Raw genomic sequence first — 60,948 nt, 5'->3', positions numbered from 1 at the left:
AATCGATCACCGCAAGTGTGTAAGAATTGATGAATGTGGCAGAACACAGCTGCCGATCGGTTGATTGTTTGCACTTTTTTTTTTTTGGTGTTTCACATGTTGTATACATACATCAAACACACATCTTGTTTGCTTTAGAAAATGAACCTGCATGAATTAATCATTTTGATAACCCAGCTTTGAATAGAATAGCAGATTAAACACAATTTTAAAAGCCATGCAATCAGCCGGCAAAATCAATAAAACAGTCATATCAAAACAAGTGTTCATACACCAGGTTCATCACGACATAGTCCAATAACCACACTACAGAAATATTCATCTTTTATCACGTCAAATTTCATGATGTATTACCAACCTAGAGAAATATCGGTCGCGAGCTTGTTGCGGAAAGAATCCATAGATGTATCATTCAACTCCGGTGTTGACCCATCGGATGCACTTTGAGAAATTGCATACTTTTGATACCTTTCTGGAATTGTTGGCTCATAATTTGGGTCTCGATCACACCTACAGAAATGCCGATCCCCACTTTGGTGCTCGCGCACATAGTTGTGAAGCACCATGGAAGCCGCCTCAATCAACTTTTGCTTATCCATGGAATAATTTGGCATCTTTAACAATATGCGCCACTTCATTTTCAGCACGCCGAAAGACCTCTCAATGACATTACGAATAGCTGAATGCACCCTATTGAACTTTTCCTTTGGAGTAGATGGCTCCGCACCTTTATGAAAATCAGGGACATGATATCTCTCACCCTTGTATGGAGCAAGGTACCCTGGCCGATTAGGGTAACCGGCGTCAACTAGATAGTACTTACCTAAAAGAGAAGATAATTTTTTAGGGTGAACACATTCAAGATGAGACGAATGAAATCAGCGATATGTTGAACAAGCTTACCTTTCGGAGGATGCGGGAAGATGTCGTGGTCCACTCTTATGGCATGGTATAGCACACTTGTATCATGCATAGCACCCGGCTGTCCAATAGATGCGTAAATGAAGCGCATATCAAAATCACAAATAGCCAACACGTTCTGAGATGCGGTGCACTTGTTGATCAGCAGGAAGTGATGCACGAATATGAGTACCATCTAGTGCACCGATACAATCCTTAAGGTGTGGATAAGCCCTTTTGTCACCTCTAATCCTCTTATGGACAACACGGAAATTTGGGTCCTTTGGTCTCAAATAGTGAGTCGCCATCTTTACGACACAATGAAGAACCTCATCAAACTTCCTGCTAATGGTCTCACCTGAGTGCTTGAACCTATTTTGTGTTTTCCGGTTTGATTCACATCCACCAAGAACCCAAAGGAAAATCGCGAGCGACTCATGGCTACTCACATGTATGGATGCGGTTAGACCGTATTTTCTCACCAGAAAGTCATGCAGGTCAAAGAAGACGTGGTTGTTCAAACGCAACATCCTATAGGTCTCTCCAGGTGTTGATAGTGTCTCCTTCAACCAACCCATCCCGCTGAGAATAGAGGTCCTTGGATCCGCCTTATCAAGAAAGGTTCTAGAATAATTCACAGCAATGTTTGCCGCAGCATGGTAAATAGCACTCAGAGCTTGAACATGATTATAAAAAATCATCTCTTCCTCATCGTCATTGCTTCCATCGTTCTCGCTATCCGATGACATCTGTACGTAACAAGAAATATACAGATGAACAACATAGGCAAAAAAAATATGAAATGAAAAAAAAATATGTACAACAATCTGGACAATGAGATGAAAGAAATGAACAACCTGGACATGGAAAACAGATAGTCAAATAGATAGATGCCAGAAGTTTGCTTACATGGTTCAGCACACACACAGTCTAACAATATGGAAAACAGATAGTCAAATAAAACATTCGGTTCATAGGCTGGGAGTAGAACAAAATATAGAGGACAAAGTGCTAGTCACACACAGTCTGGGAGAACATAAATAGGTTCATAGGCTGTCAAAAAAACTTCATAATTATTACATTCAAATAGCTATCTAACGAGCATATTTTGCCTCGTACTTCCTCTTAAGCCATTCAAAACGAATATCTGGAGTTGGCATGTGGAGGAACATTTCTCTTTGCTCTCTTTTCACAAACAGCTCGGTGGCAATAAAATGCTCATTAGTACCATAAGCTCCACCACATTCGATCACCAAGTCCATCACAGTAGCAACAGAACATGCATCATTTTTTGTTGTAAAAGATTCCAATGATGATTGTGTCTTTTCTGCCAAGGCACCAATCTTTTTCATCTCATCTTGCATGACTTGAGATGTCTTCGACTTCTTGGACTTGTCACCCACAACCTTTGCACCTCTCTTTTTCCCTTTCACATTGCTCGGAGACTCATCTAGCTCATCAATGTCAATACCGTCCTCGCCATCAAGATTAATGACATCTTCCACAATATTTGGTTGGGGCAAGTCTCCCGAAGTAGGACACCAATGATCATGTCCATCATTAGTGATATCTTCAAAGATAAGTTCCAGATTGTCCTCATTACGAATACCTTGGTTTTGAAACCTTCCGCAACCAGGAATGTCCAATTGAAACAAGTCCATCTATAATTATCACAAATGAAATAGATTAAATGCAGCAAGTACATGTAAATGATAAAGAAAACACTTACCACTTTGGCCTTCCTCCACCATTCGGCGTCCTGATTGATGGTTCCTCTTTCCCAGCTAGCACCTGTTTGTTTCAACAACAACTTTTTCCATATACCATACTCATTCTTCAATTTATCCCATTTGTTCTTGATTTGCTTCTTCTTTAACTCGATGCCTGTCTTATCTTTAAACCTCTAGGCAATCTCCTCATACACAACATTATTCAGGTGGCTATTTGGACGATTTCCACGGTGAACTTGGTCGGCAAACAACTCAGTAATAATTCTAGTATTATCATCATTCCAATTGACGGCGGCCATTCTTCAAATAAATTATCCAATAGAGTTATTCAGTGCACCATCTTATGGGTAAAAGAAATGAACATATATATGTGTGTGTGTATTACCAATCTGGGCATACAACAATTTGATAACATATTTCTATTTCTGATATATGAACATAAATCTGGGCATACAACAATTTGGTAACATATTTCTATTTCTGATATATGAACATAAATCTGGGCATACAACAATTTGGTAACATATTTCAATTTGTGATATATGAACAATTTGGTACGGAGTAAGATAAATGAGAGGATGAGAGAAACAAATAAGAGGAAACAAAAGAAGAAGACCTGCTACCTTCTAGTTCCAGGCTCAATCGATGGAGAAGAGGAATCAGAGAGAAGAAGAACTTGGTTCAGAGGCGGCAATGTCCTGCAGAATTAGCACATTCGGTTTCTGTTAATTGAAATCTGAGAGGACGCGGCCTCTCTTTGTCACAAAAAAAGGGAGTAGCTCCGGTCAGAGGGAATAGAGGGGGACGGCGAAGTTGGTACCTTCTTGGCAGCGGCGAATCCCCTTGGCGGCGGGCTTGAGGGCACGGGAGAACGAGGCGAACGAGATCGAGGGCGCGGGAGAACGAGGCGAACGAGATCGAGGGCACCGAGAGAACGGGCGGGCTCGCCGGAGAAGGATCCCGGCGGGAGCACCGGAGATGGATGGCGGCCGGCTCTGCTAGGGCTGAAGATGAGCCGCCATGGGCCAGAGGGAATAGAGGGGGACGGCGAAGTTGGTACCTTCTTGGCGGCGGCGAATCCCCTTGGCGGCGGGCTTGAGGGCTCGGAGAACGGGCGGGCTCGCCGGAGAAGGATCCCGGCGGGAGCATCGGAGATGGATGGCGGCCGGCTCTGCTAGGGCTGAAGATGAGCCGCCATGGGCCTCCGCCCGTCTCGATCTGTCGATGGCGATTGGAGGGAGACGAGGAGTCAGGCCTGGCGCTTGGGATAGAAACATAACGGTTCGGTTCAGTAATGGCATTGGTGGGTAAATTATTTCAAGTTTAGGTGAAGTGGAGCAGGTGAAGCACCTCTTTCTTGGCTTCAGTAAAATGAACTAGAGAGGTATATGGCGTCACTTCAGCTATGTGGTGAAGTTTAGAGCGTTTGGGACGACTTCACCTGCTCCACTGCTGAAGCTGTGAAGTGGAGCCCTCCCAAACAGGCTCTTAGGAACAGAGGTAGTAGTAATTTGCATTTATCAGAAAACTTAAATTGTTGGTGAAATGTTAATATATGCTTTTACCTACATGATCATCAGTGCATTGCAGGGAGCCATGGATCATTAACACCTGCTACCAAGTACTCCCTCTGATCCATAATAAGTGTCTTGGATTTAGTACAACTTTGTACTAAGTTAGTACAAAATCTGAGATACTTATTATGGATCGGAGGGAGTACATATCCTGATATTGACCTCAAGTTTTCAGAATTGCCAGTAAAAGGAAATTTTCATCACACCATTGTTTATAAAAGAAAAGATGGCACTATTGTACCTCAGCCAAGAAATGCAACTCTGTAGTATCACATGATTTTGAATGGTAGCACACCTAAAAATGAGTAAAGAAACACATCAGATACAGTAATCTAATACGGAAAGGAGATAATTATTGTCTGACTTTCCGCATCAAAACTACCATAAAGCCACACTTTGCAGAGAACTCCTGCAATACACCACCAGATGTGTCTGTATATACAAATTAGCGTCCTGATTACGTTTGGCTGCTCCTGTGACTTAAAGGGACACATTAGATTTTTTTTATATCCACTCCTTCAAAATCAGACACTGCTTAAGATAATCTAGACGGGAGCACCATTGAACAAAGAAGAATGACACTTAAGTACGGTATATTTGTTGGCTCATGTGCTTGCAACAGGGCGAAGTAGCACAGTGATCTTCACAGCTAACTATGCATGTGACTAACCATATTTTTCTTAATTACAATTACAGAAAATAATGAATAATAGGCCAGACTTTTCACAACATGAGTTACGTAACTTTACTAGCAACTACTCATGTGAATGGGTATATGGTTGGACCGTACATATTAACAGACATTATAAGCAAAGATATAACAAGCTAGTAACACTAATTGAAAAGAGGTAAACTCAATATTTCTGTGCAAGCCATAATGTCTTGTCATTTCTGTCAAAACCCAAATTAAATTGCAATGCCGAACTAGCAAACATTATTAACAAAGAACATATTACTATAGTTATGAACGTATGATGGAAACCGAACACTTTAACATGACATGGTGACAAAGTGTAAATAATTTCAAAATTCGACAAGTGAAAATTAATGAGGTTTCTACATGAAAAAAATCGAACACAAAGCTCACATTCAAGCAGGTGATACAAACACAAATAAACAATTGTGCAGGGATAGTATGAGAAGATAGTAGACTGGAATAGCATAATCCTACCATCTTAAGCCATGTTCAGTAAGCACAAAAAGAAGACATGGACCATGTTTTATCCTATGCAACTGCTAACCTCAAGATGAACATCAGAAATATCAAACATGCAGCAAGAGATACCAGGAAATGATCTATAGGCTGTAGGTGCTCGGTTCGGAAGTATATGATGGATCATCCTTGTGAGACGACTGCAAATCAAGCATTTGTCAGCATGTCGTTTAGAACCACCACATTACCGAACAAATATAAATTAGATAAAAATAGATTATCACCTGAGAAGGATATCTCTGGTTCTGGCTGTTAAATCTATCAGAAGATATAGGATGATTATCCCCACCAGGGAAGTATGATGGATGCAGCAACCAATTGCTTTTGATCATAATGTGCAGCATCAGATTCTAAACGAAACACAGTTGAGGCTCTATAGGAAACCAACTTTGATAAGATTGCTCTGGTGGTACTGAGATTTGTACAGGAGGTCCTGTGGGAAGTGGACGTGGTGGTGTAAAATCTGTTATGTGTTGATCATGCTTAATATGAGAAGCCCTCTCCTTGTGTCAGGATCCAACTCAGACCCAGGAACCTCACCCTCTTCTTTAGCTGGGGGACCTATGCAAAAGATCCGCAGGACTAAATAAATTGAGCAACTGCCCAGCTGAATGAAGGAGACTGATGACATCAATCATTACTTAAAGGCCAAGAGGTGGGAACCAAGCTAGAAAAGACTACATTGGTATTCATCTTGCTTCTTGTGGCACAACACATATCTATAACTAGCACCAATCGCCAAGATAAGCTGTTATACTTGAAACCGGAACCTCAGTTGTGCCTTCTGAGAAGTTAACAAATATGTCCTTACACACAGGTAGTTTTCATTACTTGTACCAGTTGAAGGACCTTTTGACAAGCAAAGCCTCGACCCAACCGTGCCTTCTAAGGACTTGCATTTCGATAGAAAATATATCAACTATTCAGCTTTTGCTGCCTCCCCCGAAAAACTGGTACTTTGCAGGGAGCAAATTTAGGTGTTCCCGGTGCTTCCCTTTACATGAAAAGAGAGACAACAACATAGAAGCAGTTGAAGCTTCAAACAAGATGCTCTTCCCATCAACTCTACACATATAAATTCCAGCCTTGACTATTTCACCTTTTTCCAGTAATGTTCTAACAATAACATTTATAAAATGAGAAGTGGGGGAAAGGCCACTCTTCAACATTACTGAAAAGACACCCTCAGCTTCTTCCACTGACCCTTCTTTTATAAGGTTTTCCATCATTATGGTGTACGTCTGAACAGTAGGTACCAGCCCATAATCTGGTATTGAGGCAAACAAACCCTCAGCTTCTTCTCTCCTCCGAGCCTTGAACATTTTACTTATCATGATATTGAGAATTACAATATCAAATTTCACATTCATTGCACATAACTTCTGAAAAACCGTGATTGCTTCCTCAGTGCAATTATTTCTACAAAGTCCAGTAAGAAGTATGCTGTATGTGGGAATTGTCACTGCTATTCCACTTTCAATCATCTCTTGGAACATTTCCTTTGCAGCAGCAGTTCTCCCAGCATGAAATAACCCATCCAGTATAATGCCATATGTAAAAGTTGTAGGTTTAACTCCCTTGTGCAATAATTCTCTGAATAAAATCAACCCATCATCAATCCTACCATTTTTACAACAGCCATTAACAAGTGTACCATATGTAACAATATCAGGTTCAATGCCAACTGATACCATAGCATCATGTACTCTGAATGCTTCGCTCATCTTACCAATTAAGCAATATCCATCAATCAGTGAAGTAAATATATTAACATCAGCCTTCTCACCAGTACGTATGATCATGTCAAAGATACGTTGTGCTTCAAACACTCTTCCTTCTTTGCATAGGTGGTTTATTAGTGAAGCGAAGGACAGTATGCAAGGACCAAGTCCTTTGTTCCTTATTTCATAAACCAATTCCTCAGCTTTCACCAAATCACCATGAGTACAAAACCCCTGAATCAGGCACTGGTAAACAGCAAAGTTTGGTTCAACTCCCTTATCAATCATATGGTTGAATTTGTCCATAGCATCATCCATACTTCCCATTCTGCAAAAAGCATGTATGACAGCTAAATATGTGAGCACATCAGGGTTTAATCCCCGCTTCTGCATGTCTTCAAAAATAAACATAGCCTCACGCACCATTCCACATTTAGCATATCCATTCACCAGTATGTTAAAAACATGTTGGTTAGGTACAATACCGTCTCTTACCATCAAATTAAACAGATTGCTCATATCAACAAGGCATCCTGCAGTAGCGTACCCATGAAGCAGAGTAGAGTACGAGATGATATTAAGTTTGTGCCCCTTTGCAAGCATTGAATCAAAAAATTCTCTAGCTTCTTCAATTCTTCCATGTTTGCAAAGGAAGGCTACGAACGTGCTGCAAGTAACAGTATTTGGTATAACACCTCGACTTGTCATTTCTTTGAACATCCTAACCGCCTGTTTCCACTGGCCCAAAGTGGAGTATCCATGAATCAAGGTATTATATGTCACATTATCCGGTTGAACACCATTACCGACCATTTGTCGGAGGATCCCTTGTGCCTTGTCCACGGCCCTGGCCTTGCACAACGCATGAATCACAGAGTTATACGTCACCACATTAGGTGGAACTCCCTGCTGTGTCATTTCATGGAATAGATCGCATGCTTCACCTACTTTGCCCTCCTTAAAAAGTCCATGAACGACCGTGCTATACACCACCACGTTGCAGGGGCAGCCGCCTCCTTGTTTCACGGCCATCCGGAGTATGTCGAGCGCCCACTGGCTCCTACCATCGTCGCATACGCTCTTCAGAACTGTGGAGTAGGAGATGGCATCAGGCACACAGCCCAGCTCGGGCATCCTGTGGAACAGCACGTCCACAGCCTCGTCGGTCCGTTTGGCGTCGCAGAGGCCTCTGAGGAGGGAACTGACAACGATGACGTCTGCCTTCATGCCCTGCCTGAGGAGGCAGCCGAAGAAGGCGAAAGCTAGGTCCAGGCGGCGGGCGCGGCAGCAGCAGTCGATGAGGATGCTGTAGGTGTAGACCGTCGGCAGCGCGACCCGGGGGCCGGTGCCGGTGGACATGCGGTTGAAGAGCGCGACGGCGAGGGCGGGCCCGTCTCTGAGGGCGGCGGAGGCCGGCGCGCGGGCTAGGGCGGAGAGGAAGCCGTTCAGGACGCTCTCGGGGACCTGAGCCGTTTGGCGCAGCAATCCGTCGAACAGGTGGTGTGCGTCGTCCGGCGTGAGGGTCCCGGCGCGCACGCGCTCCGTGGCGGAGGCAAGTGCGCTGCGGAGCCGACGAGGAGAGGACGGCGGGGTGGATGAGAAGTGCCGGAGGCGGAGGGTAGCCATTGGCGTGGCGGAGTGGAGGCGAGGCATGGCCTTGGTGCTCCTGGCGTAGCGCGCATTGGATTTGGAGCGGAGGATCAACGAGGCCATGCCGCCGAGGGAAAGAAAGTAGGACGGGAGGTTTGGGACCCCGCCGGATGGTTTGGCCGTTGGATGAGGATTGAATGGGATCCGTTGATTGGCCTCAGAACGGTAAATAACGCCGGTAAAAGCTTGAAATTTCCACTCGACTGGGATTTGGGAGAGACCAGAGACGTGATTTTGAAACAGAAACACGTACTACTTACTTCTTCAAGCTGTATATGGGGAACTCAGTCGTTTACATCTCCTTTTCCTCGCTTATTTCTATTTGGAACAGTATCTGCAATTTTTTAACCTGCAAGAAACATGTAATAGACTAATAGTGTCTTTTTTATATATATGGGGAAACTGTCTGGTTGCGTCAGTTCTCATGCTACCAAGAGATGGTTTGCCATTTGTGCTGGAACGGAACAGCAGACCAGAGTACTTCTGCCAAATGGCAGACCGTATTTCATCATTACACATAAATTTCCATTTCCATATTACAAATAAAGTTGACAAAAAATATTAAAAGTTTTCAAAGTGATTAATGCTTAATTAAAGGAAAATTCTTTTATGTGTAAAAATTTATATTAATGAGTTGAAAAATAAAAGAACTTTAATACGGAGTACTTAATGAAATAATCGAGTTCCTTTTCTTTTGTTCCTTTTTCGTGAAAAAACTCAAAATGATACAAAGCGTGTGTAAATCTTTAGACATTTGAAAAACAAATCGCCAAAGGACATATGCTTTTGATTGCAACTTCCAAGTGCCATTTGACACAGAGTCGCATAGAAAATTAGAAACATGTCAAGGACATGCCGTTAAACCTAATAACATACTCTTCAGGTTCAAAATACTCTCTGTTAGTAAGCATAAGATGTTCTAACTTTGTCTGAAGTCGAACTTGATAAAAGTTAATCAAGTTTACAGAAAATTTCACCAAGATCAATAACTTGATTTATCAAATTTGTTATGACAGATATATCTGCACAGTGTACTCATTTGATATTGTGTAAATATTAGTACTTACTCAGACGCATATTACTTGTGAAAATGTTACATGTATCTAGACGTTTTTTAAACATAGATACAACCATTTTTATGCAAATTTGAGACGAGTAATATGGGTTGGAGAAAGTATATTTCTTTTTATAACTTGGTCAAACTTGAAGTTTCAAACTTGACCGAGGACAAAGTTACAACATCTTATATTTATGAACAAATGTACAGTAGATTCAGACACATATACCAACATAAAAGATCTTTTCGGAAGAAGAAAAAACAGGATAGATCCAAACAAAATCTACTCATCCTGAAAAGGAAATGGCAGAGAGAATAGTTTAATCAATAACCTTGCAAATGAAGGAGAAGATAACATCGATAAAGACAAACATGAAAAAGAATAAATTTGCATACATTGTCTTGTATTCTGAGACAAGCAGATAGGCCGTATGAAAAACATAAACGGGGAGGATATGATGCAGTCAAGAAACAAGGAAACGGAGAACTTAGCGAGGAGACATTGCAAACTTCAAAGACAAACACCATAGTTTATTAACAAGATAAAGCAAGCAGCTAGCCTAAGGAACCAACTCAACTAATAGCATCAGGCTAGAATGAACTAGAAATATCCAAAGGATCCAAATTGGCGCACCAGCACAGCAGAGATCAAGAACAAGGAGCCGAATAACTAATAATCAATCAACAGTCAACACCACCCACTAAATCCCAATCTCTCTTTCCAGAAAGCACTTCGTCCCTAGCTAGCTAATGCTGATAATCAGGCCGGCTTAGCTAGCTGAATGAACTCAGGAGTCATGACAGGGCACTGTGGGTGTCGAGGGTGACGAGGCTGCGGCGGCACCGCGTGCAGGAGAACTTCCTCTTGTTCTTGACGCATAGAGGCAGGCAGAGGATGCGCCGGGCCGACTCCACGTCGGTCGCCACCACCGCGCCGCCGCACCGCGGGCAAGCCCCCGGCGCCTTCTGCGTCGCCGTCACCGTCTCCTCCGCCACCCCGCAGCACGCCGCCGCCGCCGCCTTTTCCATCCTCCGAATCCCTCGATCTCTTTCTGCCTGATTTTCTTGTTTCCAAGTAGGTGAGGGTGTGAGAGACGACGGGGGACACGAAAATGGAAACCAGGGGTTGGTTTGGTTGGGCAGGCGTGTTATAGGGGAAGGGGGTACAAGATCGCATGAGGAGCCCACGTTGTCTTTTATCTGTATAGAATACCTATACGTTATCTTGCTCACACCGCGCGCCCGGCACCCGCTCGAGTCGAGCAGAACTTTCTCCGGCAGCTCTAGACCCCTCTTGCTTCTTTTTCTTAATTTTATACTCATGCGTGTATGCTTTTGTTAATGGAATGGCTATATATGTTGATCGAAATGGCTGGCTGTATTGTGCCCGCAGATCAAATATATCCATATATAGGTATAGCACTCCACCAGACCACACCGGCCCGTCGTCGTCTTTCCCCACACGGGCAGTTCTCTTCTCTCATGTGTTTATTAGTTTGATTTGGCTGGTCGCTACCAGCTGCCTAGCTCAGCTCGCACGTATGCACCCACTACGTACAGTAGTTTGCATATAATATATACGTGGTGTCTAGGTGCACTGTAGTATGGTTTATCCACAAATGGACATGTTCTTTCATGTGTTGCTGATTAGTTCTTTCCAATTAGGGGAAGTTTCATGTAGTAGTACCACCACTTGGGGGATGCTCTTTAGTTGTTTACGTCCACTGTGATGATCCTTGACCTTTTTTTTTTTTAGGAAAAATGATCCTTGACTTTGTCCTAGTGTAATATAGTGACAAGTGTATCCAGAATTCAGGGTGGCTCCTCTTCCTCTTGTTTAGCCGATCAAGTGAGTGAAAATAGTAAAAAGATCCTCCTTGTTTTAGCTGGACGTACGTTGATTTCGTTTGAACTATATATATATGGTTGGAACGTCCTTGTTTTTTCTTCTGAAGCAACCGATCAATCGGTCCGTCGATCTTAGCTGGTAGATAGTTGGATTCTGATTTTTGGTTTAAGAAACTCTCCTTTAGGGAACAATTTGGGTTTAAGAAATTGCTTGACGTGACATCTATCTTAGCTGTCGCTGCCAATTTGCCATATATAGTAGTCATCAAAATACTGAGCAAAACGGGCCACCTCCTTTTGCTTGACGGATCAAACCAGACACGGCTTAATATATCGATTAAGATCATTATGGATGAATTATAAAAGTTTATGTGATGAGGTGGATCGTACGTGTGAATCTAGGTGAAAAGACAGGGAGAAAGGGACGCCTATCCTTATCTGATGGAGCTTGCAAAGCAAACACACAGTGGGTGCATTGTGAGTTTGCACATACTTCCTCCATTCCATAATTCCTCTCGAAATATTACATGTATTTAGACGCTTTTTAAAAATAGATACATCCATTTTGGGACAAATTTGAGACAAGAATTATGAAACGGGATAGTACTTGATTAGCATATGGCACATTTCTGCGCACCGGCGGTGGTACGGGACGCCCCCGGACCTCCAGATTGGGTTGATCAGGCACGCGTCGATCTTTTTCCAGTGGCGTCAAGTCATGTATGTTGCCAGCAGGTGCTATGCACAGTGTCTCTTATGGAGGCATACTGTCTTGCCTATTCTTTGTTGGACCGAAGGTTGGTGCGTTAGTGTGGCTAGAGGCGAGGTAGTATGGCGCATCCCATCTTTTAACTAGTCTCTTCTCCGGTGGAAGCCGATGGTATTGATGGTAGAGGCAGCTTCAACGACAAGCATATGTGCACTCCGGCGGAAACATATTCGGCAAAGTTTACGTGTGTCTACGTCATGCCTTTGTTGAAGGTGGTGATTCTATAATTGGACTCGTCATCATTAGTGCGTTTGCAACAATCCTTTTGAAGGCTAGGAATTGTGTTATTTTCATTTGTTCGGTCTTTAGTATAGGGTTCGGTGTATTCTAGGTGTAGTTTTCTGTTGAGAGACATCCAACGTCTTTTTTTTTCTTGCCTGGATTTCGACAATACTCGCTCTGTTCCAAATATAAAGCGCATTTTGTACCTTTTGATTGAACCTTTGACCAACAAATAGTCTATTAATATAACTTTTGTGAAATTAAATTGATATAGTTGATTTCATATTCAAAAGTACTCACTCCGGCCGATCCATATTAGTTGTCGAAATATTACATGTATCTAGACGCTTTTTAGACACAGATACATCCGGGCAAGGTTGAAACAATTAATATGGATCGGAGGAAGTATTTGTTTATAGTTTCACTCAACCTTTTAAGTGAGACTACAATTTCGAGTATACAGTTTGAACTTGAACCACCTCTTAATGCATGGCAAGCTGAACATATATGCGGTTTCATCTTGCACTACTACAATTCAAATTTAAAAGTTCAAACTACCAAAGCAAAACGAATGTCACGTGCACCCGGAAAGATGATATACAGATCGATCTGGCTAGCAAAGCTAGGGCAACGATGACCTTAAAAAAAAAACTCTTGTGTTTGAATGCTGTACGTACGTACGCGAGGGGTTGTGTGGTGCGCGTCGTGCATGCCAACAAGTCAATGAAGCCATCATGCGTTGCGGCGACAAAGTTGGTACGACGTTTGGTTGTGGACCAGCGTGGGCAGGCGGACGGACGGACCGCCTGACAGGTGGGCACCGCGTGCAGGGTCTCTCCAGTCCAGTTGGCGCCATCCGACCGGACTGACGTGCCGCTGATGCTGCCCGTGCCTGTATGGTCGTGATCCTCGCAGTCGCAGTACGCGTATACACGCTCTGGCGGGGTTCAGAGCCTATAAAAAAGCAAGGGAAAGACGAGGAGGTCCCCCAGACGTGCTAGCTAAGATAGATCTGCTGCTGCCCACGCCCGAACGTGCCTACGCTGCGGTGTACGGCCGGTTTTCTCGGGTTCTGTCCGTCACGTGCACGAAATACAGACGGATATGGCGTCGTGCCATTCTGACACACGACTCTATCCGGCTGGAAAGACCCTAGGCTTATTCGGTTTGAAGAAAGATGCTCCCTCCCTCCTATACTAAATTTTCTAAATACAGATGATATTAAAATATTTTTAGATATGTAGTATTTCGACACTTAATAATGTAATAGAGATAGTAGAAGAGAACAATGCACCTGGGTAACTAAGCAACAAGTGCAACTTGAGACGGTGGTGTTTGTGGTTCGGGCCGCTTCGTTTTATATGTTAGTCCTAAATTTTAAATCAAATTTTAAAAAAATAATTAAGCTAGTAAGTTTCTTCCGATGGTCTCGAAATGGGGTCTCGCTTACATCCCTGTCCCGATAATTGGTAGGTGCAGGCGTGCAATATCATATCTGTACTACGTTGTGAAGTAAAATAGATTCAAAATGTAAGTGATAAGTTGTTATTAGTCGAAACTCCTCTCCAGCGCTCGTCCGCGCGGCACGGACGAAAGCCGCCCGCCCGAACGAGCATGCTCGGTTCATTAAGAGCTCGGTTCGCTAAGAGCTCGGTTCGTTAGGATCGTTATCGTTAACGATCTGTGACCATTGTTCGGCTCGGTTCGTTAAGAGCTCACGAGCACTCGTTAAGCTCATTAAAAACTCGTTAAGATAAATAGATGGCATGTTGACCTAAATTTTTTGACCTTAATTATGTGTTTGGGATAAATTTTGGCAGCAAACAAAATATATGAAAAGCCGAACAACGCTATAAAGATCGGAAATAACACAGCAAAAGAGAAATAACAACACAATTTCAACAGCAAAATAAGCTCGCTAACGAGCTTAACGAGCGCTAGCCGAGCGACCTCGATAAGATCGTTAAACTTAACGATCTAAAAAAAATACTGTTTGATTCTTTAGTTAACGAACCGAACTCTTAACGACCCGAGTGAACGAGAGTTCAATGACATTGTCGAACTTCTTTTTTTCCAGGCCTACGCCCGACCGCGCTGCTCACCTTTTGCTTTCCGGTTTCCCTTTCCTTTCCCCATTTCCCTTTCCTCCATCCTTCCTATTTGCTCCACCTCCTACCTCCTTGCCGGCAGTCCATGGTGACGTTGTTGCCTAGGATCCCGTCCGCGCCTCTCTGCGCTGCTGCTCGTCCTCCCGCTCTTCTACCTCCTCCTGCCCCCACCCCTTTGCGCCACAACCCAAACCCCACCGAGGCCTCCTCCATGGTCTTCTGCGCGCCGCCCTGGACCTCCGTCCACTCCCCAGTGCGGTGAAGGCAGGTGGTTCTTCCTCCTCGTCACCTCCGCCATCGACGCTACCGCACAAGGTGTTCAGTGTGGCCTCCTCCCGCCGCAAGCCGCCTCCCCGCCTCCTGCTCTACCTTTGGATCCATCCCCCAGCACTGTCTTCTATTCTTTGACCCGCCCACCGCCGCCGTGGCCTCGCGCCTCGCTCCTCCCGGCGAACCTCCACCTCTGCAGTTCCCACGACACCTCCCATTTCCCCATTTGGTATGTTGCTTCTCCGGGCCCCCTGTTGTTCATTTCCCATCATGTGAATCTAGTGCCTTTCTGGTAGAGTTCTAGTATGAGGGTTCCAGCCATGGTGTCCACAAGAGGTGGCTCAAATTGATCTTTAATTTGTTTCCCTATGAGTATATTAGCACTCCAGTTATTAGGATTGGAGATTTTGAGGAATTAGCACGAGAAATATAAGGAACTGATGATTTTGTGTGTCAACAGGAGCCCTGTTTTCTGCATAGCTTTGAGCTTAGTGTGCAAACAACTTGCAGACAACATGCATCCTTTAATTTTCGTCGTGGCAGATTGTCCAGGTTTGATTGCTGCACATTTGGTTAATCACTACACCTTTAGTTCTTCAATTATGTTTGTTTTTACAGAATTGCTGTAAAAGTAGCATATGAATAATCAAACTAATATGTTCCTTAAACAAGATCTGAAGCCACAAGAATTCGTAAAATTAACTGTTCCAGAAACTATCCCCCAAGTGGAACATCCAAGATCTGCAAGTTACTATTATCTCCATGTGTCTACAAGTACTCTGGTGGAGTAGTTATTTACTTGTTAATGTGAACAAGAGGATTTGTATGTTTCTCCTGTCTGATGGTCTGATTAATTCTACTGGGGATAGTTTGGGACAATGGTGTAATTTGGGGTGTTGGGCCTATGGTTCTAGGTGAATCGCGATTGTATTTCTTTGCCGGACAGCAATAGTAGTATATGTAGCATTTGTTTGTATGTCAAGTTTCAAAAACATACAGGAAGGTCAGAGCCAGACAAGATGATTGTACTGGACCTAGATGGTGATTTGTTCAAAAACACTGTTCCTAATGTTTGTACTTGCTACGTTCCATTGTCCTTCAAGTCATGGAGCAGCTAGTCCTGAATACTAGAATGCCCTTGAAGATGCAGATAATATTGCTTCATTTGATTGGTGTATAGCAACACTAGACAAGCTCATGCTATCAATTGAAAATTTAGGAAAGCTGGCAACACCACATGTCGGCATGCAGTTGTGTCTTATGTTGAGATTTTAGCTTTCTAATTCTTAAGCTTGTTAAAGATCCAATGATGAGCTTTTAGCATTCTAATGATGAGCTTTTAATGAATGCATCCGGTGCTTTTTAATTTTTTGAAAATTCCTTGAGACGTGCTTTCAATTATTTTTCTAAGATCATTTTTTCTAGTCCATTCTCAATGAGCTTTTAACAATCTCATTATGTACTTTTCGATTTTCAAACATCTTTGAGATGTGCTTCCAATTTTTTGTTCTAAGGTCATTTTTCCTCGGTATTATGTTGAGTTTTTTAACGTTCTAACTATGCATTTTTTTAATGATGCCGTGACGCGCTTTTTTAGTGATCCCATCATGTAATATGATTTTTTTTAAATCCTTGAGCTTTTAATGATCTAACGATGAACTTTTAACATTCTAATGATGAGCTTTTTAACGAACATGTCATGTGCTTTTAATTTTCAAAAATCCTTGAAACGTGCTTTCAATTATTTTTCGAAGTTCCTGATGAGCTTTCGACGATCTCATCGGGAGCTTTTAACGATCTCATTAGGAGCTTTTTTCTCAAAAAACCATTGAGCTTTTTAACTTTCTAATGATGAGATTTTAGCATTCACATAATGAGCTTTTAACAAACGCATCATGTGCTTTTAATTTTTTAAATCCTTGAGACGTGCTTGCAATTATTTTTATAAGCTCACTTTTTGTTCAAACTTCGTTGAGATGTGATTTTATTTTTTTTCTAAGGTCATTTTTCCTCGTGTATTCTACATTAGCTTTTAACGATCCTTATGATGAGCTTTTTAACATTCTACATTAGGTTTTAACGATCTTATAGTGAGCTTTTAGCATTCTAATGATGAGCTTTTAAGGATTCTATGATGAGCTTTTTAACGAACGCATCATGTGCTTTTAATTTTCAAAAATCCTTGAGACATGCTATTAAATTATTTTTCATAATGAGCTTTTGACGATCTCATCCTGAGCTTTTGATGATCTCATCCAGAGCTTTTGACGATCCCATCATGAGCTTTTAATTTTTTTTCCAAAAACCATTGAGCTTTTTAGCTTTCTAATCTTTTTTTCTAGATGAGCTTTTTAATGAACCCATGGTGATACAATCTTACATTTCTTATAATGAGATTTAAGTTTATTCATATGATCTTTTTGGTTTTTGTTTCCAGACTTTCAATAAATTTCTTGTGCAAGCTTTCCAAATTTTGAAGGTTCGGCTTTTCAAATTTATGCGCAAGAGGATGGGCTGAAGAATCCGGTAGTTTTAACTTTTCTCTTGTATCAACTTTTAGATTTTTATATGAGCTTTTTAGATTTTGTGTTCTATACTTTAAGTAAATTGTTCATACTAGCTTTAAAAAGCTTTTTGTTTTCTTCTAGGTGGTTCCTGTGGCATCAGATAAGGTTTTAATTGTTATGAGAGAAGTATTGTAATCAACCTTTTTCAATATGTGATTTTCTAGATTAGCTTTTTAATGAACCACGGTGATACAATCTTAAATTTCTTATAATGAGATCTTTAGTTTTTCATACAATATTTTTGTTTTTTGTTTTAGACTTCCAATAAATTTCTCGTATAAGCTTTCCAAATTTTGAAGGTCTGATTGTTCAAATTTTTGTGCAAGAGGATGGCTGAAGAATCTGGTAGTTTTAATTTTTCTCTCGTATGAGCTTTTAGATTTTTATACGAGCTTTTTAGATTTTGTGTTCCGTACTTCTAGTAAATTGTTCATACTAGCTCTAAAAAGCTTTTCTTTCTTCTTCTTGTAAGTGATTCCTGTTGACATCAGATAAGGTTTTAATTGTTTCGAGAGAAGGATTGTAATTGACTTTTTCGTTATGCGATTTGAGATTCTTTGACACAAGCTCGCTTTCCGCAAACTTCTCATAGAACTAAAATTTAGAAGTTTTGTGTAATGATTATAAAAGTTTGAATATCTAGATCATAACAGCCAGATCTACTAAAATTTAGACATTCTATGTTAGGATTTTAAAGTTTGAATATCTGTCAGAAAAGACATAAAAATGGACATAAAAAGCTTCTTATAGGAATTTTGAAATCTCACCGATATGATTTGAAAGTGTGTACTTTTTTTGATTGAAAGTGCTATTCCCCACCCGTTTTAATTCCCTGAAAAACACTTTCCCAGAAAAGGAAAAGATGGAAAAAGAAATAAAGCCAACTACAGCACTTTTCCCGTAGTAGAAAAAAACCAAAATAGGAAAAGAGGAAAAGCCTGAAGCCTGCATGTTGTCATTGGGCTCTGAGAGGAGGCCCAGCGCGACGAGGCCGATCGCGAGCACGCGACTAGGCGGAGCGCGAGACGAGATCGATCCAGCTCGGGATAGACTAAAAACGGGAAAAGAGGAAACAGGAACTGGACGGGAGTTGCGCCAGCGGGGACCCAGGACCTGGTCCGCCAGTTAGCTCTGCCCGTTATTAGTTCTCCGCTCTCAAAGTTAACGAATCAGGTGCGGAGTGAACAAATAGATTTCCCCCTTGTTTTCGTTTGTCAAGATGCAGATGCTAGTATCATCATCATGATGCATCTTTCCGTGGAGAAGCTAGCTGAGACGGAAACAGTGAGTCCAATCAGAGCTGACCACCAAAACATAAAAGAAGAAGAAGAAACATGACAGAGTCATGTGTTTTGCATTCTCAACGCACGCAGAATGAACAGCACATGTGTTTTTCATTTGGTTAAAGGTACGGAAATGATCAAGTAACATGTGTTCGACAATTTATCTTTCGTTGATCATACTGGTTTTGTGTGTGCCACGCCGGTAGACAGAACTCTGCTTCAACAAGAGTGAGAAGGCATATAAATACCCGCATGCACCTTCTCGTATCATCCGTCGTACCGTCGTACGTCTCTCCCGATCTAGCCAGATAGCCAGATTTTTTACGTCCCATCTTGTAATGCTACATCTATTGTCGAAATATTATGTATATTTTTAGGCATAAATATATTCATATTTTGATAAATTTGAGACAACTACTATGAATTGAAGGGAGTACATAGCTGGTGGGTCGTAGATCGACGTGCCAGATTCAAGAAGGATCACCACCATTTTATGGAATGGGATATTGGAGAGGAACAAATTGCGACCATGGCAACAAAATCGCCTTGTCTTGTCATCCAAATGGAGATAGCTGAAGCGGCTGCGTAGCAATCTGTATCTGTCGGCAGGGACTCCTTCTCGTTGTCTGGAATCCTCCCGATGTAGATGAGCGGTTCGTTTTGATGCTCACCGCCCTGAGGTGTCGAAGGAATTTTGTAGTTGTGATGTATCCAAACTACGAACCCGGCCCGACCACATCGTAACAAATCAATCAATTTAATCAACGGTGTTTTATGTTTGGTGAGTTAAAACGTTTTATGTTTAGAAACGGAGAGTGTTAGTCGATTAATTAGAGCCATGTTGGCCGGGCGTCGTCAGATTCCACGCGGTGGCTTGGATAACAACAAATACACGATCTGTTCATCGATTAATTAGTTATGTAGGCGGTAGGCCAAAAGAGCAGTGATACTGGCAGCATTAATAAACTTGAGATCAAGGTCTGAAATCAATCCAGGCCAAACAAAATCACCTAAGCATAGAAGAAACGGAATTTCTGAAATAAAATAAATTCACTCAGGAGAGTAATTCTACACCCAGCGTACTGCACCTTCTATCCCCACCCACATGTTATGCGTCGAGATTTGCGCTCAAATCAAACGCACACAAAAATTTCTCTTCCATCTCATTCACTATCGCCGTTTCTCTTGGCCACATCGAGCGGCTTCCGGCAACATGGCGGCACAGTTCGCCCATATGATAGCTCCTTGTATGGTCGCTTCCAGCAGCATGGCGGCACAGTTCGCCCATGTGACAGCTCCATGTATGGTGGCTCCCTGTATATCGTGGCTTCCGGCAGCATGGCGGCACAGTTCACCCATATGACAGCTCCATGTATGGTGATTCCGGGGGCATGGCGGCACGGTTCGCCCATATGACAGCTCCATGTATGGCGGCTCCCTGTATATGGTAGCTCCATGTATGATGGCTCCCCCTCTGCCGCCCCCCTCCTCAGGTGTTCTGAGCCTCTCTCACCCCACACGGAGCTGCACATCTCGAGACATGTACAAGGGGTGGATATATGAGGCGCACTGAGCAGTATGAAATTTCGTCACGATCCAACAGTGGAATCTTCAGAAAATTTCAAACACGAGTGTTGTCTGGATTCTCGCGGGCGTGCGGGAGAGCACGAACGTCCGACTTGTTCGCATGGTTCCCGTTGCCTCAATAAATTTGTTGCTGATCCCTTCGGTGGGGTTGTGTGGAATTGTGTCTATTACAAGCTCGTCAAATTTTGTGGCGATCCAACGGTGCAATCTCCAGCAAAATCAAAAACTTCGAGTGTTCTTCGGAGACGAGCGGAAAGAAGAGATGAAATATTATTTAATGTTCATCATACTTTTTTTATGAAGGGTTACAATCTGTATGTCTTTGTGTTTTTCGTAAGAAGAGGAGAGGGGGTGCCTAGAATGAGAAGTCTTCTCAAATATCAATCTCTTTATTTTGCGGGGCTCAAATATCAATATTGACGTTCGACGCTACTATGAGAGATGAATTAATCACCATCATTCTAGTACTCTCCAGAAAATATATAATTTGGCAATAATCTAACTTGAGAATGTTTAATTCCAAAAGGATTGATGAACAAATAGAAAGTTCCATCGGGACGTGGCTGCTGTGAGCATCGTCAATGTCTTTTGATTCTCCTGTTAGATCTATTGATTAAAATTAATCATAAGACAATGAGGGAATCCCGCGCTGCAACGCCCCACAGGAGGCCGGATCCCGTCACAGCCCTCAGGCGGAGGGATCTACACAATAAGTCACGTGTTTAACATGAATGCAAAACACAAATTGGGTGAGCGCTACTGAAGAGATCAAATTCACACATCTCCCATTCCGTTAGCTTGGCAATGCACATGGACGCCTAGATAAATACTCCAGTCTCCATATGTAGAAGCCATGCACCTTTGACAATGAGAATGCAAAGGTCTGAGATTACAGTTACTAGCAGGTGTGCCCGTGCGTTGCTACGGAACCCAGTGGTTGGAATCAGCTAAAGGGGGTGCGCAAGTGGTTGGCGAAGGCTGGGAAGGTCGGGACGCTTAGGGCGCTGGGGGATGCGGTCATGCGGCTACACCGGGTTGCGAGATCAAGTGAGGAGTTGACGCGGCGGGCAGAATGGAGCAAGCAACTCATGGCGCCGTCAAGATCGGCCGTCTCCCACGAGTCCGGCGGCTGGCGGCTGTGGAGGTGCTAGGAGAACAGGTGAAGTGGGCGGCGACGTGACGACTTTGCTCGGAGTGCCGTGGCGTCGGTTGGCATCGGTTGTAAAACGGAGGAGGAGAAATCGGGCTGGGGGTGGAGGGGGAGGCTCGGGCATGGGCTCACGCGGACGCGGTGGCGTCGGTCGTAAGGTGGAGGAGGAGGAGGAATCGTGAATAAGACGGGAAGGAGAGAAAATAACGGGAAGTGACATATTTGTTGTAATTTTAACAAAATTGACTTACCCGTCCGTGACAATCGCCACTAATTCCAATTTAATAGATAGTAATAGATTCCGTGGGATATTGGAGCGAGACAAAGCACAATGTTGGAAACCGATGCTTGTTAGGTCAATGCGATCGAATGATCGTCGCGACGCTGATGCGCAGAGATTGTGTAGAGAGACCCACAGTTTTATATCTGTTTTGAGTTTTGACTGCAGCGGCGGCTAGAATGAGTGTGTATATCATATGAAATATAGTTCAAACACGATTTAGTCAGTAAAGTGAGTGTATATCACAATGTTGAGTGTTCCTCACTTCCTCTAGTCCGAGACCAACAAAAGGTTCTATGTATGTTTTGGTTCAAATACGGTAGATCTCTGCAATCCGCTCGCTTTGCTTTTCCGGTCTAGGATTCGTTTTAGTGCGGTGATTCTTGACTTGACATTTCAAATCTCTCCCTCATTGTCAATCTGACCGCCTGTAAAATGCTCCCGTAATTAATGAAGACCACGGATGTAGAAACTTTATCTTATTTTCATGTATGGAAACAGGTAAAATTAACTTTGGTATTTGGCATCTAGTTTGCATGTGGTACCAAGTTACGACAATCTTTCAGGCCTTGTATATCCATATATATGTGCATTCTCTATCTTCATGATCATGCATAGGTACATTGGTCTAGATACTCCTAGCTTCAACATTAACCGGCCCTGAGCATGGATTTAGTCATTAGCGTTATCTAACTTCACATCAATTCTTGAATGGAGCAAGTATCTACTGGGTCTCACCTGACCACAGAACAAGGATGATAAATTAGTCACACCAAAGATATGTTGACCAGTTAATTACTTAATCACGCGTGTTCCTTGCTTGCAATTTGCATGCATGCCAAAACAAGAGTCACAGTACTCATGTAGTCGTGTTCACTCCACATGCATTTTGCGTGGTGAACAATGGGAAAAGCCATTGACAACATTTTGCCTCGGGCGCCGTCCAAACGAAACATGGGATGGCTGGATGTGAGCTGTGTGAGTGAGCGAAGATCTTCCTTCCACCCTTGTGTCTTACTCCAGATCGATCGCCTCTCTCGATATCTTCACGTAACGGTTCGCGTCTTGTGCGTTAGTTTTTTTTAAACGTTCTTACTTCTTCCGTTTCATAATTCTTGTTTCAAATTTGTTTAAAAATGGATGTATCTATTTCTAAGAAGTGTCTAGATACATTAATATTTGAGTTCTTTTACGGTACACCGGATTAAATATAACTGTTTATTCCTTCCGATCCAATGGATGAGATTAATAAGTACTCCAAAATAGGCATTGAGGAGTACCACCGTTAAACAATATGGGAGTACCATGGTTGAAGGGGTAAAATTATAATATAAAAAATTCAATCTACTGAAGGCTATTCGTGAGCCATAACTGATTTCTTTTCTCTCTAAAAATGATTTCTTTAGATCTCTACATGGCAATCAAACCCCTATTTTTGAAGAGATGACCGGTGCAGTGGAGGAGCGGCCGTGACCCTTGTGGAAGGACCGCGCTGGACTCACGACGACGGCCGGAACTGTGGGCAGGAGACATCGGACGAGCTGCGCGGTTGCGCCGCAGCGCAGATGTATAGATCGAGTATACTTTACCACATCAACGAATCACTCCACCTTCAGATCGAATTGATTCATACGTGCGTTCGTTTGTGATAAGAAAAATCTGCAATCTCATGGATATGACGCCAGCTTCATGTGTTCTTGGAATTAATTCTACCAAAATTACATTGGTAATTTTTCTTAGGTATAAAAGCTGTCAGATATGAAGTTGTAGGAACGGTAGCAATGTTTAATCGATCGATGTCTCCCTTTCTGAACATAGCTCCTGCTGGCGGTGGCGCGTCTAGGGGATGGGGAGGAGCCGGCGGCCATAAGCATGAATGAAGATTTATCAAATTATATTAGATTGCTGATAAAAAAAATAACACATTTAGTTGACAATAGAAAAAGTCTAAATTACCCTGCTAAATGAAAGGCCAGATTTGATTGGTACTCCAGTGTCTTTCTTTGGAGCACTGGGTATTGTAAAAATTTGACAAAAATTATTGAACGGAGTAAGCACTTAGCAGCATGGACAAAATTGCCTTTTCTCTTGATAGTTGGGGATGTGTACTGAAGGATGGTAACATTTATCAGTCACGATCCTCACATGGTGGCTAGAGTGAGAGAGATCATTTTGGCGAAGCTAACCATTCGCCGTAACATCTCATACAGTAACCCAAGCCTTGTTGAGCTCATCACCATGTTTTGTTGCATCTGCAATCGATCTGGCAGCTGGTGTTGATAATGATTATACTTTCATGCATGTCGACAAACAAGGCTTCTCTGGATGACAGACGATTGTGCTTAATTAACTATTTGTCGGCAGAAGGACCGAGGCTAAAGACGGATTCCGGTAATTACTCGCTCTGATCCTAAATTCTTGACTCACAGGTACATTCATATTTGGACAAATCTGAGACAACTAATATGAATTGGATGGAATAGTTACATCCTGAAGTAACAATAACAAGGGGACTATAGAATCAGGAGGATCATCGATCCAGACTCGCTCAGGGAGGAGAGCATCATGAGCTAGATTATCAGCAACATTGTTTGCTTCAAGTGGGCATGCTCAAAGTTTCTTGACTCAAATTTGTCCAAATATGAATGTATCTATTCTTAAAAAAGGTCTAGATACATGTAATATTTCGACAACAATTTAGGATCGGAGTGAGTACTTAAAAAAAAATACATACTCCATTTTTGCATATTTTTGGTGAGAGAAAACTGTAAAGAAAAGGAGGTATAAGATAATTATATATCCGCATGGCATCTATTGTTGTTTACATGAAGTCAATGAAAGAAATTACATATAGGATAGGATAGATGATGAGCTTGGATTGAATTGGAGTGATAAGAGCAAAGAGGAAGAGGCCTTCCTCGGATGGAGATGAAAGCTTCGTTATCAGAGAGGCATACGGAGACATCAAAGCCCTGCCCCACTCCAGCTCTAGAAACAAGTATTTGTGGCCCATGCATCTCCACTTGGCTTTACCTACAAAACACGACAAATTATGCTCTTCCGAATTAACACCAATCGCTGTCCTTATCAATTTTATTTACCTTGCTCAACTAGAGAAGATGCATGTGATCGGTGGAAAGGGTCAGCAAGTTGGTGGTGTAATCACACGCTCTAGCAAGCAGTGGGTTGATCATCTTCCAGGGTGATCCATGGTCTGAGTTCATGAAACTTCACAGAATTCTCATGAAATTTCTTTAATTTGAAAATTCTGGAAGTAAAAAAGGTTATCAAAATCAAATAAATACTTACAATTTCTAAAGAAACAAGTCAAACACAAGAATTTGGCCCTCCAATCCCTTTCTTCCGCATGTCAGTTGATCACCTCACCACCACAAGCAAGCAAGGCGGCCACACTCCCCCCTTCCCCTCTTTTGCTTGCTCCAGCCCAAGTCCTCCATGTCCCCCGAACACCAACCTCGCCCCAATTAGCCACTAACCATAGGATCTGAGCACCAAGCAGGCGCTGCGAGCTGAGGTTTGTCGACCATGGCGCCCTAGGATTCGATTTCAAGAACCATGGGGGTTCACGGAGGGGAAGTGCCAAGAAGAGATAGGGGGGCGGTGAGGTGATGGAGGCGGCGGCGCCCGTCGAGCACCTGGGCTACGACCAGGTGCTCTCCATCCTGCGGCGCCTCCCCGCGGAGGCCGTGCTCTCCTTCGCCGCCACCTGCCGCGCCTTCCGCGCCTGGGCCTCCTCCGACGTGCTCTGGGAGGCGCTCTTCCGCCGCGACTGTGGGGGACGCGCCGCCGCCGCGCTCGCCGAGCGGCGCCGCGACCGGCCGTGGCGCCGCGTCTACGCCGATGTCGCCCGGCTCGGTGCCCTGTCCGCGCGAAGGCTCCGGGTGAAAGGCGTCTCGCCACGGCCTCGCGCGTCGCACTCGCTCAACCTCGTCGCCGGCTGGCTCGTCGTCTTCGGGGGTGGCTGCGAGGGAGGTAATTGTACTCGCGTAACTTCAGCAGTTTCTTTCTTGTTTGGAATTGCTTGTGTTTTTTCTGTAACTTGTATCAAAAAGAGGAGTTTGATCATTGGGGGTGGTACCGGAATCAAAACTTGCTCGGACTCTACAAATTATTTAGAGATCCTTATTGTGGTCTAGCTATCATTCTTAGTACTGTCAGAAGTCGTTAATTTAGGATGAGATCATATGGTTGCTTTGATTGTGTCAGATTAAGACAACAAATTGGAAGATGATCCCCATGGTAGTACGATCTATGATTTTTTTTTTACTTCGTTGGATTAATAATGACAAAACTTCCTGCAAAAAGAGATTAGTGACAAAACTTGTAACAATTGTTTTAAAAGAGCCACACTGCAGCTTAGTTCAGTAAATTATTATGCTGGAGGAACTTCTTGAGGACTTGGAGAGTATTACTTATAACGTTTTGCTATATCTAAGTTGACTGATTTTTAGTTAGAGATAAGTTAATTCTTCAACCGTTGGATATGATTTGTGCTTTAGGATTTGAAACGGATGATGAAAAAAAGAAGGGCAAAATGAGATCTAGATACTAATCCAATGGCTCTGATTCGTCAACTTAGATTTAAGCCTTTTATAAATGTAGCTCTGATCAAGACTATTTGACCTACTGCCGTGCTTATATAGCTCTGAGTAGTACAGAAATAATATGAAGTCCACTAAATTCTAGCTTATATAGCTTGAAGCCTTGAACAAATCTAAAACGTATAGGAATTACTAGAATGTAGGGGCAAATTGGTTCTAGTCAGCCAAGTTCCATTGGCGGTTGTAAATCCCTGAGAGATGCAAGTTGCAAAAGAAGACAAAATCAACACCAAAATTAGCTCCTTTGTGAATATTACCACCCTGTTCCTTCTTTCAAGGCATTTTCTCCCTAAACTGAGATATAGGGTCTATTGCTCTTGCTGGTGGCAGTCCATCTAGGTCTGTATGGGTGGACTTTGATATGTGCAGATCGCTTGGCACGTTGGCATGGTCGTTTCTTGGTCAAAGTTCTTCTACTTGGCACTAAGGGTGTTCAAAAAGGTTATATATAAACTATGTTACACAGTACGGGGATACGAGAAAACGGCATTTTGCAAAAATGCTGTTACGGGAATACGGCGAATATATTTAATTGGATTTACATCTTGCATTGTCTCCACGACCGGATGGAGTAGCAGCTGTGGCATATCGTGTAACATGAACCCACAAGGAAAATTTAGGATTGGTATACTAGTTCTCCTCCATATCATCAACAAAGTTACCGCCTATCCCTTTCACAGACCCAACAGCAGAAGATTGGGTGTTTGAAGTATGCCAGCTGTTTTTTAGAGTATCCCCGTTTTTGCATGTATCCTGCACGGGTATGGCAGGTTTGGTCCGTATCCCTGCAACATAGCATATAAACCCGTGAAAAACGGCATCATGCAGTCTAGTTCAGTTTCACTAATTGTAAAGACTATTAGAGAGATCATGGCAAGTTCTACCTACATGCATCAGTTAGTCAGTTACAGAGTAGTAGGAGTTGTAACGACGACTTCTGTCTTAGCATGAGAATAGATGTCAAAAGTACCCTATACAGGATATGACTACAAAATTTAATTTTTGCCCTTTCTAAAATTCTTAAGGTTTTAACAGGTGGTGTACCAAAGCAATAGTCACAGACATGCTGCACCGAGGCGAAAAATAAATATTGGGGGCTTAAATGAATTTTAAAAGCTTGATATGATTCATTGACTGCATGAGGCCAGTCCAGCTAATTTTATTATTTCGCTTGTTTTACTGATTAAATTTAATTTTCGCTGCTTGCTGTTTTCTTCTTCATGCTAGCCACTGTTTATTTAGATGCCAAGAGCAAAACAGAGAGCTCCAGAAACACATCAAAAGAAACAGAACAACTAAACCTAATGACCTCTTTTTAATTAAATCTAAACACCACATTATCTTTGCCTATGTTGGTTAATCGCCTTGTTTAGTAGGTTGGGCCGTTGGATATGATCTCCGTACCTTGGTGTGGTAGGTCTGGGAAATGTAAGTAGTATATTTACTACCCTTATGAATATGTAAATTAGTGTTGGCAGTCTGTTCACCTTCCCCCTCCCCTTACATGTTGGACCATCTTGAAATTTGGCAAAAACTTGTATGCCAAGCGGATATCCGCTGAGCCCAAATTTGGCAATTCAAATCTGCCCAAGAGTGTGGCAACAGTGGTTTTATGACTTGAGGCAATCTAATTTGTTGATCTGTAGCAAAACACAGGTATTATTATAGAATATAGTTTTGATTCGAGAGGATAACCTTCTGTGCTCAATATCTTTTGCAATTCATCGATCGCAACTCGCAAGTGTAGTGCTTGTGATATTGAGCAAAACTAGGTCTAGCCTAGCAAGTATGCAAAAACTGTCATATCACAAATAACACTTTGAAAGAGGTCTTTTCTCCTGTTAAATAATGTGGACGTTTCTGTTCAAGACTTCAAGTATTCTAATAGAAGTTTTCACTAAAGATGTTAATTGATGAAACAGCCGAATTTTATTCTGCGATTTTGTTTCAAGCTACCATTCTGTCAATACATGTTTAACTTAGTAAAAATGGTTGGTAAATGGTACTCCCTCCGATTCATATTAGTTGTCGAAATATTACATGTATCTAGACGCTTTTTAAGGTTTTAGGGAAAGATACATCCATATTTGGGCAAATGTGAGACAATTAATATGGATCGGAGGGAGTACCTTTAAATCTTTAATCATTAGCAATTTGAAGTTTCATTGGTTATGTTGTACCTATTATTGTGGAATTGTCTGCTTGCATTGAATTGGATACAGACAAGAAAGCATGGGCAAAAGTAACAGGTGCTATCACATAGGCAGATGATTATACCTGATACACTAGAAATGTCAAAGTTTAATCGAGCAACATTTCTGTTGCTGGAAATGGAACAGGGTGTGAGCCTTTTCTCTTTTTTTCTTTTTCCGTTGCTCATTTTGTTGATGGTGCGAGCTCCCCCTGGGATGAGATTACATCTACACACCTCTGATCACTAAACAAACTAGTCATATTAGTGATGCTTCTGACAAAGGTTTCTATTTTTAGCTATGATCCATTTTCTTTGTGGAATTATATTTGAAGTTTGCACCTTTTCTGTCTCTTTGTACATAAAAGAATGGTTGCATTACATTACCACTCTTTGTACAAATGTGCTATGCTTTAGTTTGTTCATATCCCTATCTTGTATGCTTTCTGATGTTCTCTGTTTCTCTAGTTAGGTCGCCATCTTGATGATATTTGGGCAACATATGTTGGAAATGGAGCTGGAAATAGATTGTCCAATATACTTAATTGGCAGCAATTGGCCTCTGGCACTCCAAGCGGCCGTTTTGGTCATTCATGCATTCTTGTTGGTGATGCACTAGTGCTGTTTGGTGGGATCAATGATCGTGGGCTGCGTTTGAATGACACATGGATAGGCCAAATCATTTGTGAAGAACCTTGCAGGATGAGGATCTCATGGAGACTGCTGGAGGTAGGCCCACTTGCACCATCTCCTCGTGGAGCTCATGCAGCCTGCTGCGTGGATGATAAATTCATTGTGATTCACGGTGGGATAGGGCTGAATGGAAGCCGGCTTGGTGATACATGGCTTCTTGATATCTCTGGTGGCCTTCAATCTGGCAGTTGGCGCCAAATGGGGGACACTGGACCTTTGCCGTCACCTCGTTCTGGCCATACTTTAACTTGGATTGGTGAGACACGCATGGTTCTTTTTGGTGGTAGAGGATCAGAATATGACGTGCTTAATGATGTCTGGCTGTTTGATATTGGTCATCATTTCCCACGATGGAAGGAGCTAAAGTATGATTTGTCTAGTGTTCTAGGTGAATTACCTTTTCCACGGGTTGGACATTCAGCAACACATCTCCTGGGAAGCAAGATCCTTGTATATGGTGGGGAGGACTCACAAAGGCGGCGCATGGATGATTTCTGGATCTTAGATGTGCCAGCTCTACTTCAGTTCGAGTCAGGTTCCAGGAAAATGGCAAAGAGGATGTGGAAAAAACTAAGGATTGACGGCCAATCCCCAAACTGCCGGTCCTTCCATGGGGCATGTGTAGATACTTCTGATTGCCGTGTGTATGTTTTTGGTGGAATGGTTGATGCACTTATCCATCCTGCAGAATCCTTGGGTTTGAGGTTTGATGGGCAGCTGTATCAAGTGGAGCTTGTTCTGCATCTGTAGAATCTGCATGTTTTTCACCTTTGAGTCTGAATTCTTAGGTTTACTGTTTAGATCCTAATAATGCTATATTGTGTAGTATTTCTTGTCACAACTAGTAGATAATAAATCTAAAGATCTCGCTCAAAATATTTAGATGATCAAGATCTCCACGTTGACATTTCGCCTGCCAGATTTTTGCCATTGTAATGATGCTGAAAACTGGCTACTGTCTGTCAAGTGCGTATAGGTGAACCTGTCACTGATCTGTGAAAGGAACAGTGATGTGATGTTATTTTCGCCACTAAGAATGAGTTTGCCTGCGTATGGGTTCAAATTGACATCCTTCATCAGATGCATATATTTCCAAAGAATGCCGGCCGATACCATCTTGTAAGGATTGCGATTACTTTAGCTTGATGGCTGCTCATATGCTGTGAAGAGAAGGTTTTTGTTTTTGTCGGTGATAATCTATAATCTAGAATGACATAATCGACGATTGCTAGGGACCATCTGGAGCTGCTCTTGATCTTTGCATCAAAATGAGTCTGACGGTGCGCAGTCAGTAAATTAAAGAATAGGTAAGATTAACGCAATGGCCACACAACTATTTAAAAACGTTTGCCTCATTCCAGCAAAGCCGACCAAGTCACCGTAACTGAGATCAATGCAAAATCAGTCTTTATCTGCTGAGTAGACACCCCATGATTGCTCGCCTCGAAGGAACATACTTCAACAGAAATGGAGGACTCCGAACCAAACTTGAACTTCAAATCCATCCCAGAATCAATGTTGACAGCAACCACAGAGCTCCGTAAAACACTTGATTCACCACCAATGTTGCCATCGAAGAGACAAATTTCTTCATTCAATCTATTGAGGATACAACCAAGAGACAATTTGAAACTGCATTTCACTTCTGATATGGAAACTTCTACAGTTCCTTGAACAGCGCTTTCAAGACGCAAAAAAGTTAAGTCGACAGCGCCAGAATCTCCATTAATGCGTCTTGTTATCGTGCGACGATTCCATGTACCCGTGTCGTCTATGGATGATAGACCATCAATCAACTGTAGATCATCTTTTTCTTGTTGACCTGTCTTGATCTTCATGTCATACTCAATGAAAACACTGTCATACATATGTATCGCTCGCTTAGGGCCATTCATGTTGATGAGAGCACCCTGCAGAATTAGTTATTTAATAGCTTCTAATAAATAAATAAAGAAACATATAAAGCTAAATACTCTCGCCTTGACCTACTTTGTTAAGAATATACTCCCTCTGTTTCTAAATTCATATCGTTGTTTAGTTCAAATTTGTACTAAACAATGACAAGATCCTAAATTCTTGTCGTTGTTTTACTACAAATTTGAACTAAACAACGATATGAATTTAGGAATGGAGGATTTTGTCGTTGTTTTAGACAAATTTGAACTAAACAATATGAATTTAGGAATGGAGGGAGTATAACTTAATTTCATAGTTTACAACTGGTTTCCTAGTGAATCACACTTTACAGTACAAACTTAGCATAGCAATGGTTCTACACAAAATGGAAGTATTATTTTGGTACTTTTGGACAAATCAATCACTAGGAAAAATCATAATAATGATGTAAAAAGATTTAAGTGGTTGTAGGCTGCCATATAGAGTATGTATAACTGAATCTCATCCACCCTATGCATGTAATAAGTTTGACCGTGAAACAAGTGCAGTTAAGTATGGATGTGCACCTGCTCCACGATGATGGGATCATCTCTGCTAAAGTTGACGACATAATTAAGCAATCGATCCAAACCATCCCGTACTGCTATGTATCCATACAACTCCACAGAGCCACTATCCACAGGAATATTTGCCAACTTTAATGAGAAAACCTGCAGCATGTTACTAGGTGCATGGAATATACAAACTCCATCGCGCAACAAGCAACGACTTGTGGGTTCTGAATGCATCTTTGCCTCCAACCGAGCTTCATATAAGATTAGAAAGTTATACTGTTATTTCAAATTAATACATTAAACTATATTTGTTCTACGAAAAGTAAACATGCTGCTTGAGGACACCATGGCCCTATTGGAATATTTCACTTTTATCTAAGCGTACACTACTACCCATGTTCTTTTAACTAGGAATTTGCAATCTCAAATTGGTTTCTGTTTTAGGAAAGACAAACAAAGGTAAAGTAGTATTAATACTATCTCAGAAAGGAAAAAGTCCATTCGTGCTCCCAAACTATTTCATAACCAATTGTATACTTCCTGGTTCACTTTACCCCCGAGCAGTGGCGGACTCAAGTTTTCAAAATTGGGTGAAAAATAGTGTATTTTCAACATTGGGTGGGCAAATACACTACAATTTATTATTTTCTCTAATTTTTTTAGATTTTTTACTTATGATAAAAGGATTTTCAAATTTATTGGGTGGGGCGGACCCCACCCAATCAGACGGCTGGGTCTGCCCCTGCCCCAAGAATTACTAATACAGGTCATTGCACCCATTGATGGAATATTTCTTTTCTTTCACTTTCTAAAATCCTTTTTCATGACTGTTTCCATAGGTTGGGAGCACCTAAACATTTTTACCATTTTGGATACCAAAATACTTGCCAAAAAAACGAAAAGTTATGAACATATTCCTAGAGAATGACACCATCTATCACCTGACCAAATAGCAATGTAAAACTTATAAAGAACAAAATCATAATATCATCCTGGTGTGAATTAAACCGTTTTTTTTTGTAACTGGCTGAGATATAATAATGCCCAATGAATCACAACCTAAACTATGATTAAGGCCAATGGCTCAAGCTGCAATTTCATCAAGGCAACCATTAGCTGCCTCTCTACTTTTGCAAATAACCCACAGCAACCCCTGAGTAACATTTGACAGGTTATCATTTTATCGATGGCAAGGCAGCAGCATTGAAGTAGTAACAGTAAATGAAATAAAGCAAAATTAACCTCAGGATTTGAACAGGGAATACGTCAAATTGACTAAAAACAAATAAAAAGTAGAAAACAGATGCTGATCACTTACTCTCACTTCGGTCTGAGGCATCAAATTGTTTATTCCATATACTCCTGTATATAGAACCATCACGGTGGCTGCTATTTGATAATATATTGAGAGGATATACACGTTTGATGGGGTAATAGTTCATTTGTTCGTCATCACTGAGCATGATTACATGCTTGGTTACGCCCCACCTTTGTATGTTCTTCGTGCCTTGGGTGACGGCAGAGTGATCATTGGCAGAAGAGATGAGCAGAGACAGGTCATCTTTTACTTCTTTGGTGCTCGCCATGTTACGAGATCCATGAGGAATTCTGTCCACAAAGAGCATTGAAAAGCTATTCTCAGCATCCGACGCAAATAAGACATACCATCATTCAGGATAGAAATCGTAATGGGTCTGAAATCGATTTCAATTTTCTTTGAACATTTTTTTCCCTCTGTTTTGGGAATCATATCGGGATTTACTACTAAGAATATTAGACGTAAAATTTAGCATCGGAACAAGAAAACACACCTGAAAACACGACGAACATGGGCGCTGGCGGGTGGGAATCCTCGTGGCGCAAGCGCTGGTGGAGGCGGAGCACGGGCCATGAGAGATAGGAGAGGTCGCAACGGAGAGGAGAAGCAGCGCATTGGGACAGTAGATCGATATGAAGGCGCTGGCGGCGGCCGCGTCAGGACAACTAGGGTTCGGTCAGAAAGAATGGTGCGGGTTGAAAATTTATAGGTGGCCGAAGGGCCGGCCCAGGCCCCGGCACGGCCCGACTCTCGTGTCCAGTTCTTTTCGGTTTTCTGGACCAGCTTTTCCAAAAAGCTACCCGGCTCCTCCGTCGAGCTCCGTCTCGCCGTCATCCTCCTCCTTCGAGCTCCACGTGCTACCGCGGCCATGGCGGTAGGGGACGGAAGTGGCGGCGCCGAGAGGAGCATGGGAATCGGCGGCCATGGTAGTTGGAGCTGGCCCCGACCTCCTCAATCGATGGGGATTGGGCCTTGGGGGATGGCGCTGGACTCAGATCAGGGTCGGGGTGGAGTCCTCGATGCAGATCGGGAACAGCGTAGGCCTTCGGGAGGAGGGAAGGGCAGGCCAGCAAGGGCTGGGCCAGAAAGGCGATAGTTGGGCCGGCGCGCTAGGCCAGAAAGAGAAGAAAGGATGAGATGTGTTGCTTGATTTTTTTTAATAGAAAACTTAAAGGCCGTGCCGTGGTGGCCTTCGGGCTCAAGGCTGAGCCTCAGGCACTATGCTGTTTGTATTGGTCCCACCGGTTTGTAGCTTGCCCACGTCCCCTCAGTTCCCACCTCCTTCTCTTTGCATGCGCCATGCAAGAACGGTGTGCGAACAGAAAACAGAGGACTGCTTTCTCATTGGTTAGCTCGGTAGCACACGGATTAGTGCGCGTGGCACATTGTTTGCTCACGGGAAATTTTGGAGGGAACAGCTAAGCCGATTAGCCGTCAACAAATATTGAGAAATTTGAAACTGGTCGTGTCCTATGAATAGCATCTCTTTCATCAAGTGAAAATCTAATTCTACTCATCCTTGCTCCATCTTTCCTTCTTCCATGCGCTAGCACGAGGACCACTCTATTTTCTCTGCTTTTGTTCATGACTGACTTGGATCTTAACTAACCGATCAACTAGGATGGGGCAGAAGAGTATGAGGTGAAGTTGAGGATTTGAGTTATGACTGATGAAGAATGAGAAGGAGAGGACGACGTCGCTGGCCGCACCGGGCCCCGTCTCCTCGAGCTCGCCGGCCGCGGGAATGGAGTCCTGGGCGTCGCCCGCCGCGGCGGCACCCCCTCCCCCCCCCCCCCCCCCGCTCGAGCTCGCCGGCGTCGCCGGCCGTGACAGCCCACCACTCGCGACGAACGGCTCGAGCATGTTGGTCGCGGCAAAGGAATCCATGGCGGTGGCGATCATCAAGCGGAGCAGCACGCCCGTGAGCATCGTGCGGGCCGCGGCAAAGGAATCCGTGGCGTCGGCGGGCGCTGCAGAGGCAGCCCACGCCTCGGGCTCGTTGGCAGCAGAAGCTTCTCGCCGGGCTCACGCTCGGGTACGCCGGAGCATGCTAGACGTGGTGGAGATCATCAAGCGCAGCAGCACCTCGGCGAGCCTTGTTCTGGACGCGGCAACGGAATTCATGGCGCATGGCTCGGGCTCAACAGCAGCAGAAGCTTCTCATCTGGCTCAAGCTCGACCACGCCGGAACGCGCCGGCAGCGGCAGCGCGAGGCTCGTGCTTGCCGGCCGTGGCTTCATGCCTGTTCGCCGCGGGCGTGGACGCACCCGGCCGGGACGGGTCTGTTTGGATTGCATCCTGAGGAGTGCCTGACCTGGCCTGATGGTAGCCGGACCTGTACATGCAACATGTTTGGTTAGTGCCAGGCCAGGCAGCATATGCCTGTGTCAGGCCAACAAAAGTGGTGGCCTGAGTCCGGCTGTTGTTAGTGCTCGTATGTGCCTGACCAGGCAGCAAAATTTCTCAGGCATCTTGTTCAGGCATCTAACCAAACAGGCCCAGTGCTGCGGACGCGGTGTACCAGCCATAGAAGTCGTGGTCAACAACGAAGAGGAGCACGCGAGCGAATACGGCCACGCCGACGAGCAGTGCGCCGGAGAACACGGCGACGCCGAGTCGCCGACGACCATGGCCATGCAGACGCGGAGCACACCTATCACGATGGCCATGCAGACGACGAGTACGGAGGAGATCACGGCGACGCCGAGGACCATGGCCATGCAGACGAGGAGCACACCCACCACGATAGCCATGCAGACGACGAGCACGCCCATCACGATGGCCATGCAGATCACGACGAGCACGCCCCTCACATGCACTGGACGCCCATGACATCGCGCACGCCGCTTCCATCGCACGTCACCACGGCTGCGAGCTGTGTCGCTAAGCATGCCACCTCCATTGCCTCCGCACCCATGCAAGTAGCAGAGATGGCGAGCTCCACTATCACAAAACAGTGTATATGTGACGAGTCTGAAACTGATGACCCCTTATCAGGAACAGGCGTAGTACGCCCTCCATTGATGACCACTCATGAGTGACGGGCGTATCCACGCCCCTCATTGATGACGCCTCATCACTAACGGGCACGCAGGACCCGTCACTGATGACCACTAATCAGTAACAGGCGCGGGTGGCCCGTAACTAATGGTTTATGTGAAAAACAACAAAATTCACAAAAACACATATCAGTGGCGGGCTTTAAATATAGGCCTCCCATTGATGACTCCTGGAGGCATTTGAAGAGTGAAAAAAATCATAACTAATTCATAGAAAATAAAAAATATGTGATTCTTTTTGCTAACGTCTTATTTTTTCTTACTTAACATGATGAAACAATAATATCATGTGTTAGAATTTTAAAAATGAACGATGTAGTACAATATTTTCATTTCCCATAGTTGAACTTAGTTAATTTTAAGCGAAATGACCAAAGTTTTGTCCATTCCTATGCCATAGTTCATTATAATGTATCAAGTTTTTGTACAAGTGTGCATCTTGTTATGACAAACTCTATTTCTAAAGAGATTTGCAAATTTTTGGTTATATAAACTTATTTTCCATTTTCCAAATGCAAAGAATGGGGTAATTCAAATTTGAACTAAGTGTGTGATATGTCATATTTCATAATTATGCATCCATTTTTTGCACAAAGATTAATTTTACCGTGCCAAACAATGTTGCCAAAGAGATTTTTAAGTAAAATGAGGATTTCTCCATTTTCTAAATGCAAAATTGACGTATTTTGTGGAGCAAGTACAATTAATATGTTTCAAAATCCCCATATGTACATACTTATAAACCAGTTTGGTGGTATTGAATACTTGTGTGTCTTATACTGAAAATGAAGAAAATACAAAAATTTATATCCATCACTAGCGGTTTTTCCTATCCAGCCCGCCACTGATGGAAACAAAACACAATCAACGTGTTGCGTTCTGATTGGCTGAGGCAGCGGAGGCACGGATCAGTGACGTGGCACCTCCCCCATGCACTTCTTCCTATCTCGCTATCTCTCACGCACGCACCAAGCAGCACCAATCTCCCCATCTCCCTCGATCTCCTCCCTTTTCTTTCCTCTCCCCGTCTCCCCCAATCTCCTTCCTCTTCTTTCCTCACCTGCGCATGGAGGAGGAGCAGCGGCCGCCGCTGCCCAGATGGAGACCGCCGCCAGACCCGCGCCCCACCCTCCTCCAACTCCTCTGCCGAGCCCCTCCGTCGGCCCCGCGGCCTCCTCGACTAGCGCGTGGAGGAGCAGCGGCGGCCCGTGGCGCCTGGAGGAGCAGCTGTCGGCCCCAACGCCGGATCCGACCGCCACGACACTGGATCCGGCCGCCGTCGCCAGTAATCTCCGAGGTAATCTCAGTTGGTTCTCTCTCTCTCTGTTGGTTCTCTCTCTCTCTATGTTGGTTCTCTCTCTCTTGCGGAGCAGCAGCAGGCGGTGCCGTGGAGCCGTGGCCGGCAACGCCGTGGAGGTGAGGCCTCCCGACGCCTCCGTATCCGGCCGCCCGGCCCCTCATGTTTCTCTCCTCTCTCTCTCTCTCTCGTGCAGGGCAGCAGATCGTCGTCGCCGTGGAGAGAAGGCCGGTGCTGTCATCGACTTCCATGCGGCGGCCGTGGATCCTCGCACATCCGCCCACTGTACGGGTGGAGTCTCGCCGCCGTGGAGTGGCTATGGAGTCTCCCCGCCGTGGATTAGGGATTTGATACATCGGACAGGCTGCCATGTTAAACACATCACTGGCAGGAAGTTAGTGGCGCGGTACTGATAAGCTTTTTCAATTACAGTGCTCTGTCGTCATCGCTTGAGTCCATCGGCACCCACTGGATGCGCTCGCCAAGCTGAGAGTTGCAAGACCTGCCGTGTAGGCCGTGGCCGTGGCCGAGCCCACGCGCGACCTCCGCAAGATGGCCGCACACACCGCCTAGCCCGTGCATCCATTTGGCATGCATGTCCATGCCGAGGTGGCGTGCGCCGTCATCGACCTTGCTGCACGTGCGGCCAAGTCCACGCGTCGTATCGCCGTGCATGTCCTCGCTGAGTCCGCACACGTCGTCGTTGAGACCGCACGCACGGCCCTCACTGTGCTGGTCGCCTTCTTCCTCGCAGCCGACGGAGAGCTCGCTGCCGAGTCCGTGGGAGCCGTGGCCAAGCCCGTGTGCGCTGCCCGTGATCGTGCCGTGGCCAACCCCGCGCACGCCGTCGTCCAGCGGCTCGTCGTCCAGCAAGTCCAGTCCGATGGAGCGCGCGCCGCCCTCACTGAGCCCGTGCGCCTCGTCTTCTTCCTCACTGCCAACAGAGAGCTCGCGGTCGAGTTCGTGCACGCCGCCGTGGCCGAGCCCGCGCGGCTCGTCGCCGTGGCTGCCGCGCGGGTCCCAGAGCTCGCTGCGACGGACACGTCTTCCTCCACCTAGGAGCTTCTCTTGTTCTTCAGTGTCTTCTTCCTCGCTGCAGACGTAGAGCTCGTCGACGCCATCGTCTTGGCTCTGCCCCTAGATTGAAAGGTCCTGGTATTCGCCGTCATCGGTCTCCTCGTCGGAGTGGTTGCCATGCATACCAACGGCGAGCGAACTCATCCTCCACAGACGGAAGACAAGAGCCCTCTTCGATTTCTCATCCCGCATCTCCACCTTTCTCTTCTCACCAGCCATCTCGTTTGGTGTTCTGGGCTTGGAAAATGGAGGCGGAGGAAGCGAGGTGTACAGGAAGGAGTCGTACTACTCGGGAGTAAGAGGATAGGAGATTTAGGGGAAAGAATCTATATACAGTAAAAAAAAAGAGTTGATTGTGTTGGAAAATTAAGCAATTCCAAGAATAACAATTCTAGAGTATAGATCATGACGACAGTAGCAACTAGCAGATGCATTTCAAAAATATTAGAAGTATTAAACAGCCCAACGAACAGCAATATGAATTCGCAGATCATAACTAAACAACAGATCGAATCACAATGTACGTACTGTTGCGGTGGAGAGGAAGCCGTTGCTGTTTCGTTCGCTTGACGAAGTTGTTGACGAAGAAGACGGCGGCGCGTCGCGCACCCGCCGAACCGGGAAGGCAGACGACTCGTGGTTGCAGGAAAGCGAGCAGTCGCGCGGAGCGCTTCCCAAAAACCTTATTCGCCCTCTCCCGTACAGGATCGCAAAGGCGAAAGGTTCTGGAGACCTGCTCTCCCGATCGATGGTGCACGCCGGCGCTCGGGATGGAGTAGACTACGACGACGGCGCAAAAGCGAGAGACAGGCGAAACCCTAGCGCGGTTGTGTTGCGTACAGATCTGAGAGACGGGCGGTTGTATATATAGTCACGCAGGTATAGGTCGGTTCGGTTTAGAAAACCTGAACCGACTCCACAAAACCTGCACGCGTCCGTAACAGATTTCAAAAATACCTTGCGCGCGTGACAAAAAGATAATAGGCCCGGCTCGAACTCGAAATCGATCCATGAAACGCGGCGCGCGCGCGTCGTGATGAGGCGAGCGGAGGAGGAGGAGGAGCGTGCGTGGGGATTTCCCTTGCTCACTTGCTCAATAGGTGAGAAACAACATCCCTTATATGTTGGTCTCACTCACTCTAAATTAGCAAGGTGGGACTATTCCCTTCCCACTCCCCTAATCCCACTTCATGAATGGGCCTTTGAGATTTTTTCAGAATTTATTAAAATTGGGCTTGGCCTAATCAGGCTCACAACTCAAATTCTAACAATCCCCCACCAGATCTCAAATACCCATTTAGAGATTACCTGTTCTCGCTACTTGTTTATATACTAGTGTTTCAGCAGAGACTGTTAAGTTGAACTTCTACCTAGAACTTTAAGTTACATCCATCCACACTCACAATGGACTAAGTCTTGAATTGCAAGCTGGCGTGAAATAGATTTCACTCAAAGTCAACCAGTACTGGGCTATCAGTAATCTACCTCGCGGGTGGAGCATATGTGTCGTACTTCGTGGTCTCTTCATGAGTTACTAGAGATCACCCAAATCTCATAGACTGCGACGTTAGACAGTCGGACTCATATAGGTGTGTTCTTTCAAGAATATTCTGTAAGACATCATCTTTTGCTACTCATAGCCGCAATGAACACATTAAGGCATTTCGCCAACCTGCCTTACATCAATTTGAGAGTCGCACATCTTCACATAGAGAGGGTTATAACATACTCTCCTCTGTTATACCAATAGCTTCGTTCTTTCCAGATCCTACTTCACGGGATCTCCGATCACATAGGTTGGGTTACCACTATGGCACAACATTCATGGGTCTTAACCCCATCTCCCTCGATGCACTCTCTGTCACATTACGTGATAGTCCCTTGGTAAAGGGATCTGCCAGGTTTTTCTCTGTTTGAATATATGTGACAGTTATCACTCCGGAGTTTTTCAATTTCGTGACAGACTGCACACGTCTCCTCACGTGTTTTGATGACTTCGCGTTATCCTTTGAACTGTTTACTTTAGTAATAACCGTTTGATTATCACAGTTCATCAGAATAGCCGGCACTGGTTTTTCAACCACCGGCAAGTCCATCAAAAGATCTCTCAGCCACTCTGCCTCAAAGGTGGCTGTATCTAAAGCAGCAAGCTCTGCTCCCATAGTTGACCTCTTCAATATGGTCTGTTTGCAAGATCTCCATGATACCACACCACCACCAAGTATGAAGGCATACCCGGTCGTGGCGTAGAGATCATCTTCTTCAGAGATCCAGTTCGAATCACAATATCCCTCAAGCACAACTGGATGCCCTGAATAATGTATTCCATAACTCATCGTACGTTTTAGATAGCGCAATATCCTTTCTAGTGCACGTCAATGATCTATACCCGGGTTTGACGTGAACCTACTCAATTTGCTCACGGCAAAAGAGATATCAGGCCTCGTAGCACTAGCTAAGTACATAAGGGAACCGATTATTTGAGAGTACCTCAATTGATCTTTCCCTTCTCCGTTGTTCTTTCTGAGTATCACGCTGGGGTCATAAGGTGTTGGTGAAGGTTTGCTGTCAGTAAAACCGAAGCGACTCAAGACCTTCTCAACATAGTGGGATTGCAACAAAGTAATTCCACTCTCATCTTTAACCAGCTTAATGTTAAGAATAACATCAGCCTCTCTCAGATCTTTCATATCAAAGCAATTTGATAGAAACGACTTGACCTCATTTATCACTTTTATGTTTGTACCAAAAATCAGAATATCATCCACGTACAAACACAAAATAACACCTTCGCCCCCACCATGGCGATAGTACACACATCCATCAGCCTCATTAATGACAAAGCCTGCAGAAGTTAAAGTTCTGTCAAACTTTTCGTGCCATTGCTTAGGTGCTTGTTTTAGTCCATACAAAGATTTTAGTAACTTGCACACCTTTCTCTCTTCACCCTTTACCACAAATCCGTCTGGCTGATCTATGTAAATTTCCTCTTCCAACTCTCCATTAAGGAAAGCTGTCTTTACGTCCATTTGATGAACGACAAGACCATAGGAGGCAGCCAGGGATAGTAGTACTCGAATGGTAGTAAGTCTAGCAACGGGTGAACAGGTGTCAAAGTAATCTTCGCCTTCTTTCTGAGTGTAGCCTTTCGCCATAAGCCGTGCCTTATACTTTTCAATAGTACCGTCAGGCCTTAGCTTCTTCTTGAACACCCACTAGCAGCCTACTGGCTTACAACCGTGGGGTCGTTCAGATAGCTCCCAAGTCCCATTAGAAAGAATGGAGTCCATCTCACTATGGACAGCTTCTTTCCAGTCATCTGCATTCGAAGATGCATATGCCTCTGCAATGGTTTTGGGAGTACCCTCCACAAGGTACATAATGAAGTCGTCACCGAAGGATTTTGCAATCCTTCGTCTCTTACTCCTTGATGGAGCTTCATTGTCATCCTTCTCAACATCATCCTCACGATGTTCAGATTCATTATCAGATGTATTAGATTCGGGTATGCTAGACTCAGGTAATATTTCAGAAGAAATTCTAGCAATGCTATGCATATCTTTCATAGGAAAAATATTCTCAAAAAATATTGCATCACGAGATTTCATAATAGTATCAACATGCATATCAGGTATGTCGGATTTAACTACTAAGAATCTATACCCTACGCTCTGCTGAGCATAGCCTAAAAAGATACAATCCACTGTCTTCGGTCCGAGTTTACGTTTCTTGAGAATTGGAACGTTGACCTTCGCCAAACATCCCCAAGTGGCAAGTAAGAAAGTGATGGCTTTTTTACAATCCACTCCTCGTAGGGAGTCTTCTCTTTATTTTTGTCTGGAACTTTATTCAGGACATGACATGAAGTCAGTAGCGCCTCCCCCCACCATGCCTTAGATAAACCAGCAGTGGCTAACATGGAATTCATCAAGTCAGTCAGCGTGCGGTTTTTCCTCTCGGCGACCCCGTTTGATTGGGGAGAATAGGGAGGTGTCCTCTCATGAATAATACCATGTTCCGCACAAAAGTCATCAAATACATTGGAAAAATACTCGCCACCACGATCCGACCTAAAACGTTTGATCTTTCTCTCCAATTGATTTTCAACTTCAGCCTTATAGATTTTAAAGTAGTCTAAAGCCTCATCTTTAGTTCGCAACAAATAAACATCCTAGAATCTAGTAGCATCATCAATTAACGTCATGAAATATCTCTTTCCACCTTTTGTCAACACACCATTCATCTCACAAAGATCAGAATTTATGAGTTCTAGAGGTGCCACATTTCTCTCCTCGGCCCCCGTGTGGGACTTTCGAGGTTGCTTTGATTGCACATAACTATGGCACTTAGAACCTTTGGCAATGGTGAAAGTAGGAATTAAACTCAGAGTGGATAGCCGAGACATACCAAAATTAACATGACATAAACGTGAGTGCCAAACACTTGCATCATCATTAACACTGCCACAAATATGGTTTACTGACATGTCACTAAAATCAGAAAGGGAAAAACAGAATAAGCCTCTGCACTCATAGCCTTTACTAATAAATTGTCCATGTTTGGACACAACCACTTTATTAGATTTTAAAACTACCTTAAAACCATCTCTACATAAAAGGGAACCGCTAACGAGATTCTTGTTCATGGAGGGGACATGCATCACGTTCCTTAGCCGCACGATCTTCCCCGAAGTAAACTTCAGATCGACCGTACCAACACCACGAACAGCTGCATGCGACCTGACGTGGTTATGACTAATCACGTACTCAACTCAAGGATACCCATCATGGCCCACCACGGGGTCATGAGGGGAACGACTACAACTCCTGGTGTCAACATGCCAATCTCGACGACTCGAGATAAGGAAGCTTTAAACACAGCATATGTCATCATTGTAATGGGCTTGGACTCTCCCTGAGACCTAGACTCCTGCATATATAAAGGACTAGGAGGGGGGAGCCAAGGACAAGGAACAACGAACAAGCCTCCCGCATACACCCATCTCCATGTAGAACCACTCTGCGCACCATAGCCCCTGTGGCTCCAGTGTAATCTCTCCTTCAATATCAAGATCAGACAAGCAGGACATAGGGGATTACCTTCCGAGGGCCCTAAACCTGGGTAAATCGTGTCCCTTGTGTCCTTGTTAGCCGACGGAGTCGCCGATACGCACGCTACGTGTCTTCTCCCTGATCTAAAGCTCATCAACATGGGCATTGTCAAAGGTGACCCTTCGTCATTGGCGCCGATCATGGGGAAGACGTGTGTCGGATCCACGATTCCAGCGGCCTCATCTTCATCGGGCGAGCCGTCGACTCAGGCGGAGTCGATGACTCTCGGCTCCTTCCACTTCACCGCTCATCCGCTGGCCAGACGCGCGGCTTGCGACTCGCTTCAATCCGGCGTTGATCTCACGTCTGGAGATTACCACATACGGGCCGACGAGACCGGAATCCTGCAATTCCCAGATCTCATCTTGCCCCTCCTGAAGAAGCTACGACCCTTCACTGCGGTTAGATCGCTATCGACGTCCGATCTCTCATGTCCCAGTGGCGTCTGGGACATGGACCCTGATCTGGTCTCTACTGGATCATATCAATCCTTTTCCGCAAAAAGCCCCGTCCCTAGCGACGCTGGCGACTGCTCCAATCAAGGAAGTTGCCGCAACGGCAACGACTCAGAGCCTCAAGGCAACGTTGCTCAAGCCTTCGTGGCAATTGCCGTCCATGACGCGCAAACACCATGGATCGACTGCCCTCCTGAAGAGTGCGACTCGCATCGGGAGAGCAGTCGCCACGACTGAAGCGACCGCCCCCGTACACGGGTTCGATCTCTGTGCTTTAGTGCTAGTCCCTGGATCGACTCACTAGCATACACAGTTTCAAGATGTAATATCATAGAACAAAGGTCTCAATATTACAACGAATCATCCAGAATTTAAAGGTACTTACAACTCGCATAACCTCACGGGTTAGCTGGAAATAAAACAACTGTTTAGCAGCGGAAAGTGAAAGATACAAAGGGCACATCAACACCACGGTGAGAGCGTGTTGGAATGTAGGCCCGTAACCCAAACAAGCAGAACGTACATCTTACTCGTCATCGGAGCTTCCTGCATCATTAAACGATGCAACCACTAGGGTCAATACATTGAATGTATGGGCAAGATTCACTAGGAGTTATATCAGAGCCTACCAAGTATATGCATAATGTGGCAAAGTGGGGTTCAAAGCTATTTGCATAAAAGCTTGGTTATTAAATCCTATCTTTTAATCAAATAGAATTTTATCACTATTGGACACGGGGTAGACACACCCATGCTCCTATTATCCTAGAGCACATTGAAGTGGATTCATCAAGTGCTCCTACCCTGTTCAACCATTCATTTTATTTAAGAAGTTGGAATGAGTGAGACTTTCCTTAAAGCTCCACATCTAGTCGCTCAAATTGTCCGTTGCCGGGGACACGGCTAAGTACTTAGTTTTGACGCTCTCGAGAGTTTGTACACATTCCCCACAAGAAACCGACGTGTTAATCCCTTGCTGTCCTCAGGGTAGAGTAGCAACGGCATCGATTACGAGATTTTCAGAGGTAATTCTCTAAACCACGAGAGAATCACGCTCCCCCTACACGGCTACCTCAGTACAATTCCTCGGGTCTAGGTTCATACAACTTACTCTTGTCTCGCCAGAGCCCATATAGCATTGTGGTTGTACTTGAAGCTACTAAATAGGAAACTACTCCAATCTCGGTTACCCCAGGTGGCATCTCACATTTGCAACGTAGGCTCTCCCCGAATCCACGGGAGAGACATCCATGGACGATCCATTCCTGAATCCACAGGAACTCGACTCAGAGGGACCCATAGAAATGGACCTGACGATGCTAATCCTCAAAATCTTCAAAGCAGCCCACCCAGGATGGTTCATTGAATTAATTGTTTTGCCTTACGTCTAACACAACATTTCATATCGCCAAAGACATAACAATATCATAATGTAGTTATTTCCCCCACGATATTACCATAGCCTAGCATTCAAGTACAATCGATGGCAATTCTGGTAGCAAGGTAATGGCGAGGGTAAACTAGACTACCTGGGATTTATAGCTAGCATAGAAGTACGAGTAATATTCCTAATGCATCTAAGAAAACATCTAGTGCATAATAGAAATATTTAGGAGAATGATCAAAGTGAACTTGCCTTGTCCAAGGTTGTGGTAGTTCTCGCACTCTTCGCAACAACAAGGAATACACTCCACACAATCTAAAATAAAAGAAACATACACACAGTAAAAACTCATCCAATACAAAAGCCATGCCATGATGCATATGCCATGATGATGCACGCAAAGGTTACTTCTAAAGTAAAAAAGTTTTATTTCTGGTTTGAAAAGTTTTTCAAATGATTTGGATAGATTATACAACATCAAAGAGATAATTAATGTGCATGAAACATGGATAGGGTTTAAACTAAAAGATTGCGTGGCTTTTGCAACATAGAACAAGATTTAAACTTGTACGCCATGATTGTTGACAAAATAATTTCTTTTCTGGTCCTAATGGACATGTTTAAATAGTTTTACAACAAGCTAACATGCTCAAAACTATTTTGAAACAATTCATTTGAAAATTAAACCATATTCAACCATTCTGTAAATAGCTTCTGTCTAAGTTGTTCAAAACTAAAATTAAACAGTGCCAAAATATTCTATAAGTTGTGACGATTCCAGAAAGGTGCGGAACACAATTTTTGGACAAACGGTTTGAAAGATATGAGGCTTTGAAGTTACAGGGGTTTTCTGCAAAAGTGCATTATCTAATTTGGCCGAAATAAAAATAAAACAAAGCTTTGCCACGTGGCGAAAAATGACTGGCCCGGTTCTAGGGTTCTGGCAGGCGGGGCTAGGTCGCCGGCGGCGGCGCGGGCAGGCGGCGCAGGCGGGGCGGTGGAGGCGGGCGGCGCAGGCGGGGCGGTGGAGGCGGGCGGCGCGCGGTGGAGCGGGCCTGGGCGGGTCCCGCGGGCACGGCGTGCGGAGGGGCGAGCGGCGCGGCTACTCAGGGCGGCGCGCGGCGCGGGCGGGCGCGGGCAGGCGAGCGGCGCAGGCGGCCGGAGCGCGGGCGGCTCGGGGCGGCGCAGGCGGGGCAACTTTGGTTAAACGGTTAACTACCACCCATATTGAATCATATCCTGACCTTGTCCTTGGTAAGCCGGTGATGAAGTCCATGCCTACCTTATCCCATTTCCAGTCTGGCACTGGGAATGGTCGTAGTAATCCAGCTGGCTTCTGATGTTCAGCCTTGACTCTGCTACAAACATCACACAGAGCGATATACTCAGCGATGTCTCGCTTCAATCCTGTCCACCAAAACTTTTCTTTCAAGTACATGTACATCTTTGTATTACCGGGGTGGATTGAGTACGGTGAATCATGAGCTTCTTGTAATATTATCTTTCTGATCTCGGGGTCTTGTGGTACACAAATACATTTCTCAAACCATACGGTACCTTGATCGTCCTCAACAAATCCTTTTGCTTTCTTAATAGCCATATTATCCTTTATCGTTCTGATTTCTGAGTCTTCTTTCTGGGCTTTTCTGATTCTGTCCAGCAGAGTGGGTTGTACTTCCATGTTGGCTAAGTAACCTTCCGGGACTAACTCCAATCTGAGATCCTTGAATTGCTCACACAATTCAGCAGGTAATTCTCCAGCTGTAAGACCATTAACATAGCCCTTGCGGCTCAGAGCGTCAGCTACTACGTTAGCCTTGCCTGGATGGTATTGAAGATTCAGATTATAATCGTTGATTAACTCTAACCATCTTCTTTGTCTCAAGTTCAATTCTTTCTGCGTGAATATATATTTCAAGCTTTTATGATCGGTGAATAACTCACATTGCTTTCCCATGAGATAGTGCCTCCAAGTCTTGAGTGCGTGCACTACCGATGCTAGTTCCAAATCATGAGTGGGGTAATTTCTCTCATGATTCTTAAGTTGTCTTGAGGTGTATGCCACAACTCTTCCTCCTTGCATCAAAACACATCCCAATCCTAAACGCGAAGCGTCACAGTACATTTGAAAATCTTCCAGTAAGTCGGGTAAAACGAGAATGGGTGCTGATACTAGCCTCTTTTTCAAATCTTGAAAACTTTCTTCACACTTATCAGTCCATTCAAACTTCTTTTCTTTCTTCAAAAGCCCAGTCATAGGTTTGGCTATCTTGGAGAAATTCTCAATGAACCTCCTATAATATCCAGCAAGTCCTAAAAAGCTGCGAACATCTCCGACGTTCTTAGGGACTTCCCATTCAGCACCGCTGCTACTTTAGCGGGATCGACGACAATTCCATTTCCTGACACAATGTGTCCCAAGAATCCTACTTCGGACAACCAAAATTCACACTTGCTGAATTTTGCATAAAGCTTGTGCTCTCTAAGCTTTTCCACGATTAGACGCAAATGTTCCTCATGCTCTTCTTTGCTCTTCAAGTAGATCAAAATGTCGTCGATGAATACTACGACAAACTTATCCAAATATTCCATGAATACCTTGTTCATCATATTCATGAAGTATGCCGGGGCATTGGTTAATCCAAAAGGCATCACTATGTACTCGTACAAGCCATACCTAGTGGTAAATGCTGTCTTGGGTATATCCACTTCTCGGGTCTTTAACTGAAAATAACCTGATCGAAGATTGATCTTTGAGAAAACACAAGCTCCTTTCAATTGATCAAATAGGTCATTGATTATGGGTAGTGGGTACTTGTTCTTTATCGTCAACTCATTTAGTGAACGATAGTCTATGCACATCCTTTGGCTCTTGTCTTTCTTTTTCACAAATAGAACAGGTGCTCCCCATGGTGATGAGCTAGGTCGAATAAATCCTTTAGCCAACTGTTCTGCAAGTTGCTTCTTCAGCTCTTTTAATTCATCTACAGCCATCTTGTATGGTTTCTTGGCTATAGGTCCACTTCCAGGCAATAACTCAATAAGAAATTCCACATCTCGGTTCGGTGGCATGCCTAGTAATTCCTCTAGAAATACATCCGGATATTCCTTCACTATCGGTACATCCTCTAGGCTAACCCCCTTAAGAGAATTTACCTTGGGTAACTCAAGGTCATAGGTTGACTTGAAGCGGATTCGCTTCTTCTCTGGAGTTGTGAGTGTAATAGTCCTCTTGACACAATCTATAAGTCCTTCATACTTGGCTAACCAATCCATTCCTAGGATCACATCCAAGCCTTTTGATCCTAACACTATCAGATCTGTGGGGAAGTTGTGTTTTCCAATTTCTAGTGTCAGCATTCGGCATTCACAAGCCGTTATCATCTCTCCCCCAAGTGACTTCACCTTCATAGGGTTCACTAAGGTACTAGTGTTTAATCCATTCTCATGCACAAAACTCCTTGAGATGAAAGAATGCGATGCACCGGTATCAAACAGTACGAGTGCTTCAAAAGAATTTAGACGGAAGGTGCCGATTACGATACCTTACTCCTCCGTGATTTCTTCCACGTTGACGTGGTTCACTTTGCCCTTCTGAAATGGGTTGGGCTTTGCTCCAGCCTCATTGAACTTCTCCGGACAATCGTTGGAGTAGTGTCCCATCTTGTGACACTTAAAGCATTGCACTTGGCTCAGACCCCTGCCAGTGGTGCGGTTCTGCCCTGGGTTGCCTCCATTGTTATGGTCACTGCCCTTGGTGTTGTTGATCCTTGGATGCTGGTGCTGGTGTTGGTGGTTCCGGCTGCCAGTACCTCCCTGATGATGGTGGTGTCCTTGATTTCCATGACGGTGATGGTGTCCACTCCCACCATGGTGATTCTGATGATTTCCACCATGCTTAACCAACGAAGAGCTGCCACTACCCTCGTACGAGGTGCACGGCTTCTGGTGTGGACCAGCGTGGTTGTTGCCATGGTGAGGCCTTTTCCTTCTGTTTTCCATCTGATTCTGCTTGTTCTCTAGAATGATGGCTTTGTCCATGAGGGACTGGTAGGTAGGGATATAGACGACTGCCAGTTGAACGGTGAGTTCGTCGTTCAAGCCATCCAAAAACCTTTCCCGGCGTTTGGCATCAGTGTTGACGTCATCCGGGGCATAGCGAGACAACTTGTTGAAAGCTTCAATGTACTCTGACACGTCCTGTTCCCTTGTCTCAGTTTGTGGAATTCCCTCTTCTTCAAGCTCAGTACGCCCGCAGAGATGTGGGCGGTGCGGAAGGCATCTTGGAACATTTCCCATGTGACCTCCTCCATGGGTGTAGTGATCTGATAAGTCTCCCACCAAGCTGCGGCAGGTCCTTCAAGCAGGTGAGCGGCAAACCTCACCTTGTTAGCTTCATTGCAGCCAACTGTCACTAGGCATTTGCTCACAGAACGGAGCCAATCATCAGCTACAATCGGTTCCGGGGAGCTGGTGAATGTTGGTGGACGCAGCCTCAGAAACCTAGTAAACATGTCCACTTGAGGTGGTGAGTTGGGGTTCTGGTTGTTGTTGTTGTTGATCTGCTGGGTCAGAGCTTGCAAAAACTGAGTCTGTGCGGCCAGCAGTTGCTGCATGGTGGCGTTGTTGTTGTCCGGACCCTCCTCGTTGTTGTCAGCACTGCGGCGAGTATCGCGTCTCGGCGGCATCTGTTTTGGGACAGCATAGATGAGAAAATAGATAGACAGGGTCTAAGGGAAACTAAGCCCCACAACACAGGCAATACAACAGTTCAAACACAAGCATGACAATTCAATCACAAAACATGTCAACTATAAAACAAGCAAAAGCATTCACTAGGATTTTAACATCCAAAACAAATAGTTCTCAAGGCATACCAGCCTAAAACACAAGTAAAGAGTTGCAAGTAAACACACGAATCTACATTGCCATACCACAACGACGGCATGGTCAATGACTAACACGATAACGAATATAGTTTAATAAATAGTCTGGCGAGCTCTAAGCTGAAACAAGGGAAGTGAGAGGAAGTTGGTGTTCCCGGAGTTCTTCGCCTTGGAACGGGTGCGGGTGGCAGGTGTGTCCATCTCCTGCGCCTCCTGAGTTTCCTCCTCCTGTGGCTCCATTTCCTCGTCCTGAGGGGGTGGTGGAGCTTGTGCTGGTGCAAGGTTGGCGTTGTTGACCTGAGCTTGGAGCTGATCATACTGAAGTTGCAGGAGATCCTTCTCGTACATAATCTGCTCCATGATCTTGTAACATCCCAAAAATTTCAAACTTTTACATGTGCATTGCATCCATGAGCATCATGCCACAATTGCATGTTTGAAATCAAATTTGAATCTCAAAGGACTTTGGAAAGATTTTTATTTCATTTTAAAACCTAGGGTTTACACCCATTTGAGCTTTGGATCTTCAAACCATTAAGGTTTAAGTATAAAAGAGGTTTATTGCATATATAAGCTATCCCATAATTTTTGGGTAATTATTTGGAGTTGAAAAAGTATTTTACTTAATAGGTATATAGCCGTAAAGGCATTTATAGGGCAAATGTATTTTTATATATTCTATTTTGAGGGGAAAATACTCTCAAAACATGATTTTACAAATTTTCTGTGATTTATTTGGACCAATTTGGAGTTCAAAATCAAAAGATATCAAGGAAATAAGAAAAACAGAAAAAGAAAAGGGCAAAAGAAAAAAAAAGGAGCAAACGGACCGACCCGGCCACTTTGGGCCGAACCGGCCCCGTCCGACCGCGCCCGACCGCACGCGAGCCGGCCCGGCCAGCCCGGCCGCCCCACGCGCGCGCGCACCCGCTGACAGGTGGGGCCCACCTGTCAGGGGCTTCTTCCCCGGAAGGAAAGCCCCGCGTCCGCCGCGCGTCTTCCTTCTTCGCCGCCGCGCACTCACCGCCGGATTCCCCTCGTTCCGTCCCTTAATCCTCGAGCCCGAGCGCGTCCTTTTAAGCCCCGCGACCCCCTCTCTTCTTCCCCTCTCCTCGCCCTCGCTATCACACCGCCAGGCCGCCCCGATTTCTCGCCGGAGTCCGACCGCCCGCGCCGCCGCTTTCTCTCTCGCCGACGAAGTCTGGTGAGCCTTCCTCGAAGCCGTCCCTCTCTCTCTTCTTCTCTCTCCCTCACGGTCAAGATGATGCGCTTCTTTTTCCTTTTCGTGCGTTGCAGCTCCCCACCGCGGCCCTGTCTCCGCCGTGCCGCGCCGCCCTCGCCCGTCGCTTCCCCGTCGCGCCCACGTCGCCGGAACACCCCCGCGCCGCCCCGCCCGTGCCGCGCCGCCGCCGGACCCTGTCCGCCAAAACCCTAACCTCGCCGGTGAGCTCCCCGATCAATCTCGTCCGTCTATCCATCTCCAACGGTGTAGATTAGATCTATTTTATTTCACTTAAACGAACCGGTACGCACCAATCAGGAGCCGCCACGTGTCACTGCGTAAATAAAATGAAAATCTAATTTTAATTCCCTCGGATTAAGTAAATGGCACTTTTGCAGAAAAGCCCCTGTAACTTCAAATGATCATAACTTTTAATCTGTTTGGCCAAATTTAATGATCCACACCTTTGGCCAACGGCGGGCGGACGGTGGGGGCGGGAGCTCGGGGCGGCGAGCGTCGGGCGCGACTCGGGGCGCGCGGGGCGGAGGCGGGTCGCGGGGGGCGCGCGGCGCGGGGCGCGCGGGCGTCTCGGGGGCGCGAGACGGGCGGCGCGGTTGGGCTCGCGGACGACCGGGGCGGCTCGGACTCGGGCAGATGGAGGCGGACGGCGCGGGGTCGGGCGGACGGCGGTCGGCGGCGAGCACGGGCGGCGGTCGGCGACCTGCAATCATCCCAAAACGGATCTGACCGCGTCACCATGTGCGCACGGGAGAGCAGAGGGAGAAACAGGCGGCCGACAGGCGAAGAACTCACTGGAGTGGCGGCGGTTTCGCGAGGACGGAGGCGACGGGACGAAACTCCGGCGAGCAATCGGGGACTAGCCGGCGCGTAATCGAGCGTGGGGAAAAGGGGGAATGAGAGAGGGGGCTCAGGGCTTTAAACCGACGCGGGGGGGAATGTCGCAGGGAGCACGGAGGAAGGCGATCCCGGCGAGGGCGCCCGAGGAGATCTCGCTGTGACCGGCGGGGCTTGCCGTCCGGGGAAGACGGACCCGATAGGCAGGCCTCGCCTGTCAGTGTCTCGCGGCGGCGGGCGTGGCGCTGGGCGGCGCCCTGGCGGGCGTGCGGGGCTGGGCTGCGGCCTGTTCGGGCGTGGGCGCGCGCGGGACTGGGCCGTCTCAGTTGGGTCGGTCCGGTTTCCTTTCCCCGCCCTTTTTTTTTCCTTCTTTTCTTTTTCCTTCTTTTTTTTTTCTTTTGTATCTTTTGATTTTGACCTCCAAATTGACCCAAATAAATTCCAGAAAATTTGTAAAATCATGTTCTATCATGATACAACTTTTGGGAGTAGTTTACCCTCAAAATAAAATATATAAAGATACATTTGCACTATCAATGCCTTTAGGGCTATATATCCATTTAAATAAAATAATTTTTCAACTCCAAATAATTATCCAAAATTTTTGGGATAGCTCATATATGCAACAAACCCCTTTTATGCATAAACCCTATTGTTTTGAAAATCCAAGGCTCAAATGAGTGTAAACAAAATCTTTTAAGGACCTTTTGAGATTCAAAATTTGAATTCAAATATGTAACTGTGGCATGATGCTCATGGATGCAATGCACATGTAAAAGATTGAATTTCGGGATGTTACACCTTCTCTCTGTTCCTCCACGCGCTGATGGAGTCCTATCAGTTGCGGGTGGCGCAGCTCCACCCCACCTCGCTCTTCCTCCTCGCCACCTTCCAGTTCCTCTGCGAGGCGTTCGTGGGGGTGATGCCGTCGGTGGGGCTCTTCCGGCATTACTTTTACCCGCGCATCGACAATGCGAAGGCGATGTCGTCGGGGGTGGTTTTCCGCGCCCGCGACCAAATGAAGTCGGAGTTCATCATCCGGTCGGGGAAGAAGATCGAAAAAGAGTGGCGGGGCGACTGGTGCTGGGTCTGAGTGGAGGACCCCCAGGAGTTCATTCAGCCGCCGACGGAGCTGCCGGTACCCCAGATCGGCTGGCAGGATAGGTACCACCACGACGCTGACCTCCTCCCCATCATGGAGAAGATCAAGGCGTTGCGGCTAGCGGGGCTCACAGATGTCGACGTGGCGCGCACATTCGTCCATCGGCGCATAGCCTCGCTGCAGCTGCGTTCCCGGCCCGCGTGGATGTACACGGGCTCCGGGGACAGGACACGCCTCCAGGCGGACGGCATGGACTTGGAGTCACTCAAGACGTGGGTGAAGGGGATCTCCGGCGAGGTCTTCCAGTCGATAGAGTTCCCGCCGGGGGTCTCCGCTCTCCATGCCGGCGTCAAGGCGCTCAGCGACATCATCGGCACCTTCCTTCCCTGCAACGAGTGGGGGCTGATGGACGACACCCCCACCCACGTCCCGCACGCTCCCCCGCAAGCACCCCGCGGGAAGCTGGTGCTCGAGGAGAGAGAGGGCGGGTCCGAGCCTAGTTGGCCCTCCCTCCGGTCGCTGGACGACGAGGCGGGCCAGGTGGCTGCGTCCCCGGAAGTCGTCGCCGTGGAGGACGACGACGAGGAAAGCAGCGACAGCGCGCCCCTAATCCTGAGAAGGTCGAGGGCGTTCACGGCGGCCGTAGCCACTTCCTCAACAGCGACTTTCGGCCCGGCAGCGGCCCCCAACCTGGCGGCGGCCGCCGCTCCTGGGGCGCCCGTTGGTACCACGACGGCATCCGCGGCAACAGGGGCCACGAGTGCCTCGGCGGCGGCCCCTGTCTTGCCGGCGGCCGCCCACTCCGCGGCGGGAAGCGGCCCCGGGGTGCTCGCCGGTACCCCGGCAACGTCAGCACCTGCGGGGGCCCTCGGCGCCCCGGCGACGGCCTTCGCTCCGGTAGCGGGGGCCTCCGCGCGCTTGGCGCCCGGCGTCGCGGCGGCATCGCCATCAACACCTGGAGCTCTCCAGGTCACGACGACACCGCGGGCGCCCACGGCGCCGCCCGCTCGGGGGGTCTTCCGGGGCTTCGCGCTTCTCCGCAACCCTCCGAAGTCCTCCTCACCGGCGGGCGCCAGCAAGAGGGCGAGGAGTGATTCCCCGCCCGGCTCGGCAAGCAAGAGGACGCGCGCCGACGCTGGCGGCGCCACCGACCCCGCTGCCTCGGGGGCCAGCGTCGGTGCGGGCGCGCCCCTTGGCGACCCAGCCCAAGCGGAGACAGAGCCGGCACCAGGTATGTCTTCGTTGATGCTCTGCAACTGCAATTTCTGCTAGCCAAATTCACAAACATACCTTTTCTTTCTGCAGCGAGCGGCAGCTCGCTCGCGGCAAGGCCCTTGGACCCTCCCGCTGGCGCAGGCGAGGTAGCGGAGACTGCACCGGCAAGCCCGACGGCCGCACAAGGTAACCGTCCCGGTCGCCCTTATTCGTCTTCGATAGCACCAACCATCGCCGACCCTCATGCTTTTCCACGGGTGCAGGCACAAGTGCGCCCGCACCCGGAACAGGCGCGCCCGTGGTCGACCCCGACTCGGTCGTCGGGACCATGGGGGCAGAGGTGGAGTCGGAAATAGCTCCCGTGTCCGCCCCCGCCGCGACGGACACAGCGGCAGCAGTGAAGACCGCCGCCGCCGCGGCGGCACCTGGCGACGCGCCCGAAGCCGTGGACGTGGCCGGCTCGGGCTCACCCGCCGTCCAGCAGGGGACGACCCCCGCCGGAAGTAGGGAACCCTCTCCAACCCTAGTGTCCCGGAGCCTGGGCGCGGGGGAAGTTGTCGGGGAAGGACGGCAAGACCCCCGGGAGCAAGTTGGCGACCCCGCGCCCAGCTCCACTTCAGCAGCTAGGGCTTCGTCATCCTCGGGGGCTCTCCCCGGCACCGACCTCGGCACCCTTGCCGGGGTCACTTGGAATCCTCTTACCTGGGATCCGAGCGTCTTCGAGCGGGGGCACCGGTTCCTGGACGCTGTCCGGGACCAGCAGTTCGCCTTCGTCACCTCCTATAACGAGGTGAGGGAGCGCCACACCGCCGCCAAGAATCAACTCGGTGAGGTGCGGGAGGCTGTCGCGAGAGAGCGGCGCGAACTCTCCCGGCTGCGCGAGGAGGCGCGCCTCGCCGAGGAGGAGGCGCGGCTGGCCCGGCAAGCCCTGGAGGCGGCTCGGGAGCCGGTAGTCCCGGAGACCGAGCTCTGTCGGCAACTGGAGGTCCAGCGCACGGAGCTCCAAGGCGCATGCCGTCAACCCTAGAAGCTTCCCGGAAGGAGAATGCCGAGGTGCTCGCGACGGCCCAGGCGCGGCTGGACGAGAAGAGCGAGCTAATCGCCAACTACCGCGGCGAAATCGAAGGCCTCCACGTCCTGCTGAAGGTGCACGTCAAGGCCGCCGAGGATGCGGCGAGAGTGGCGACTCAGCACGACGCCGAGCTCAACTCGGTCAAAGGCAAAGCGGCCGGGCTTGAGGACGAGTTGGCCGCCATCCGGGAAGAGCTCGCCACGGCCGGCGAGGCCAACGTGACCCAGGCCTTAGAGCTTGCGAAGCTGGAGGGCCGCGTCAGCAAGGCCAAGAAGGCCGCGCAAGACGCCCGACTCCATCACAGCACGCTGATCGGGCAGCGGCAGCTCGAGACGGACAAGCTGGCGAAGATCGCCGGGTCGCTGCGCGACCTGCTGCCCAAGTTGAAGCTGCAGGCGGCGGAGGTGGACGGCACGGACGTCACGACGCTGATCCCCTTCTTCTCCGACTTGTTGGGGAAGTTCGGGGCACTCGACGTTTGGATCGCCAAGTATGGCGCCAACGAAGTCGCCAACTGCGCCCGGGAGGTTGCCGGGACAATCCTCCCGCGGATTCATCTCCGGGACCCAGAATTTCCCTTCGAGTCCCTGCTGGACGCTTGGTCCGACAGCGAGGACGAGCCCATGCACACCCAAGCAGTGCGCGCGTTCGTCGAGGAGGTCGTCGAGCGGATGCAGATGAAGCCGGAGCCTGAACCCCCCCGTCGACGCCCCGGCCGAAGACGGCGACAGCTAGCTGCCGCAGCCCCCCGCTATACTCGTTGCTTCCCCTGTACCTCCTTCTTGTTTGCTTTTCCTGCAGGTATGGCGCTTAGCTCCGTTTGGACAATGACCTTTTGATTAGTCCATGTAACCACTCGACACCTAGTCAATCAAGCTTGATAGTTTGCTCAATTTTTGTCCTTTATTCCCGAGGCCGCCTCGCGGGCTGGTTCCCTAAGCCTTTGCGTGTCTTGCCTTGTGTTGCGGGAGGACTCGCGCACGCCTCACCCTTGACCAGACCAGGGACCCGGGATGGACCCGTAGTGCCGACCTGGGGCCAAGCGGTAGCGGGGAGCCACTCCGCTTGCGGGGTAACCACTCCAAGCCGTGTCCTCCCGGGGCGGACCCGGGAGCCACACGGGGAGCGCACTCCCCCCGCAAGCGTCCCTTTTTACACTCCGGCTACGCGCGGGATTCGGGGCCGCACCCAGCGGGGCAGTGCTCAGTTTCGTTCAGCTCTTAGCGAATTCAGCGTTCATGTTCAGATACTTAGCTTTTTCGTGCGGTCCAATGTTTCGCGATGCTCTACGGTAGAGTGCAGACGGGGCGCTACCTCGGTAGGAAACCATCCGGGGTACCTGTTCAAGGGAAACGAACTCGGAGGGCTGCGGCAGGAACACGGGGGCAGGATCGCTGCCGGCGGCAACCGCCGCCGACGATGCTACCACCACACTCACGTGGCAACCCTCGCCCTCAGGGGCGGACCCTGGCCTTCAGGGACGAACCCTGGCTTAGGAGGACTCCGCTCCGGGAGCAGCCGCGAGACAGCTATAACGTCCTCGGCACCGGCTTCGCCACACCCCGAACGGCGGGTACGGGTGACGAGGAAGTTATAGCCTTCCAGCGACAGCCCCCGCAACTGGGGAGACCTGGGTTTTCTCTAGGGGACTCGTCCCAAGGGATGCGACGACCCTTGTTACCCGGGAGCTAAACTGCTCGAGGGCCACGGCAAGGACGCGGTGATGTGCCGGAATGAGCGACGAGCGCCGGCACCGGCGCCATCACAGCGTCCTCGCAACGACCCGCGCCCGAAAAAGGCTCTCTCAAAGGGAATGCGGCCGGGTCTCTGTGATAGTGCACCCGCCGGCACAAGGCACGGATGGCACGCACTACCATAGAGTCTCCGCAGCCGACCCTACTCCTTGCGGAGGTGTCCTACGGAGGGGGGCGACAAGGGCACTGTAGCAATGCACCCCGTCGGCGCCGGACGCGGACGGGACGCACCACCACAGTGCCTCTGCGGCGACCCTCGCCCCAGAACCGCCCCTTTGAGGAAGCGCAGCAGGGGCACAACGGCAGTGCCCCTGTCGGCGCGGGACGCCGATGGCACGCACTCCCACCGTGCCTCTGCGGTGCCCTTCGGGGTGGGCTCGATGGGGTGATGCCGGCGGGAAGCACCACCTCCGCGCCTCCGTCGCACCACCTGCTTTCACGGCCCCGAACCCGGCTTCGCTCTAGGCAATTCCATGGTTGGGGCGCGCCTTTTATAGACACGGGAGGGAGGCTTGCCACCGCGCGCAACGGATCCGCGCGGCACCGTGGCGCCTTTTCCCCGAACGCGGCGCAGTTTCCGCCGCCATGCTTACCGGGTAACCACGGCACACGTGGCGGCCAGCCGTCAACTCAGAAGCCTCGGAGTGCGGTGAACCCCTTGTGTTGCGGTCCTCCCTCACCACATGGCACTGGTGTATGGTGCGACCCGTGGGCAGCTCACGGGCACCACAGCGTACAAGATTCCTCCCTTTCCTGCAGGTTAGACTCTTACCAGATCCGAGGTGCTGAAAAAATTTCGAAACTTACGAAAACAAGTAACACAGGTAAATCAGATAAACCGCAGGTAAATCAGATAAATCTCATCTCTCCTGCTTCCCAGCCCCCGGCAGAAAGGGGTCGATGCCAAACTTGGATGTGAGCGTTTCCTTTCCCGGGCGCAGCGACTGCGCGGTGCAGGCGGCGGGAGGCCAAGCAACCGCACGCCTAGTGGTGCACGTTGCGGGAAGCCCGCCAACGGCACGACCAGTGATGCACGTTGCGGGAAGCCCGCCAACCGCCCTTGGTAGCTTGCCGACGATGTCTAGTCCCTAGACCGCGAACGGCCATGAGGACGGGATGGCATGCAAGGCTTGGGCTGGTTGGTTGCTCTTCTTCGAGTGGAACTGGCACGCTTCGCACATCCTCACCAGCCGCTCTGCGTCGGCCAGGGCCGTGGGCCAGTAAAAGCCATGCCGGAAAGCCTTGCCGGCTAAAGCCCGGGAGGCCACATGGTGTGAACATGTGCCTCGATGTATGTCCTCCAACAGTGCACACCCTTCCTGCGGCACGCAGAGGAGTTTGACACCATTCGCACGCCTGCGGTAGACGCTGCCGTCTATCACAGTGTACATCTTGGCTCGCCGCGCTACGCGCTCCGCGGCGACGTCATCCTCCGGGAGAGCCTCTCCTTTCAAATAGCGGGCGATCTCTTCCGCCCAGGGAGGAATTTCTCTGCCAATGCATGCCGCCATATCAATTTGAAGGACTTGTTTTGTAATTCAATAGTATCACATTGTAATAATACCACCCTCGTATATTATCATAGCATAGCATTTTACTACTACGATGGCAATTGGTGGTGAAGGTCATGACAAAGGTATCCTATACTACTGGGACAGATCATAGCTAGCATAGATACAATAATAATCTTAACAATGCAACTAATAAAATTTAGTGCATAATAAAATAATGGGTAAATGATCAAAGTGAACTTGCCTTGATAATAGTTGGAGTTCAAACACTCGTCACAATCGCAAGGTTCGCTCTCCGAGAATACTATACGATCAACAAACATTCACGTACATAAACACACCATACAAGCAAAAGAATACGCATGCCATGATGCAATGCAAACATGTGACATGAGTTTGGTTTATTTTATTTGGGTGATCTACTGATCCAGGCATTGATAATTAAGCACATGTAATTAGGGTTTTTAAACAAATTGCAATGGTTAGGGTTTAAACCCTAAAATGAGGTTTTATTGGCATCAGCCAAATAGATTAATTCAAAATATTTATTTCTCTGTCCCATTGGACAGAGGACAATAAAAAAGAATTTTGGGCACTGGTTCCATTCAAAAGGACTTCTAAAAAAATAGTTATGATTTAAATGGCATAAAACCCTAATCTGTAATTTGAATGTGATTCAAAATTTCAAATTTGAATTTGGACAGTGCCAAAAGATTCTAAGTTTCCTAAGGATTCCAAAAAGGTGTGTATCATTAAATTTGGCCAAACAGATTAAAAGTTATGATCATTTGAAGTTATAGGGGCTTTTCTGCGAAAGTGCCATTTACTTAATCCGAGAGAATTAAAATTAGATTTTCATTTTATTTACGCAGTGACACGTGGCGGCTCCTGATTGGTGCGTACCGGTTCGTTTATGTGAAATAAAATAGATCTAATCTACACCGTTGGAGATGGATGGACGGACCAGATCGATCAGGGAGCTCACCGGCGAGGTTAGGGTTTCGGCGGCGTGGCACGGGCGGGGCGGCACGGGAGTGTTCCGGAGCTTCGGGCCCTTGCCGCGGCACGAGCTCGAGCCTGCGCTTCCCCTGGCAAGCTCTTGCGGGGCAGCGCGGGCCTTCTTCGTTGCAGGGTTGCCGCCAGACGAGCCTTCGCCTCCGGCAACGTCTTTGTCACCGGCGTCGGCTGCGGCGGCGGCCCTGACGACCTCGCCCACACACCAGGCCGCGTCCTTGAGATCGCACCTGATGGAGAGGATGCCGTACACGGAAGACATCTTTATCATGCCATAGGCACAGTGCGTCGCCGCCATAAACTTGATCAGCGCCAGCGCCGGCCGACCAAGGATCCCGTTGTAGGGTAACAGGGTTTGCACCACGTCGAACACTATGTGCTCGCTCCTGAATGCTTCCCGGGACCCAAAGGTCACCGGCAGCGTGATGCGCCACAAGGGGCGCACGATCCCGGGGTTCACTCCCCGGAACGGGTCAGTGGGTTTCAGCTGCTCCAACGGCAGCTGGAGTTTCTCCACCAACCTGGCGGACAGGAGGTTCAGCCCCACTCCGTTGTCCACCAGAACATTGGTCACCGTCATGTTGCTGATGATCGGTGAGACCACGAAGGGTATGACCCCGGAACCCAGCTGCCGCACTAGGTGATCGTCGGCGCTGAAGGTGATCGGCACGTGCGACCACCTCAGCGGCTGCTGCAGCTCCGCGTCCGGCAACAGCGCGCACACATCACGG

General features: G+C 46.9%; 7 protein-coding genes and 1 long non-coding RNA gene across 30 annotated transcripts; 3 read left to right on the top strand and 5 right to left on the bottom strand.

Moving 5' to 3' along the window:
- Positions 1 to 280: 280 nt before the first annotated feature.
- Positions 281 to 1,006, bottom strand: LOC112271590. Its single transcript, XM_024461169.1, has 2 exons — positions 904 to 1,006; positions 281 to 823 (listed from the first exon to the last, which is right to left on the bottom strand). Exons 1-2 carry the CDS (start codon positions 971 to 973, stop codon positions 351 to 353), a joined length of 543 nt encoding a protein of 180 aa, XP_024316937.1. The 5' UTR covers positions 974 to 1,006; the 3' UTR covers positions 281 to 350.
- Positions 1,007 to 1,879: 873 nt separating this feature from the next.
- On the bottom strand, positions 1,880 to 5,544 carry LOC112271648 (zinc finger CCCH domain-containing protein 43-like). Its single transcript, XM_024461382.1, has 5 exons — positions 5,446 to 5,544; positions 4,587 to 4,613; positions 4,446 to 4,499; positions 2,630 to 2,803; positions 1,880 to 2,561 (listed from the first exon to the last, which is right to left on the bottom strand). The coding sequence occupies exons 1-5, from the start codon at positions 5,542 to 5,544 to the stop codon at positions 1,995 to 1,997; spliced, it is 921 nt and encodes a 306-aa protein (XP_024317150.1). The 3' UTR covers positions 1,880 to 1,994.
- LOC100841341 (protein Rf1, mitochondrial) lies at positions 3,095 to 9,095 on the bottom strand. Of its 23 annotated transcripts, none has more exons than XM_024461153.1 (5): positions 5,642 to 9,095; positions 4,587 to 5,557; positions 4,446 to 4,499; positions 3,451 to 3,891; positions 3,095 to 3,328 (listed from the first exon to the last, which is right to left on the bottom strand). In XM_024461153.1, exon 1 carries the CDS (start codon positions 8,849 to 8,851, stop codon positions 6,341 to 6,343), a length of 2,511 nt encoding a protein of 836 aa, XP_024316921.1. In that variant the 5' UTR covers positions 8,852 to 9,095; the 3' UTR covers positions 3,095 to 3,328; positions 3,451 to 3,891; positions 4,446 to 4,499; positions 4,587 to 5,557; positions 5,642 to 6,340. The 23 variants fall into 23 exon arrangements, with proteins under 23 accessions (XP_024316921.1, XP_024316920.1, XP_024316925.1 ...); XM_024461152.1 differs by having other exon boundaries at positions 3,451 to 3,848; XM_024461157.1 differs by having other exon boundaries at positions 3,451 to 4,499; positions 4,587 to 4,683; positions 5,446 to 5,557.
- A 1,227-nt stretch (positions 9,096 to 10,322) lies between these two features.
- LOC112271589 lies at positions 10,323 to 11,149 on the bottom strand. The gene has a single exon (XM_024461168.1). The coding sequence runs from the start codon at positions 10,872 to 10,874 to the stop codon at positions 10,641 to 10,643; it is 234 nt and encodes a 77-aa protein (XP_024316936.1). The 5' UTR covers positions 10,875 to 11,149; the 3' UTR covers positions 10,323 to 10,640.
- Positions 11,150 to 14,756: 3,607 nt separating this feature from the next.
- On the top strand, positions 14,757 to 16,226 carry LOC106866316. Its single transcript, XR_001406673.2, has 2 exons — positions 14,757 to 15,291; positions 15,523 to 16,226. It is a non-coding gene; the product is annotated as an uncharacterized LOC106866316 (long non-coding RNA).
- An 8,905-nt stretch (positions 16,227 to 25,131) lies between these two features.
- On the top strand, positions 25,132 to 30,502 carry LOC100845609 (F-box/kelch-repeat protein At1g51550). Its single transcript, XM_003573532.4, has 2 exons — positions 25,132 to 25,922; positions 29,215 to 30,502. The coding sequence occupies exons 1-2, from the start codon at positions 25,559 to 25,561 to the stop codon at positions 30,183 to 30,185; spliced, it is 1,335 nt and encodes a 444-aa protein (XP_003573580.1). The 5' UTR covers positions 25,132 to 25,558; the 3' UTR covers positions 30,186 to 30,502.
- A 24-nt stretch (positions 30,503 to 30,526) lies between these two features.
- Positions 30,527 to 35,989, bottom strand: LOC100840741. Its single transcript, XM_003571511.3, has 4 exons — positions 35,775 to 35,989; positions 33,204 to 33,493; positions 31,898 to 32,136; positions 30,527 to 31,345 (listed from the first exon to the last, which is right to left on the bottom strand). Exons 1-4 carry the CDS (start codon positions 35,987 to 35,989, stop codon positions 30,788 to 30,790), a joined length of 1,302 nt encoding a protein of 433 aa, XP_003571559.1. The 3' UTR covers positions 30,527 to 30,787.
- Positions 35,990 to 37,220: 1,231 nt separating this feature from the next.
- On the top strand, positions 37,221 to 39,048 carry LOC106866318. The gene is made up of 2 exons (XM_014900246.2): positions 37,221 to 37,559; positions 37,756 to 39,048. Exon 2 carries the CDS (start codon positions 38,151 to 38,153, stop codon positions 38,616 to 38,618), a length of 468 nt encoding a protein of 155 aa, XP_014755732.1. The 5' UTR covers positions 37,221 to 37,559; positions 37,756 to 38,150; the 3' UTR covers positions 38,619 to 39,048.
- The last annotated feature ends 21,900 nt before the right edge of the window (positions 39,049 to 60,948 follow it).

Source organism: Brachypodium distachyon, chromosome 3 (genome assembly GCF_000005505.3).
Source record: "Brachypodium distachyon strain Bd21 chromosome 3, Brachypodium_distachyon_v3.0, whole genome shotgun sequence".
NCBI lineage: Eukaryota > Viridiplantae > Streptophyta > Magnoliopsida > Poales > Poaceae > Brachypodium > Brachypodium distachyon.
The sequence above is the reverse complement of the archived record's forward strand: the minus strand, read 5'-3'. Positions and strand labels throughout refer to the sequence as shown.

Coding starts and splice junctions, on each gene's coding strand:
- LOC112271648 (XM_024461382.1), bottom strand. CDS start 5,544: ATGATCCATCATATACTTCCGAACCGAGCACCTACAGCCTATAGATCA. Junction 2,804..4,445: donor AGTTGCATTTCTTGGCTGAG/GTACAATAGTGC, acceptor GAGATTGCCTAG/AGGTTTAAAGATAAGACAGG. Junction 2,562..2,629: donor GGTGGAGGAAGGCCAAAGTG/GTAAGTGTTTTC, acceptor TGATAATTATAG/ATGGACTTGTTTCAATTGGA.
- LOC112271590 (XM_024461169.1), bottom strand. CDS start 973: ATGCATGATACAAGTGTGCTATACCATGCCATAAGAGTGGACCACGAC. Junction 824..903: donor CTTCCCGCATCCTCCGAAAG/GTAAGCTTGTTC, acceptor CTTCTCTTTTAG/GTAAGTACTATCTAGTTGAC.
- LOC100845609 (XM_003573532.4), top strand. CDS start 25,559: ATGGAGGCGGCGGCGCCCGTCGAGCACCTGGGCTACGACCAGGTGCTC. Junction 25,923..29,214: donor CGGGGGTGGCTGCGAGGGAG/GTAATTGTACTC, acceptor TTCTCTAGTTAG/GTCGCCATCTTGATGATATT.
- LOC106866318 (XM_014900246.2), top strand. CDS start 38,151: ATGCATGTCCATGCCGAGGTGGCGTGCGCCGTCATCGACCTTGCTGCA.
- LOC100840741 (XM_003571511.3), bottom strand. CDS start 35,989: ATGGCCATCGTGATGGGCGTGCTCGTCGTCTGCATGGCTATCGTGGTG. Junction 33,494..35,774: donor CACTGCTCGTCGGCGTGGCC/GTATTCGCTCGC, acceptor CTTTGTGGACAG/AATTCCTCATGGATCTCGTA. Junction 32,137..33,203: donor TGCCTCAGACCGAAGTGAGA/GTAAGTGATCAG, acceptor TCTTATATGAAG/CTCGGTTGGAGGCAAAGATG.
- LOC100841341 (XM_024461145.1), bottom strand. CDS start 8,851: ATGGCCTCGTTGATCCTCCGCTCCAAATCCAATGCGCGCTACGCCAGG.
- LOC112271589 (XM_024461168.1), bottom strand. CDS start 10,874: ATGGAAAAGGCGGCGGCGGCGGCGTGCTGCGGGGTGGCGGAGGAGACG.